Source organism: Mangifera indica, chromosome 7, assembly GCF_011075055.1.
Source record: "Mangifera indica cultivar Alphonso chromosome 7, CATAS_Mindica_2.1, whole genome shotgun sequence".
Lineage (NCBI taxonomy): Eukaryota > Viridiplantae > Streptophyta > Magnoliopsida > Sapindales > Anacardiaceae > Mangifera > Mangifera indica.
In genome coordinates, this window is record NC_058143.1 from 8,392,684 (window position 1) to 8,464,772 (window position 72,089).

The 72,089-nt window shown below is 32.0% G+C and overlaps 1 protein-coding gene across 3 annotated transcripts; it reads right to left on the reverse strand.

The window, feature by feature from the left end:
- Window positions 1-3,541: 3,541 nt before the first annotated feature.
- LOC123220260 (probable acyl-activating enzyme 16, chloroplastic) lies at window positions 3,542-49,660 on the reverse strand. Of its 3 annotated transcripts, XR_006503013.1 has the most exons (19): window positions 49,342-49,660; window positions 48,638-48,829; window positions 45,364-45,478; window positions 39,042-39,129; window positions 37,632-37,843; window positions 36,911-37,029; window positions 29,397-29,546; window positions 29,142-29,209; window positions 20,142-20,247; window positions 19,209-19,367; window positions 18,775-18,828; window positions 18,613-18,693; window positions 17,892-18,029; window positions 16,962-17,121; window positions 4,668-4,747; window positions 4,402-4,547; window positions 4,032-4,089; window positions 3,814-3,961; window positions 3,542-3,721 (listed from the first exon to the last, which is right to left on the reverse strand). XR_006503013.1 is itself a non-coding variant. In XM_044642359.1 (18 exons), exons 1-17 carry the CDS (start codon window positions 49,528-49,530, stop codon window positions 4,081-4,083), a joined length of 2,061 nt encoding a protein of 686 aa, XP_044498294.1. In that variant the 5' UTR covers window positions 49,531-49,660; the 3' UTR covers window positions 3,542-3,961; window positions 4,032-4,080. The 3 variants fall into 3 exon arrangements, 2 of the variants coding, with proteins under 2 accessions (XP_044498294.1, XP_044498293.1); XM_044642359.1 differs by having other exon boundaries at window positions 3,542-3,961; window positions 4,032-4,084; XM_044642358.1 differs by having other exon boundaries at window positions 3,542-3,961.
- Window positions 49,661-72,089: the final 22,429 nt, after the last annotated feature.

A 72,089-nucleotide genomic window follows, 5' to 3' on the forward strand; every position in this document is an offset into this window, starting at 1 on the left:
GATTGCTAGGATATATTGGTATCTCATTGGGTGACTAAAGGCATAGTTAGAAATCGTTGAGGTAAGTAAAAGCTTACACAATATATAATGATTTTTTGTTCTATATGAAAAATGTTTATATGATTATTTATGTTATAAAATTCTTTTTACTAAGATTGATAAATTATATTATGATTTTATTTTAGAAGTATATGATTTTTTTATCTAAAATACTTTTGAAAAGTGTTTTGATATTTTTCTATAGAAGAAAACTTGTGTTATATTATACGGTTGTTAAGATGATAGTATATGAATGAATTTCTTGAATAAATATTTTCTACCATATTTCAAAGATAAAGATTTGTTGGAAAAATAAGTTTTATAAAATTGTTTTACCAAATGTCCATAGTAAGATAAGGAATTGACGGATTTATGGATCGATAAATATGACTGGATCATAAAACATCTAGGGACATATGTTGAATGATGAAAGGTCTGCAGACCAATTATGAATATGAACACAATGAAGGGTTTGCGGACCAATTATGAATATGAATATGAATATGAATATGATGAAAGGTCTGCGGACCTGTTATTAATATGAATACGATGAAGAGACTGTGAACTAATATGAAGAAGAATATGAATTATGAAAAGTCTACGGACTTATAATGAATATGAATAAGAATTGGACCAAGTCACTACGGATATATGTGACACTATGTGATAAAGACTAAGTACAAATTTTATATTTTCTATTTATAAGTAATGTTTATGAATTATTTTAAGATTATCTTATGACAAATGATGAATCTTGTTTCTCTTTATAATTGATGAATATAAAATATTTATGTTTGTTTTTCCTTAGGATAATGAATATGAATTTGTTTACATTATTTTTTTTATAATTTATGGAAATGTTTTATTTTCATTATGGTTAAGGAATATCAAGAGTTTTATTCTTTGTTTTTTTTTTTATGACTAATTATTTTGAAAATAAAGAAGTTTTACAATGTTTATTTATTAAAAAGTTATATATTATGTTTGTTTTTATTTACCGAGTTGAAAGCTCACTCCTCGTCTCCTTTATTTTGCAGAATAAGTTTTCTAAATGAGCTAGGAGAAGTGGAATAAAATGAATTCAAAATGAGTTGGGAGATTGAAGAGTTTTGATGTCTATATTTTATTGTTTATGAATATTGTAATTGTGGATTATTTACAAGACGTGATTATATTTAATTACTTTTAGGATTATTTTGGGAAGAATAAGAATATGTTATGCTAGAGAATTATTTTTATAAAATCATGGATTAAATTAGTTTTACATTTTCGAGCGAGTTTAGAATCTGGGGTGTCTCACAAATCGTCCTCATCTGCCCAAAAAGACGAAGACTATTAGATTAGATGTGAAGAGGATGATGGAAAGCCACATACATGAACTATTCATGAAAGAATCAATGACATAGAAAAACATGGAGAAGGATTAGTGATTTCACCTACTTGAAGCTTAAATATTTTGGTGATGGATGATGGAACTAAACAAGAACACCCTTGGTTGAATGTTAGATAGAAGTGAGAGGAAAACTTTTAGTGATATAAAACTATTTAGCTCAAATGAACTCTTCTTCTACATAAAATTACATAAAATGAACTAAAGTCATATTTATGCAAGGTGGGTTTAGTTAATAAATTCTCAATTCAAACAACGACCATACATGTTTATCATACGTATACATTAGTCACCTTACTTTTATGTAATAAACACATTAACTCTTGAAAGGTTATTTTTCACCTATATAACACTTTATATGATGTAATTTTTATTACCCTTCAAAATGTGCTAGCCAACCCCGGATAATCAATCTCACTTTTTGAAATGCTCAATTTATTGATATGACTCTTTAGGTTTATCGTGGCGTAGCTATGAGACTTTTTCGGATGATCCAAAAACTGTGTTCGGACACTCAACAACTATAGTAAACATCTAGCAATGTGTGTCATAGTCTCTAAACCAAAATGAAGTAACACTCCATCAAACTTAATTTTTGATCATATGTCCCATGTAGGTAGAATTCTTCCATTGTCCAATCTTGATCAAATTTGGGTTCATGGTTCGCCAAAACCCTAACTTCTATACTCTATGAGTTACTGATTGATACATTCAGAATGTGTTATCACGAATATCTTTCGTATAACTTACATTGTACTGTGGTATGAGATTTTGGTTTTCAGTATTTATCGATGTTCATGTTGGAACGTGGATTGAGTCATAAGATACTCTTAATTCATTAAATTTGAGGCAAATAATATCACTTCCGTAGAGAACAACTTTGATAATCTAGTTAGTCTTACTAAGTGAATTACCTGCATAGTTCACATTCACATTTTATATTTAAACAAATAAAAGAAATAGTTTATGCATATGAACCAAAGAACTTTTCTTTTATTTAATAAATAATATATACATGTATATAAGATGAAATGTCCTGAAACCGATAACATGAATGATTCTTAGGGCATACACTAACAAAGATAATGTCTTTGTCTCTACGTTGGACGAAGATTATTTGTTTTTATCTGACGAAAATGGATGTTGACACCAGAAGATTGATAGGAAAGAAGGATGGTGGGAATGCCAACTATCGACTAGAACGAAGGTAGTTGCTGGAGAAGGGAAAAAAAAAAAACCCTAGGTGAAAAGGTAACTTTTTAAACTTTAGATGGGGAAAATTATTAGTTTTTTAAACTAAAAAGAGAAAATACAATAATTTTTTAATTTTTTATTAAATAACGATTTTACCTTTAACTCTAACAGAGAATTTAAACAAAATGATAGATATTTAAATTTTTGAAACTTTATAAATAAAAGTTTAAAAATACACCAAACCTTATGTGGGAATACTCTTTTGGCCTTTTATTTAAAGGGTGAAAACAGGCCATAATCACGGTGCCCCATTATCTTCTACTTTTGAAAAGATGACATCGAATTATTCTTCGCATAATTTGCATACCCTTATCTAGCTCCAGGTTGATAAGACTTGTGCCATCATGCTTCTTTTTTTCCTGTGGAAATTTCATATTGGAAATTGGAGTGCATTTTAAATGTTTGATTACAGTGTATGTGCTAATTAATGATGCATGTTATTTGGTGGTTGATTAGGATTCCAGAAGCTATGCATTGTAAGGCCCTTAGCTCTGCCCGCTGAGAAAGCATTTACTCTAAATACATATATCCCCATGGGATTGTTTAATTTGATAGCACCCGAACTTTCTAAATCTATTAAAATTATTACAAATACAATTCCCTATCTAAAGGTCTTAAAAAATCTCACAATGAGATAATATTAAATTGTGTATTTTGAAACTTAAAAGTCATTGGTTGATGATAATGCTTTAGTTGAACTCCGATATAAAAAGGTTATACATCAAATTGGGAAAAAATCCTAGTGAATTGTCCTTGTTTATCATCTGCATCTATCTCACATGAATTCAAATCCTACCGACCATCATACGAGGTAAGTCTTTCAAAATTTATCAAAAAACATTCCATAGTCAAGTTCACTTATGGAGCATAGAACTAATGCAATCTTTGTATTTTAACCACACAATAGAAGACATATCGTAACTTGGTTTGACATATAAAAAATATGTATAACGATATTTCGCATGAAATTCATCCCTTGGAATTAATGTGCAATAGCTAGGGACTTGGAGATCTTGGGCTAAGTCTATGTAAATAAACCTTAATCTGTTGATTTGGCAGACCAAACATATAAAATATGTCAGTGGTCAGAAATTTACTTGTAAAGATTCGCTATTTCCTTGTAAATAAACCTTAATCTGTTGATTTGGTAGACCAAACATATAAAATATGTCAATGGTCAGAAATTTACTTGTAAAGATTTGCTATTTCCTCCTTATAGAGGTTTTCAACTCTGTCCCTTCGAATTTTCATGGTTGGAGTCATTAATCCACTATCAATCTGCAATCAAAGCGAAAGTCAGATCAAGTTCAAATGGAATCATGATATACTCCTGGGATGAAAATTTTACCGCAAAAGGCTCCTCCACGACAAGGATTGGTCCAATCTGAAATGAACACTCAGCTGTCCTGCGTGAAAGAGAATTACCATGGATAATGATATACCAAGCGAGGCTATAATATGTTACTAATTTTCCCAATTTCAGAAAGTCTTTCCAGAATTTCTGTAATTCATTTATTTTCTTGTAAAAAAAATCAAAATAATGCTGAAAAACGAATACAAATATTGGAATATATAAACATAGCTATATCATAAATTTGAAAGCAGCAGTTAGATCAAGCCATATTCATTTTCATACAAACAAAAGAGAGAAAAAGACACAACTATCAACATATAAATTCTTTCCAAAATCTCAAGGAATAATTCAAGTCCAGTCTTACCACTTTCTCAGTTCTCCATATATCAAACTGGTGATCTTTTCCTTACTAAGCTCAGTAGCATTGCTATCTACAATGGATAACTTTTTTGCTGTCAGAAGAACCTCTTCTTTGTTTGGAACAATGATTGCTCCAATACGGCGTTGATCCTATAGATGAAAGATGTCACTTGATAAAGGTAAAAACAACTCATAAGCGTAAAACACAGATGTTTAAGGAACGATATACAGAAGCTGCAAAAGAATGAGATCGAAGAAGTGCAGAAAAACCTGGCCAATGATAACAATCTGCTGAATAAGGCTACTTCTCAAGGCAGCTTCTTCGAGCTCCAATGGTTCAACATTTTCGCCTAATTTCTCCCAAAAGAAATTATTTAATCAATGCAAATTGTAACAGGGGAGCTAAAAAATTTCAAATTATTAAATATAAGAAGAAAGAATTGCAAGCTAGGTTGCAAAGTAAACTAAGCAAACCAAATCAAATGATCTAAAATACACAAATTATCAAAGTAAATGAACATGCAAAGTGATTTTGCCAACAGCACAACGCAGGTGCTTGAAAAAAATGATTTTTTTTCAATTGAACGGAAATTGTCTCCGTAAATTATTCTACTGAAAAGAAAGAATTATTCAGCACTACATATATAAAAAATAGCTTAATAATGGCAAAGATAAAATAGAAAGTGAAAAAACTGATATACACTAGCAACCCCTTAACACAAAAAACTTGTATTGAGTAATCCACAGCCAACAAAATTAGATCATAAAATTAAATTAAATATGAACGAAATTGAAGAGAAGAATATTTTGTGCATATTATAATTGTTACAGAGATACATGTATATATACAAATTAGGAATCCTAAATTAGTAAAAAGAAATATTTGATTCCTATAATTACGATTCTATAATCAATTTCCACCATGATTAAACTCTTACAATTAAGCCTTTCGATCTATATAATCAAGTCCTACATGGAAATATACATATTTATAGATTCTGTAACACTTCCCCTCAAGCTGACACATAGATATTAATCATACCCAATTTGTTACAAATATAATCAACTCAAACCCCATTTATAGCTTTAGTGAAAATATCCTCTAACTGTTCTTTAGTCTTTATATATCTTGTAAAATTAAAATTTTATTGAATTTTCTCTCGAACGAAATGACAGTTAATTTAAATATGTTAGTTTGTTTATGAAACACAGGATTAGAGGCAATATGAAGAGCAGTTTGGTTATCACACCACGATCGTGTTGGTAATAAAATTTGAAAACCTATTTAAGTCAAAAGTTGATATACTCACATTATTTCACACACAAATTGTGTCATAGCTCTATATTTTGATTCTGCATTAGATCTGGACACAACACTTTGTTTCTTGCTTTTCCAACACACCAAATTTCCTTCAACAAAAACACAATAGCCTGCAGTAGATCTTCTATCTATTTTGGAACATGCATAGTGTTAAGTCCCAATCAAAGCTTAAATAAATAGAGTTCAGCTTAGGGTGAGAACAACCCAAATTTTATATCGAAAAATTAATGACTTCTGTACATCTGCTGAAAGAAAGTTAAATACAAAAAGAACATAACAGTGTTTTCCCACTATTTCTCCCACTACTTAATAACTTCTCCCACTACTGCTTGCATGGCTACGTAATAACTGCTTCTCCACTACGTAATAACTTCTCCACTATTGCTTGCATGGCTACGTAATAACTGCTGATCCCACTACTTGATAACTACACTGTTTGCATCCCACTACTTGATAACTGCACTGCTTGCATGCAACGCCATCACGTCGTGTAGTCCATGGCCGAATATTTTGGATTCTTGTGTGGCACTCGTACAGACCTTCTGGGTTTATCACATAGTCTGCGTTTGAGAAGCATTCAATGTGACACGTCCAAAGGCTCCTTTCAAATAGCACAGAATTTGTTTTAAAACTACTCAATGATCAATTGTTGGAGAAGACATGAATTGACTCACAACATTGACCGAATATGAAATGTCAGAACCATTCATTGTAAGATAATTCAACTTTCCCACTTGTCTTCAATATTTCTTAGCTTCTTCAAACAATTCACCATCTTTTGTAAGCCGTAAATTAAGAATTATTGGAGCGCCACATGGTTTAGTTCCCAATTTTTCTGTCTCAGTTAATATGTTGAGCACATATTCCCTCTAAGATAGGAAGATGCCTTTCTTGCTTCTTGTTACTTCAATACTTAAAAAATATTTCAACACCCCTAAATCTTTTGTTTAAAACTGAGTGTGAAGAAATGAGTTAAAAGAAGAAATTTCTGCAGTATCACTTCCAGTAATGACAATATCATCAATATACAAAACTAGAAGAATACTACAAGCCTCAAACTGTCTATAGAAAATTGAATGATCACATTTGCTCTTTATCATGCCGAACTTTTGAATTGCTTGGCTAAACTTTCCGAACCAAGTAGGAGGACTTTGTTTTAAACCATATAAGGATTTGCAGGGGCGAAAAACCTTCCCACACTCCCCTGAGCGATAAAACCAAGTGATTGCTCTATATAAATTTCCTCTTGAAGGTCATTATGTAAAAAGACATTCTTTATATCCAACTAATGTAAAGGCCAATTATAAGTAGCTACCATGAAAAAAAATAAACGAATAGATGTCAACTTACCAACAAGAGAGAGTGTCAAAGTAATCTATCCCATAAGTTTGTGCATATTCTTCATAATGTATTTTATGTCTCATCGTTGAGGAAATGCCTTGGTGATCAATCCCAGGTCATGAATACAGATGATATTAAGCTATCAGAAGACCTTAGTTATGAAGAAACAATTCAGATACTTGACAGAAGAATTAAGCAACTAAGGAACCGACATATTCCTCTAGTAAAAGTCTTATGGAGAAACCAGAAGATAGAGAAGGCTACCTGGGAAATGGAGCAAACCATGAAGGAAAAACATCCAGAGTTGTTTTTGTGAATTCCGAGGATGGAATTCTTGTGAGGGGGGAAGAGTTGTAATACCCTTAGGTACGTTTCAAGGGTATTTATGTCTTTTGACCCTATTTCGAGATATTTTCAGTTTTAAATATATATGTTCACATGCATATGTGTGTGTTTTTTTATATATATCTCTATATAAATATATAGATATACATAAAGAAATAAAAAAAAAAAGAGAGAAAAAGAAAGAAAAGGAGATAAGGATTATATAAATAGAAAGGAAGAAGACAAAAACAAAAAGAAACTTCAAGACTTTTCTCTCTTCTCCGCCTCATCCAGCAGCCAGCCTTCTTCATGCTTTTTCTTTGTTCTTTTGAAGAAAAAGGAAGGATTTGAAGGAGTTTTGGAAGACAAGTAACGAAAGAAAAGAAAAGGAAGTACTTTAGAAGCCTTGGTAACCAAAAGATCTCTTCCTTTTCTCTTTACCTATGTTTATATATGTATTGGATGCATGTTATATGAATATGTTATTATGTTTTGGTGTTGATTTAAAGTCATTTTGGTGAGAAAGGAAGCAAGACAAGGAAAGGAAAGTCAGTTTGCAAAAACTTGGCTTGAAATAAGGTAAGGGGTATCATCCTTGATATGTTGCATGTTTTAGGCTTTTGGTTCTTTGGATCTAGGTTATAAATGATGATTTTGAAGTTGAGAAATGTTGTTTTTCCATTTGGGATGTTTATGTGTGATTTTGTTCATAGCAGAAAGTTACATAATATTTACAGTTTTGCTATTGATTTTGTCCCTCATTTTGGCTGCCTTACCTGATGAATTATGAGTGTTATTATATCTTGTTGGAAAGCTCTTTGAATCCTCTTTCCAATGATATATAACTTGTATGAATTAGAGATCATTTGGACTGTTAAATATTGTATGAACCAAAAGGACTACTTTACCAAATAAACAGAGGAGGCAGTTTTGCCACTGATTTCATCTCACATTTTAACTGTCTTATCTAAGGATTTATGAGTGTTATTATATCTTGTTGAAAAGCTCTTTGAATTCTCTTTTCAGTGATATATAGCTTGTATGAATTGGGGATCACTCAGACTGTTAAAGATTGTATGAATCACAAGGACTGTTTTACCAAATAAACAGCAGAGGCAGTTTTTGCTATTGATTTCATCTCACGTTTTGACCGTCTTATCTAATGAATTATGAGTGCTATTATAGCTTGTTAGAAAGCTCTTTGAATACTCTTTTCAACGATATATAGTTTGTATAAATTAGAAACCATTTGGACTGTGAAATTGTATGAAAAAAAGGCTGCCCTGTCAAATGAACAGGGTTGTAAACAGTATTTCACAGTTTTGGAGAGGAAAAGAAAGAAAAGAAAGAAAAGGAAAGAAAGGAGAGAAAAAGAAAAGAAAGAAAAGCAAGAAAAAGAATTTGGGGCTCAAGATTCAGGGGTCATCCCAAGAGTAATGTCTGATGAGTTATGAATAAATTTAGATGGAAACAAAATTAGTAAGATATAAGACCCGTATGTATGTTATAAACTATGAAATGACACTTTACACTACACCGCCGACAGTAGGGCACGTTCGCAGTAGGACACATCCGTAGTAGGACATAGACCCCCAATACGGTCTGCTTGCAATAGAGCTCAATTCAGATTTAAAAATGGTGTAGTAAAAGAAAGAAAGAGAGCTCGAACTTAGAAAAGTGTTAAATCCCTATAGTTAGCTTCCAGAAAGTATCAAATAGACACTAGATGAGACAAAGTATGACCCAACTAGTAAAGAATGAACTAGATTACCCCCCTCAATCTCTTATAGAGGTTAGAATGTGAAGTTGAGTCCCGAGAGTGGGTTAGAACAGGAAAAGAAATAGTTTACTTGATTCTTTCCCCTTACTAAGTGTTCTTATCTCTCACTTTTTTTTTTTGTCATGATTGCAGGTACAGGTAATCAAGGTAGCTGTGAGGCAGGTTCAGATCAGCGTAGGTAGATTCAGCTAGAGTAGGTTATCTTTGGTTTATATTACATACATATAGGCACATGTTATCGTTCATTTTTCACTTTTTGAGATGATGGTACAATTATATATGATTACTCCACGTTCTCAGATGCTTTCAAATAAATTTTCATATAAGTATATACATCTTTTGTTCGCTTCCAAATTTTCAGTTTTCTTAGAATAATTTCTAAACACTTTTAGTGATGCATCTATGTTAACATATTTTTTTAAAAAAAAATATAGACGCTCCGGATATTATTTCGTAACATTTCTCCTTTGGTGGGTAGTACTTCTAAAGGGGGATGTTATAAGTTGGTATCAGAGCCAGGTTAAATCTCACTTTCTTCTTTTTACAATCAATCTCAGCTCCGTATCTCCCTAAAAAGTTCATCCTTAAAATCATGTCAAAATCTGACATTTCGAACACAATCAGGTCCACCAGTAACTATCGACTCTGAATCATAATACTCTGTCTTAGTAGCATCATCTCACTAATGACTGACTCCCCATTAGACAACTCGATCATAATCCTCTAGACTATTCTAACGGGTTGCAACTTTAACCTCTCAAGCAATCTCTTGGCTACAAAATAATGAGTAGCCCCACAATCAACTAAAAGATAAATAGGAATATCAAGATAGGGAATCTGACCCGTGACTGCTAATGGGTTAGCCTCTACTAGTCCTTGGGTGATCGTATAAACTCTGGCTGTGGCCCAAATTCCTTTTCTTTCTTTTTCTTCTTCTTTTCTTTTTCTCTCCTTTCTTTCCTTCCCTTTCCTTTCTTTTCTTTCTTTTCCTTTCCAAAACTGTGAAATACTGTTCACAACCCTGTTTATTTGATAGGGCAGCCTTTTTTTTCATACAATTTCATAGTCCAAACGGTTTCTAATTCATACAATATATATATCATTAAAAAAAGGATTCAAAGAGATTTCCAACAAACTATAAAAGCACTCATTATTCATTAGATAAGACAGTCAAAACGTGAGATGAAATCAGTGGCAAAAACTGTCTCCTCTGTTTATTTAGTAAAGCAGTCCTTGTGGTTCATATAATATTTAACAGTCTAAATGATCTCTAATTCATACAAGCTATATATCCCTGAAAAGAGCATTCAAAGAACTTTCCAACAAGATATAATAGCACTCATAACTCATTAGATAAGATAGTCAAAACGTAAGATGAAATCAATGACAAAAACTGTCTCCTCTTTTTATTTGGTAAAACAGTCTTTGTGTTCATACAATATTTAACAGTCCAAATGATCCCCAATTCATACAAGCTATATATCCCTGAAAAGAGCATTCAAAGAACTTTCCAACAAGATATAATAGCACCTATGATTCATAAGATAAGACTGCCAAAACATAGGACGAACTCAGTGGCAAAACTGTAAATATTGTCTTAACTCTCTGCCATCAACAAAATCACATACATAGACACCCCAAATGGTAAAACAACATTTCTCAACTTCAAAATCATCATTTATAACATAGATCTAAAGAACCAAAAGCCTAAAATATGCAACATATCAAGGATGATATCCCTTACCTTATTTCAAGCCAATTATTTGCAAGTTGGCTTCCCTTTCCTTGTCTTGCTTCCTTTATCACCAAAATCACTTTAAATCAACACCAAAGCATACTAATATATTCATATAACATGCATCCAATACATATATAAACATAGGTAAAGGGAAAAGGAAGAGATCTTTTGATTACCAAGACTTCCAAAGTGCTTCCCTTTCTTTTCTTTCCTTACTTGTCTTCCAAAACTCCTTTAAATCCTTCCTTTTTCTTCAAAAAACAAAGAAAAAGCATGAAGAAGGCTGCCTTTTCTGGACGGGACGGGACAGGAAAATGATGAAAAAAGTGTAAAGGTTGCCTTTTTTGACTTTTCTCTCCATATATAAATATGATCTTTATCTCTTTTTCTTTTCTTTCTTTTTTTTTTTTTTGTATTTCTTTATATATATATATATATATATATATATATATATATAAACACACACATACATGATATATATATTCTCGAAATAAGGTCAAAAGACATAAATACCCCTGGAACGTATCTGAAGGTATTACAACTCCTTCCCCCTCACAAGAATTCTGTCCTTGGAATTCACAAAAATAGCTCTGGATACTTCTCCTTCATGGTCTACTCCATTTCCCAAGTGACCTCCTCTACCTTTCGGTTTTTCTATAGGACCTTTACTAGAAGAATCTGTCAGTTCCTTAGTTTCTTAATTCTTCTATCAAGTATCTGAATCGGTCTTTTTTTATAACTAAGGTTTTTTGATAACTTAATATTATCTGAATAGTCGTCTAGTAGCTATTATTATAAGCAAACTCTACTAAGGGTAACATTTCTACCCATGTAGCTTTATGATCCAGGCAACAAGCTCGCAACATGTCCTCTAAAATTTGATTAACCCTCTTCATCTGTCCATCTGTCTGAGGATGATAGGTTGTACTAAATATCAAATTAGTACCCAAAGATCTTTGAAGACTCTTTCAAAAAGCTAATACAAATCTTATATCACGATCAGTTACTATGGCTTGGGTACCCCATGTAATCTAATAATCTCCCTAGCATATAATCTCCCCAGCTGATTTGTGATAGTAGTATCTTTGATGCGCAAGAAATGAATTGACTTGGTCAATTTGTCCACAATCACCCAAATAGCATTGCATCCATTCTGAACTCTAGGGAGTCCATTGATGAAGTCCATGGAGATATGCTCCTATTTCCATTCTAGAATAGACAGAGGTTGAAGCAACCCTGAAAGTCTTTGATGTTCGGCCTTAATTTGCTGACAGGTGAGACATCTGGTAATAAACTCACCTATATCCCTTTTCATGCCTGATCACCAAAAATGTCTTTAAATCCTGATACATCTTTACATCCCCAGGGTGGGCAGTGTAAAAAGAACTATGAGTCCCTGTAAGAATTTTCTATCTCAATTCAGTTATCTGGGGAACATATGCTCGATCTCTGAATTTAAGAATTCCATTTGATACTTAAAAATCTGTCTGAAGACCCTCTTGAACCTTCTGAATTTTCTGTTGACACCATTCATCTTGTGTCTAAGCCTCTCGAATCTCATCTATAAGAGTGGGTTAAATCTCTAATTTGGTGAGGGCTCCAATCACAAGCTCAATCTGCTCTTGGTCCATATCTCTCTGAATTTCTCTCTGGATCGTCAATTGTGATATCATCACATTTCTGCTGAGGGCATCTGCAACCACATCAGTCTTGTCTGGATGGTATTTAATATCACAGTCATAGTCTTTTACTAACTCGAGTCATCGCCTCTGTCTCATATTTAACTCCTTCTGAGTGAAAAAATATCTGAGGCTCTTATGGTCAGTATAAATATTACATTTTACCCCATACAAATAGTGTTTCTAGATTTTCAAAGCAAAAATTACCGCTGCTAACTCCAAATCATGAGTAGGGAGTTAGTTGATGAAGAATATCATTTTGGATCATATATAATTGAAAGAATTCAAAAAAATATTCTCTCGCATTATCACTACGTAAGGTATGTATAAAAACATTGAATTGTGTTTTTATTTCAACACAAAAGGCACAAAAATGAGTATACACCTTAGAACGATTTTTCATTAAATAAAACTAAGTCATACGACAATAATCATCAACAAAAGTAACAAAATATTTAAATCCAGTTTTAGACATAACATGACAAGGACCTCTAACATCGGAATGAACTAACTCAAAAAGAGAGCTAGCTCATTTATTGACTCTAGAACCTAAAGAGATATGATGTTATTTGGCAAACTGACATGACTCACAATCTAATGAAGATACATAACGAAATTGAGGACATAGTATCTTCAACAGAGGTAGAGAAGGATGTCCCAACTGATAATGAGCTTTAAATAAAGTTAAGTCACTGGAACACGCAATGGATCTTGGCACTTGCATATCAAGAACAAAAAGACCCCTAGATTCATGTCTTTTACCAATAATTTGCTTCGTCATAGGGTCCTGAAATAAACAATGAGCAGGAAAAATGAGACACAATAATTAAAGGCATGAGTGAGTTACTCGCAGAGATTAAATTAAAAGAAAACTTCGGTAGACTCAAGACAGGTGACAACGAAATTAATGGAATTAGATCAACAATGCTAGAACCAAGAACATATGATGTTGATCCATTTGCTAAAGTGACACTAGAAGGGGATACATGTGACTGAAAAGTAGAAAAGAGACTAAGATTACCTGTCCTATGATTTGCAGCACCAGAATCAATGACTCATTTGAATGATGAGAAAATAAGACATGTATTTGGTTTATCTGACTCAGCAATGACAATGATAAGAGTCGATGAAGAGTTTAGTGATTCTTGGTATTGAGAGAACTTGGTATATTTATCTACAAAAATCATAATAGTCTCTTCAGATGATGAGTTGTTAGTGGTTGCAATATGTGCTGACTGGAATTTTGGAGCCGATTCTATAATTTTCTACAAGTGCACTTTGTATGCCTCGGCTCATGGCAATAATAACACACAATCCCTCTTGACTCTTGATTCCGATCAATAACCTTGTCACGGTTGCTAGTTCCCCCTCCTCTATTTTTATTATAAAAATGTCTAGTTTCATGTGCTCTACTCCTACTAACAAGCGCATTATTACTCTGAAATGATGGAGTGTTTTCTATGCGAAGTACCTTAGTAAATGTGTTATGCAAAGATGAAATCTTAGGACTAACAAATATTTAAGATTTAACAGTTTCAAACTCAAAAGGAAGACTAACTAGGAAGCTCATGACGGCCATCTAATCCCGTTGAGCTTGTTGAACTTTCACATTTGGACTAAACGGTAACAACATATTAATTTTTTCATAAGTCATTTTGACATCCATAAAATAAGATGTGATAGCCCTATCTTGCTTTTTTGCACGGTAGAAAGCTTTGTACGTCTCATATATGCGAGAAAGATTACCTCTTCCAGAGTATAAGAAATCTAGATAGAGTACTTTAACCAATTCACAATGGTTAATAAAACTAACTACCTCACTTTCAATGGAATTCCAGATCTGCAGGAATAATCGGGCATCATCCCTTACCCATGTTTGCCTAGTACCATCCATAGGAGGGGTTTCCATATGGTGATCATCTTTCTCAAGGCTTAGCAGATACAGTCGAACTGTTTTACTCCATTCTAGATAATTGGAGTCATTAAGTTTGTGTTCCATGATTTTTGACATCACAAGAACCATATCAGCCATAGTTATAGGTTTAGTATCAACCATAATAACACTCAAAGCAATTAAATATAATAAACAAGAAGAAAATGCCAGACTGACTGATTTCTAGAGCAATAGGGTACATGAATATATTGCACAAAGAACAAGAATAGCAGAAAAGAGACTAAAATCTGATCAAGAAGAGAAACCCAGCGATGGCAACAGGTTTAGAGGGTTCTAGATCATTGGTGTTGTCTGAGTTTCATTATGCCGACGGTGAGAGCTCACACATGGCAAAACTAGAGATCAAGCCTGAATGTTGCAGAAGATACCTGCGCTACGTGTGGGTCATGTGCTGGACTTCCAGTGACCAGATTCTGGGAAATGGTTGATCGTTGGTGTGCACTCCTTCCTAGGCTAGAGGTGAGATTGTTAGGATTGGGACACTTGTCCCCAATCCAATGGCTCATTTCTTTTATAAATATATATGTTTGAGTTTTAAAAAGGAAGAGAAGAAAATATTAGGGTTTGGGTTTGAAGGCAGCCACCTTTGGCTGATTTAGGGAGGTCTCCGGCGCCTCGAATGGCCGGAAAATGGGAGATCTCCGGCGTCTCGAATGACCGGAAAATGGGAGGTTCCGAATTCCTCGAACTATTCGGTTTATCTTGTAATATTTTTAGTAATGAAATATTTTAGTTATTATGTATTTTGTGTTTTGATTGAATAAATGCTGGGTTCCTAACAAATGGTATCAGAGCGCGTTCGATCCAACGGAGAAGATAGATGATGGTCGGAAAAGTGATGAGTCGCCGGAAAATGTTCATGGAGGCTGACTTGAAGAAAAATCATCACAGGAAGAAATAAGTTCGAAAGCGCAAAATGAGAAGAAGAGGAAAACCAAAATAGAAGAAGAAGAAGAAGCAGAAGAAAATGAAACGCCGACGGAAGCGGAAAAAAAAAAAAAAAAAAAAAAAAAAAAAGACAGAAGGAAGAAGAAACAAGAACGAAGGAGAAGAAAGAAGAAAAGAAAAGACAAGGAGAAGGAAAGAAGAAGGAAAGAGAAAGGAGAGAGAAATAAAAAAATAAAGAAATAGAAAAAAGGTGGAGGCAGTGGTAGGTTTATTGGGAAGGGAAAAAGAAGAAAAGGGGGCGCTGGAAAGAAAAAAAGAAAAGTGAAAGAAGCAGAGGAGAGGAGAGAGAAAAAAAAATATATTAAAAAAAAAAAAAGAGAGCTGTAAAAAAAAAAAAAAAATTTAAACAAGAAAAAAAAAACAGTAGGCGGGAAACAAATTTGGATAGGAAGAAACAGCTGAAAAAAAAAAAAAAAAACAAAAAAAAACAGAAAACTCATCTTGGGGACAAGATGATTTTGAAGGGGAGGGAAATGTTAGGATTGGGACACTTGTCCCCAATCCAATGGCTCATTTCTTTTATAAATATATATGTTTGAGTTTTAAAAAGGAAGAGAAGAAAATATTAGGGTTTGGGTTTGAAGGCAGCCACCTTTGGCTGATTTAGGGAGGTCTCCGGCGCCTCGAATGGCCGGAAAATGGGAGATCTCCGGCGTCTCGAATGACCGGAAAATGGGAGGTTCCGAATTCCTCGAACTATTCGGTTTATCTTGTAATATTTTTAGTAATGAAATATTTTAGTTATTATGTATTTTGTGTTTTGATTGAATAAATGCTGGGTTCCTAACAGAGATGCAATAGTTATTTTACAAGGGTAACTTACAAAATTGCTCACTACGGTAGGAAGAAATTTTCAGATTGCATACTAGGGCAAATCCGTCTCTGATACCATGAACGAAATTGAAGAGAAGAATATTTCATTCATATTATCACTGTTATAGAGATACATGTATACATAAAAATTAGGAATCCTAGATTAGGAAAAAGAAATATTTTATTCTTATAATTACGATCCTATAATCAACTTCTACTATAATTGAACTCCTATAATTAAGTCTTAACGATTTGTATAATCAAGTCCTATATGGAAATGTATATGTTTACAGATTTTGTAACAAAATAGTCTATTAAATAGCAAATTCAACAAAAATCCTTGTGATTGAAGCTATTAAACATGTGTATCATTGATAAGAAATAATAAAATCCTTGTGATTGAAGCTAAAGGGATTTAATTTCGTTTGAGTTTTTTAAGAATTAATAAAATTATTAATCCTTCTAGGTACATGGTTTGAAATGGGTGCACATCTCACAAAAGTTGATGTGTAGATATACGTTATACTGCACAAACGGTTGGGTACAACTGAATCTGTTACCAGTTAGATGATGTTTCAATGGAAATACATTTATGAAAACATGAAATAAGAAATATAATATATATATATATATATAAATTGTCATGCATGAGAACCCTTAGTATACCTGTTGAAAGAACTATAGTGTCCTTAGCACGTCCTTCAAGCACCACCACACCTCCAGAACGACGACTTCGCCCTGTTGTATGATGAGGAGCAATCCAACCTATATCACCAGTATTTAGCCAGCCATCCTCATCTAAGATTTGCTTTGTAGTTGATGGATTCTAATCCAACATTAACACAAAACCATCACACAAGCATTGAGAAAGTTATGACAAGTTGTTACACCAATTTATAAACAAACTATAGGGACAACAGGTAGAATATTAATGATTTCACAAATTTCTGTCTACATTTCAGAAGATTACGTAGTTGCAATTCTGAGTTTGCAATTTCTTAAGATAACAAGTTAACACAGCTCATCCATATATGTATCATCTAAAGAGCAGTAAACCAGCGATATTTTACTCCAAACAGTGGCAACCAAGATTTCTTTCATCGCTGCTTGATCACAAACAATATTGACTTCTAACTTGATTAGTGGGCTCATTAAATAAATAGCAAAACTCTTCTTTTGTTCATTGACTTAACTTTTTGACCCAATACTTACTAACAAAATTCTTTTCCATTCCTATTCAATGCTTAAATTAGAAAGTAATGAAGTGAATACTTCCAAAATGAATAAACATTTTGGTATGCACAATTTTTCTTTTTTCATAAGTATGCACAGAGAAGTTACAGATGCTGTGTATGTTATGGAAGGAATAATATACATGAAACAAGCTCTATTCCTTCAGATGAATTGCATTTCACATGATGATGATGGAAATTCTTATACTAAATGAATTGCATTTCACAAACACTAATTTGAACTACTTAACCTGAAGACTGTGGATCCAGTAAAGTAGCATGAAATATATGCATAAAATTCAAATTCTGTAAAGATTGGAGGAAATGCCTTGTCAAAATAATAATATTTGGCAAAGAATATTACCTTGTAGTAACCTTTCATCACTTGTGGACCCCTGGCTTTTACAATGCCTTTTGAACCAGGTGGAAGAACTTCACCAGTTTTAGAATCAACAATCTTGAATTCTGTGTTTCTAATAGGATGACCAACTGAGCCTAGAACCTTCAAGATTAAATCTGTACCATTGTCATACTGTGTACCACTCCACGATGGTGAAAGTAAACAAGAAACCAGAAGAACAAAGGATGAATGAAACTAGATTACGTTGAGAGGTTTATTCCAAAGATAATAGGATCAGTTGATAATAGATTACATCGAGACCAAAACTAGATTACAAGAGAAAATTAATGTCTTAACTAGAATAGGGCCTCTCTTTCTAAATTAAACTCTAACACATTAAAAATACGAACACGTTCAGGCTAGATACTAATAGTAGGTATCGAACAACATAGAAGTTGACAGTGCTTCATAGAAAAACAACTGTTCAATTTTCACAGGATCTTAAATGAAAAATAGTAGGCCTTGGCTTAGAGATAAGGTTTCTAGGAGATGAGAAATGAAAAAATTGTGCTATATCAGCTTCAGGAACCAATTGTTTTTCTGTTTCAAGTAATTTTTTTTGTAAAAAGGATTAATAATTAAATTATACAAAATCTTGTGTGCCATTAATTTGTAATCAAGTACACCAATCTTAGTGCAAGTGCAAAAACAAGGCTATAAATTTAACATAAAATTGATGACTTACATTACAACTAACTCGTCGAGCAGCAATAACAGGGGATGACTCTGTTAAACCATATCCATTCTGCACAATCACGCCAATTGCCTGCAGGTATAAAAACCACTTTTAGATTAGAGGAAACCAAACAAAAGCTCATATTCCATTAGCTAAGAATTTGTATCAAACCTCAAAAAATTGGTCAACGTGCATTGGTAAACTACCACCCCCACTTATTCCAGCCTGTACAGAGGCAAAGATCAATGGCTAAGTATTACAAACCTCCAATCCTATAGTTAATAAAATAAAGAGAACCATGAGATCATGAATAGTAAGAAAATTGGAGCCCCGTGGCTGCCCGACAGGCAAAGAAAAAAAATTAAGATTATGCTAGTTAAAACAGTCATGAAAAATTTCCTAGAAATTCACCTAACGGAAAAAAAAGAAAGAGTTAATTCCAGGGTGTTGTAGGCATTTAGGTAACCTGGAATAAGGTGACAATCAAACAACTCCAAAAATAGATCATTGGGTGATTGACTTGCCAAAAACTTCAAGGGCCAATAACATAAAATACAGAGTATAAGGAGAAAAATAACAAAAATTTCGTCAATGAAAAATAAAACCTTGGATATTCCAATAGCTGAATGGATTTTTTTATAGACAAGCATTTTCGCCATCATATGCAACGGCCACAATATTGCAGAAATAATTCCTGACCATAACCAGTCAATCATTGAAATAAGAGGTGAAGGTTGTTTCGGATTCCTGCTCAAGCATAGTCCCTAACAAAATCAAAATTAATCAGAACAACAGGATAAAGGGTAAATCAATGCCAGTTACAGGTATATATATAAAAGGAAAAAAAAGAAAAAGAAAAAAATAGTATGGAATTAGTTTTACATAGTTTGATTCAGGGGAGAAGAATAACATTTATTCAGACGTTTCAAGAAGCACAAAGCCATGGAAATTTAAGATATACATCTAGTATATGGACCATCAACAGATTGGTACAGGCTTCTTTGGTGACAGTATGGTGGATTCTAATTCTATTTGCTGCTAGAATAAAATTTTTGATACTGACAAAGACCATTATAAATTATTGAACTTCTCTGAGGACAAGGCAGAATTATCATCAATGTACCACATTCACCAACAGACTAGTTAAGAGATTTCACATGCCACACAAACCCCCAAGTAAAAAGTTCAGTGCATTCAGAATAGGGATTATAGCCAATGAAGAGAGCTTATATATTTGTTAATTTCTGAATGAGGAGTTGTAATGTTTTAGAAACAGAGTTCAGTCATGACTTCTGTAACATTAAAATAATACAGGAAATTTCCTTTATTCTTATTTGCCAGAGTTTCTGTTGCATGACAAGGAGCTTTAAACCACAAAAATTATCATTAGCTATGAAAATAGCATCTGCCATCCATTCATCTCTAATTTCAGGTTCACAGATTTATATGATTGAACTAAAAGGGTAAATAGTCCTTGAAAAATCTAGTGACACCCAGATGAAAAACGTTTAAGGACAAGATAATGCTCAATGTCATACCTCGTGTATTCTCTTAAATCCATTATATGCCAAACTGATCTTTATAAGTGTTAGCGCAACAATTCTTCGGGCAGTGGAGCTTGTAGAAAGCTGCTTTTGAATTCCACTGCAAAATGAATGGGAAAAGCTCAAAGGAAACCATTTGAAAACATAGAAGTCAACCAATCAAAATAGATCAAGTACTTTGTTAGGACTAATATTTAGGTGCAATATGTATGAGCAATTATGAAACATGCATGGAGAGTTGTGAAATGGGTATGGATAGTTGTGAAATGGGTTTGGACAGTTTTGAAATATGTATGGACAGTTATGAAATGAACATAAAAGAGAGATTGACGAAGGAGAGAAGGGGGAAGAAATTGGATTTAGTTTAGGCAACCTTTGAATGACTGAGGAAGGGAGTCTAGCCTCTAGAAAGCTAGACAAATTAGGGAGTTTAGGCTCTCGGATACCTAGAAGTGGAAAGCATTTGTTTCCTGAATAGCTGAAATTATCTATTTGAGAATATATAAAATATATTGGAGTGTTACTCCATTTTAGGTGTTGTTCTGTTTCCCCCTTTTTTTATAATAATTATGTTTAGGTGTATTGGTTGTGTCTGCTAGTTGGGGGTGATTTGAGCAAGCTCCTAACATAGTTCAAGCAGCAAGTTATTAGGAACCCAACTTTTATTAAACTAAAACAGAAAATTAAAACACAAAAATATAATAAACTAAAACTATTTCATTAATAAAAAAATTACAAAGATAAATCAAACAATTTGAAGAGTTCGGGACCTCCTATGCTCTGGCCATTCAAGGCGTCGAAGACCTCTTACAATCAGCCAAGATTGGTTGTCCAATTAATAAACCCCAATATTTTTTTCTCCTTCTCTCTTTTGAACCTAAAAAACATATTTATTATGTAGACTTGTCATTGAATTGAGGACAAGTGTCATAATCCTAACATTTCCCTCCTCTTCAAAACCACTTTGTCCTCAATGTGGTAATAAATTTTTTTAATATATTTAGATTTTTTTTCATTTTTTCTAATTTTCTTTTTTTTTCAAATTCATACTTTTTTTTCACAAGTTACATCTTTTTTTTTTCATCTTTTAATATATTTTCAGTCTTCACAAATTTTTATAACTTTTTCTTTTTTAACTTTCTCTCACCATTCTACCACCACCAGCTTTCCAAGCTTCCCATGTTCTTGCCACTACCAACTTTTTATGTTTCCTAAGTTCTTTTTTAACAAGGCAATTGTCTCAACTTTTTCACTCCACTGTTTTTTTATCTTTATTTTTTTTAACTTCTCTCTTCTCTTTTCTCGCAAGCCAGTTGTCCCTTTCTTGTCTTCTTTTGCAACTTCATCACTTCATCTATGGTTCATGCTTGGTCTTCATCTTTCAATCGACTCCCTCCATCTTCAGTGCTTTATTTCTACTCTTTCTGTTTTTTTTTTAGCCATTTCTCGGCATTGACTCTAGCGACCTTTCAGATCTCTGATTGTCGTTGTTCTATCAATTTGTGTCGAATTGCCTTTCACCCTCATCACCTCTAGCCGATCTCGTTCTGGCAAAACCTTTTAGCGGCGATCCATCGTCAATCGATGACTTTTCGACTTCCTTATCTATCTCTAGTCATTTCTCTCGTTGGAAGCACAACAAAAACCTAGATCAAATTATTCTGATACCATTTTGTTAGGAATCCAATTCTTGTTGAACTAAAACAGAAAATTAAAACACAAACACATAATAAACTAAAACTATTTCTTTAATAAAATATTACAAAGATAAACCAAACAATTCAAAGAGTTCGGGGCCTCCCATTCCAAACAGTTCAAAGAGTCGAGACCTCCCATTTTTTAGCCATTTGAGGCGCTGAAGACCTTTCACAATCATCCAAGATTGGCTGCTCAACTAACAAGCCCTAATATTTTTTCCTCCTCCCTTTGGAAATGTAAAGAGCATATTTATAATGTAGACTTACTATTGGATTGAGGACAAGTGTCCGAATCCTAGCACAAGCCAGTAAGAGAATTAATAAGTGCATAAATTCATTAAGTATTGAATCTTGAAACTACATTTTATACAACATTCTTGGATGAAGATAGGAAATATGGACACTGTTACAAAATATGTAAAATATGTCTATTACCGTAAAAGAGTAGATTACACAGATAATAGGGTTTGATTATAAGGATTTAACTATGGTAGAACTTGATTGTAGAATTGTAATTATAAGAATCAAATATTTTATTTTCCTACTCCAGGATTCCTAATTTGTATATATAGATGTATCTCTATAACAATGTAATATGAATGAAATTCCTGTCTCTTCAATGTTATTCATGGTATAAGAGCTTGATTTGCCCTAATGAGCAAATTTGTTAATTTCTTTCTACCCTAGTGAGCAAATTCTTAGGTCACTGTTATAGAGTGATTGTTACATTTCATCGCCAACCTAGAAAGGAGTGCTCCCTAAAGACTGGCCACTTCCCAAAATTCGATTACTAGAAGACTAGCGTGTGACCTGCATGCGCCACTTCTTTCTTCGATAGCATCCTTCACCAATCTCCATTTTTGATGAGTGTGAGATCTCACCGCCGACACTAACGTACTCAGAAGACCCCAGTGATCAAAACCCTAGAAGCCCGTCATCATTACATGTGTCATCACAGTTGCGTTTGCCAAATTTTGATGTTTATTTAGACTCTAGTCACCTTTTCTAATGTCGTCTCTCTCTATACAACACATCCTTGTAACTGTTGTTGCAGAAATCATTCAGTCAAACACTTTTTGCCATATCTTATCTTTGGATGTTTTGAATACTATTATGACTGATAATAAACCTATAATTATAGGTGATATGGTTTCTATAATGTCAAAAATCATGGAACACAAGCTTAATCAATCTAATCATTTGGATGGAGTAAGACAGTTCGATTATATCTGCAAATCCTTCCTACGAATAATACTAGACAGGCATGACTAAGAGATGATGCTCGATTATTTCTGCAGATACGAAATTCCATTGAAAATAGGTTATTAGTTTGATTAATCACTGTGAATTGGTTAAAGAACTAATAGAATGTATTCTAGAATAGGGAATATTTCTCGCATATATGAGATGCAAAACTTTTTATCATGTAGAAAAACAAGATAGGAATATCATATTTTATTTTATGGACCTTAAAAGGACTTATGAATAACATAATATGTTGTCACCATTTAGTCCTTATGATCTCCTTGACTTTGTTTGAAAAAAAGTCAAGCCGAGTGTTTGAAGAAAAGGGTATGATCTCCTTGACTTTGTTTGAAGCCAATACTAAGCATTACTTTAGTAAACTTTCCAAACCAAGCTTGAGGTGATTGCTTAAGCCCGTAAAGTGTCTTTCTTAACCTGCACACTTGATTATTTTTGAAATATTTCTCAAAACCTGGTGGAGGTTCCATATACACCTTTTCTTCAAGATCACCTTGTAAAAATGCATTCTTGACATCAAATTGCTGCAAACACCAATTGAAATTAGTAGCCAAAGATAAAAGAATGCGAATGGTATTCATCTTAGCTACCGGAGCAAAAGTCTCTTGATAATCTACCCCATGTGTTTGAGTGTACCCCTTGGCTACTAACCTAGCCTTATACCTCTTTAAAGACCCATCTGCGTTAAACTTGATTGTATACACCCATTTACATCCTACAAGTTTCTTGTCTTTCGGATGATCAACAATCTCCCATGTACAATTTTTATTAAGTGCACTCATTTCCTCATTCATGGCAAGTTTCCAATTCTTGTCCCTAAGTGCCTCGTTGATAGTTTGGGAATAGGAATGGTATCTAATTTAGTGAGGAAACAACGGTGTTTATGTGAGATTCTATCCAAAGAAACAAAGTGAGAAATAGGAAGTTGTGTACAATTTCGAACTCCTTTCCTAACTGCTATAGGGACATCTAAATCATCAATCAATGGAGAGGGTAATTGTATCTGCATACCTGGTTCCGGAGTTGAATCCTAAACTTGCAATTGGGTAGAAACAGGCTCACTTCTCCTTGAGTAGACTAGGATAGGTTTTTCAGCAACCAGGGGTATATTTGGAGTTGATTTTGATGAGTCAGTAGGCTAGTCATGTGGCTGATAAAGGGAAGATTCAAGTGCAGGTTGGTTTTAATCAAGGGGCTGCTCAGGTATAGTAGGCAAAGGCTGAATAGTAGGTTGCATTGTGGACTGAACAATAGGTTGCATTGTGAACTGTAAACTAGGGAAAAACAGCTCAGATTCTTTTATTTCACTCACATTCTCCCCCTGAAGATGAGAACTAGAATAAAAAGGTTGTTTTTCAACAAAGGTAACATCCATTGAAATAAAAAATTTATGAGAAGTAGGATGATAGCATTTATACCCTTTTTTAGTGGAAGAATACCCAACAAAGATACATTTTAATGCTCATGGATCAAATTTTCCTCGGTTAGTGTCATGAATGTGAACAAAAACCACACATCCAAAAACTCTTAGGGTTAATTTAGAAGCTATTTGTGAATTGGGATAATGCTCATGAAACACACTCATAGGACTTTTGAAACTGAGGACTTTAGAGAGCATTCTATTTATCAAGTGAGCTGCAGTGAGAACTGCTTTCCCCCAATAGAATTTAGGAACATTATTTTGAAATAAGAGAGCTCATGTGATTTCTAAAAGGTGTTTATTTTTCCGCTCCACTACCCCATTTTGTTGTGGCGTATTAATGCAAGATAAGCAATGAACAATTCCTTCTTTTTGAAAGAAAAATGAAAGATTTTGATTAAAGTAATCTCTTGCATTATCACTCCGTAAGTTTTTAATCCTCACCCCAAATTGGTTTTTGATCATTTGGAAAAATTTTGGAAAGATTTCACTAACTTCGGATTTGTTTTTCATTAGATAGACCTAAGTTACACTTGTGCAATCATTTATAAATGTAACAAACCACCTTGCCTTAGTAACGTTCAAAATTTTAGTAGGACCCCATATATCAGAATGGATTAAAGAAAAAGGTGACATAGATCTAGTATTACTTAAAGGATAAGAAGCACGTTTGTGTTTAGTAAGTTCACACACATCACAATGTAAACTACTCACTTCAATACTTTTAAATAATAATGGAAACATAGTCTTGAGCAAACTAAATGGTGGATGACCAAAACGATAATGGTGGAGCCAAATGTCTTCTTTATTGGTAGAATAACTAGATAGATAGGATTTTGAAAGGGAATAGTTACTGCCTTCCTTAGTATCAAGGATATAAAGCCCATTTCTTTCCTTAGCAAGCCTAATCATCTCCCCTGAGACCCGGTCCTACAATACACAATGTGTAGGATAGAAAACCACTTGACAATTCAGATCACATGTAGCTTGTTTTATGGATAGAAGATTCACAGCTAGTTTAGGAACATTTAGAACATTTTTTAACACAATTTTAGAAGAGAGAGGAATGGTTCCTTGACTTGCAACAGTAATAAAGGTTTTATCGGCAATTTTGATTTTTCTATTGCTAGGATAAGGCTTATATGAGGTAAAAAACAGATGTGAAAAAACCATATGATCAGTAGCACTTGAATCTATGATCCAAGTACTGTTTTGGACAGGCAAAGAGGCACTAAGGACAAAAGAATTAAGAGAACTTACCTGTTTGAGCCAACGAACACGAGCTGCCAGGATTCCCAACAGAGTTGAGCATGGATTTCAGCTTTTCTATCTCTTCCTTGAGAGTTTCCAGTCCATCTTGGTTTGGTTTTTCATCAGGAACATCCTCAGCATTCGTCACATGGGCTTGTCCTCGGGGCTGTCCCTCACAATTACCTCTTTTTCCTCCAACATTTGGAGGCTTCCCGTGGAGTTTCCAAAAAGTATCTTTGGTGTGACGTGTCTTCTTGCAATAAGTACACCAAACCCCTTCATGGTTGGACTGCCTTTCATTCCTATTGGTCTCAACCTTGTGTCCATCCTTTGTAAAATTCATGTTTGATCCTTCATTGACAGAATTGTCAAGCATAACTCCTTTGCGACTTTCCTTAGCCCGTATTATTGAGAAAACTCCCTCAAGGGACAAGAGGACTTCTTTACCAAGAATTTGGACTCGAACTTGATCAAAGTCAATATTGAGACCTGTAAGAAATTCAAAGATTCTCTCCCTTTCTACAAACTTCTGCAACATAGCAGCATCTTCTGCACATTTCATTTTAAAGTTTTGATAATAATCCAACTCAAGCCAAAAACCTTTCATGGTACTATAGTACTCAGTGACAAAAAGATTGCCTTGCTTTGTGGTGCTGATTTTAGTTTGGATCTCATAGATCACTGTATCATCTTGTATTTTTGAATAGGTTTGGTGAACCATTTCCCAAACTTCTCTTGCTGTTGTGAGGAACATGCAGGTCCGACTCACTTCGGGTGTCATGGAGTTCCATAACCATGACATGATCATGGAATCTTTTTCATCCCATTTCGCAAATGTGGCGTCCTCAGTAGCAGGTCCAGTTCCCATAAGATGGCTCAATTTTCCCTTTCCTTTGAGAAAGGTTTTAACACCTTGACACCATTGAAGATAATTTTGGCCATTAAGCCGGTAGGATGGCCGAATGTTCTACAGTTCTCCTTTTGACTCAACTAGCATCTCAACTTTGTTAGTCTCAGTAACAGTAGGTTGATTCTCAAAATAATCCTCCGACATGATGACAGACAGAAAGAAAAAAACTGAAGAAGAATTCAGCAACTAACACCAAAGATTTAGAGAAAGATTTTTTGGTGCGGAATGGCCATAGAGAAGCTCTGATACCATGAGCAGAAAACTAAAAGTCTTCTTCTACTTTTGATCATAAACAAAATACATTAATATAGTACAAGGTCAATGTCCTATTTAAGAAAAAACTAATTCCTACTATAATCAGACATAAACTAATTAAATCTACCTAAATTAGAATCACAGCTGTTAGCTAAATTAGGAAAATTATAATCAGCCTAAATTATAGTTATTAGTTGTCAATTAGCTATTTACAACCATATACAATCTCCTAAACAAAGAATCTAAGATTCTCCAAAACAAATTTAAATATTATCCTAATCAAATCAAATATATTATCCTAATTAAATCAAATATATATTATTTAAACTAAATATATTATTAGTGATTACTTTATTATTATTATTATTATTCCTAACATTACCCACTCAATTGAAAACCACCTTGTTCTCAAGGTGGGAAAAATTGGAAAATCTCTTTTTTTTTCCTTTTTATTTTTGATCCAACCAACCTGAAATCTTTCTTTTTATCTTTACATTTCTTTATACCTAATTTGAAAGAAGCCCTCATACTCAACTATTATTTCAATTGCCACAAGTGATTAAAAAAGTCATTCTCATACTTTCTCCTTCTTTAAATGTTGTCCTCGTGAATCCAAGCTTGGTGTGCCTTCGTCAACATCTCATTTTCTTCTATTTTTTGCTTCAAGTTTTCTTCTTTATTCATTGTTCATTTGGTCCCTATCACTAATTAAATTAGATCACTAGTTGAACAAATGGATTCCAACAAGTAAAACTTGTCGAAATCTGTCAATTAAACCCCAAATCTATTTATTCTCCCTCCCAATTGCCATATTTGACCAATTGAACCATACATTTTGGCAATTTTCTTTTCTAGTCCATTAGGTTAAAAATTACCAAATCCAAGTCTCTCTTTTCTTGCTCTTGTTACTCACAATCAGGATTTCGTTATCATCCAATCCATCCTCGTCCATTAGCAAGATCGCCAATGACTTAAATTTATAGTCATGATTTTGTCCGCATTCACTATAATATCCATAGGTGCATCTCAAGGGAAAAATAATCTATTCATTTGTACTTATGGTTATATATAATTGTGGCATGGGTTAAGAATTAAAATTATATTTATATTGTGTTTTTAACTGATGAATAATTTTGTATGAAGGGTGTAAGCCCGTTTGTTCGATGACACGTCAACCAAGAAGATAATGTGCCACATTGGAATTTTTAGATGGGAAGCACGATTGTGCATCCCTATCATGCACGCTTGTGCAATCAATTTTTGCATGAAAGTTTATATAAAACACGTTATTGGTATTTTAAGAAATTTATCCCATTTACCAGATCCATCTATATCCTCTAGAGAGTGAAATTTTGAGCAATATTTCATCTAGTGATTGCAACAGTTTCCAGCAAGGGGGTTGTTAGCAAATCCGACACCAAATCAACAAGCTTAGGCGCCCAAGTAAGCAGAGACTTAAACGTATTACATAATGAAGTGTAAAGATGTCTAAGTACCTAAAAAATTTGTTGCCTAGTATCAAGAGTCTGGATGCATGAGTTGTGATATGTTGTTGGTCTTCACGATTTTTACACGGAATAGGTTATGTTTTCTATTGAGTAAAATAATGTGTTGAAGCATGAAGTTCAATATGAATTGAAACATGTTTAGATAGATCTAGGGGTAAACCGAATAATTTCGAAAACTAAAGACTGATTCCAAGTTAAAATCATATAGTACACACAATGTAGTGTCTTGAAAATATCATATTGACATGTATCAACAACTATTTAATATAAGGATTTCAAGTCATTTAAAGGTCTATATAAGAGTTTACTCTAGGTGTGATCACTTTGTAGATTTCTTCGGTAAAGAAATTAGTTTCAACTTCAAGGATGCAAGAGTCTTAAAGAATGTATGGTTAAACAGTATCTAGCACTATAGGCCATCCACAATTTTAAAAAAATATAAAAATTTTAAATTAAATTATATTAAGTTTAGATGAAGTATTTTGATTCGTCTTCTAATTAACTAACCTTGCAAAAATAACAAATTTCACATAAAGGGTTTTTTTTTTAAAACTAAAAATTCCTTGATTGAAGTTGACACAGTACAACATCTACCTGTTTAAATATCAATATTTTATTGTAAACAAAACCATGATGTCCTTAAATGGGTGATTGATTTGAGGTTCACATAAACTAGAGAAAAGTACATACCTGTAGAGCGTCTCATATACTAAAGGAACAGAAATCAGGTAATGTGGCTGATAGCGTTGCAAATCTTCCTACCAAAAACAACAATAAATGGATTTGAAGAATATTGGCATAAACTACAGGATAGTAAGGAAAAAAACATATGTAATAAAAAAATCGTCTCTAGTCATTTGCATTTAAGATGTTTTAAGATTGTTAAAACACCTTTCAAAGAATTAAAAAAAAATCCTCAAAAAACCACAAAGAGAAGAATATTACCTTCAAATTCCTCACAGTTGTGTACATCTGCTCAACTCCAAGTGTAAATATGAAATACTCACAAGCTCGCTCATATGCATGCCATGGAGGAAGCATGCTTAGAAATCTGTCCCCAACCTTAGCAGGCACAATATCCCATAAGTTTCTAACCTAGAACAAAATCAGTTGGGAATAATGTCATACTAGAGTAATGAATAGGACAAGTATGAGATCAAATGTACTTAGCCCCTCCGAAAGAAGATACAGTGTATAAGAAAATAATGTTTTTAACATCAACCATATGGCACCATGCAAGCAATAAAAAGAAACTTAGTATGCAACTATCTTAGCAAATAATCATTTTCTTACAAATAAAAGTAACACTAGTTATGCTTGAATGATAAAGCAAAAACAAATTATTCTCCACTGACTATCAGCAATAAGCCAATGACAAAATTATTAAAAAAAGTTAAGAGGCAAATATTAAAAAGGTTTGTGGAAATCTAGATGAAAATCCATATTGAGTTGCAATCATTTACAAACTGATTTACTATCATTTACAACTGTAAATTATAGCTACTATTAGTCTACTATATTAGTTTTTAGTTTCTAGTTTCCTAGTTTAGAGAGATTCAAGTTATTCAGTTAAAGCAACTTAGAGAATTACCTCCCCATTATGACTATAGATTACAAGCTCTTTTGTGTGTGTGAATATGTGTGTGTGTGTGTAACTTATGCATTTCAAATTCAAAAATCAATGAGCATCCTATTTTCATTCCAATATCATTCTCTATTTACCCTCTAAAATCTTCAAGTACTGTTTATCTTATTTCTAACAATTTAATTTTTTTTCTTTCAAGAAGGCCTCACAAATAGTTTGGAAAACACTATGGAATCCATTATAGAAAATAAGATAGGACGTAAGCTACAAAGGCTTAGCCATCATCAATTTCAAGATATATTATAATTTCCAACAAGTGAAACAATTGAATATCCTAATAGTAATTGTAAATGTGCCACAATGATCAATTGAAATTGATGATATATCTCAACCCCATGGTTGTGTAGCACCAAATTCTTTTCAAAGAAGAAGCTCTTATGCCCAAATTAAAAAATTTGACTATCAATAATGAAACAAACTTGCTTAAAAGTCACAGTTTTTATTTGCCAAAATATTCTGATTAGCCTCTTAAAGCATACAAAAGAAGGAAAGGAGCACGTGAAGGAGGAAAAAAATTAAAGGGCAAAACAATTACAAAAGAAGGCTACGTGGAAAAAGGGAAGGATGTGATATACTAGAAAGAATACGTGTAACGTATGAGGACTAATAGGAGATAGATTGGCTATTAGTAAAACTTGGATTGGGAGGGTATCGAAACCTTGAATCACCAAAGTAGTATCTGTATTAAGTGTAACCAACAACTCATGTTATGAATAATACTAAATTTCTTTATACAGCCAGTAGTGTTTATGGATTGAGTTGTGTATTTTTGTGTGTTTGGCTAAGTTTTGTAAATTACAGGAACCATTTTTGGGATCTATCAAAGTGGTATCCAAGTGTGGTTCTAGTCAAGTCCAAAATGGAGACATAAGAAGAGAAAGTGAAGAAAGATGTATTTGAGATGAGAGAATAGATTGAAATTGTTGAGATTATTGATAGGAGATGTTAATTCTCTTTGGATAAAAGAGAACTATAGGAAGATGATAGACATGGAGGGAACAACTTAGGCAACTTCGATATACAAGCGAACGGTGAATCTAGAATCATCGAGGATGAGTAAAGAGCTAGATTGAAATGATTAGGTCAAAAGAACAAAAATTTGACAACTGAATTACCAATCTTTGATGGTGAAGATCTCGTGGGGTGGGTGTATGGAAACACGATCTCCAATGATGACATCGAGCGAGTTTAACTCTGTTGAGATGCTTCCCGTTGACACAGGACGAAAATCTACACATACAGCTGATAACGTTGAAATAAACCAAATTGGTAGGGATTACAGAGTTCAGTTTGAAGTATTGATTGCACTATTGAAGGATAAGTTGGAGGAGTTGTTGAAAAGGGTTTTTATCAATGGATTATTGGAAGAGATTCAAGTCGAGATCTGACTGTTTGGAGTAGGTAGCTTGGCGCAAGCCATGACTATGGCCCAAAAAATTGAAGGTCGAACTTTGAGTTTCGATTGGATCAATGCCCAAAAGAGTTTGAAAAGGAAAGCCTGTATAAACACATACGAGCTGGGGGAATCAAAGGTGAGACTAAGTAGCTCAAATGAAGGAAATAAAGGACCTTGGAGTTGGTTGAGTAATAGGATTGGAGCCCAAAGTTATGGATCAAGGCAAACTTACCCAAATCCAAACTTGATTATTAAAACAAATTGTGCCAATATGAATAAAGTATCAGGACTCTATTCTCCGGCCATCAACAAAAACTTTTCTACTAGGACCCTATATTGATTCTACCAAAATCACCAATGTAATCCACCAAATCCTTATAGCTGACAACTTCTAATTTCAAAGGGAATGAGATCGAAGCAGGTCAAAGGAAAAGATATGGAACTTGACCACTCTCTGATGTTGAATACAAATCTAAATTAGAGTGGGGTTATGTTTCCAATGTGATGAAAAGTCACCAAAGGCCAAGGTTGTAAGAACTAGCAACTTAAAGTTCTTTTAATGAGCATTGAGGATGGCGATCATAAGGAGGAAATTGAAGAACCACCAAACACAAAGTTAATAGTGCATGAAGGGACCCAAGTCAAGCCCTCCTTATGTTTGATCATGGGTTTGCCTAACTACAAGACATTGAAGCTTAGAGGGTAGATTGGTGGAAAGGAAGTGGTGGTGTTAGTGGATAGTTGGGCTACCAACAACTTCATTTCATTGGAATTGGTTAGGGAGCTTGATTTGCAAATTCAAGCTACTAAGCAGTTCGGAGTATTACTAGGGGAGGGAAGGAGAATTGCAAGTGAAAGGATTAGCAAAAAAGTCACACTCGAGCTACCAAGTATATCTCTAGCCTGGATTTTCTTACCTTTCCAATTAGATAGTGTTGTGCCATATTGGGAGTTGAATAGTTATGGTCATTGAGAAATTCAAGCAAATTGGTGTGGGATGTATATCAAATTCACGGCTACAAATCATCCACTGGTACTCCAAGGTGACCCATCTTTGACTAAACTAAAAGCCATGGCTTAGAAATTATGGAAAACAATGACAAAGACTAATCACTTGTATTGGATTGAGTTAACCACGATGCAACTCTCTAGAATGAATCACAAACAGAAAATTGATGAAAGGTTAGAAGGGGTACAAAAGAATTCCGAAAGCTATTTGAGACTTTAAATCAATTATCGCTAAAGAGAACACAAGATTACATTATCTGACTGATTGAAGAGGCATAACTAGCAAAGATACAACCCTAAAATTATTCCCATTTTCAAAAAAAAATAGAAAGAATCATGAGGGAAATGTCAATGGCCAAGATCATCAAACCAAGTGTAAACTCGTTTTCAAGCCTCACAGTACTAGTAAGAAATGACAAAGGGTGAAAGTTTTACATGGACTATAAAGCTTTAAACAAGCTCACAATACCAAAGAAATTCCTAATTCCAACTACTAACGAGTTGTTGGATGAGTTAAGGGAGCGCTATTGTTTTCTCCAAATTAGACCTTAAATTTGGATAACATCAAATAAGGACGAGGAATGAAGATAACTGAAAAGATAATATTTCGCACTCATGACAACCATTTTGAATTTATGGTGATGTCGTTCAAATTGTTGAGTGCCCCAACCATATTCTAGTCCTTGATGAATGACATTTTTGGCCTTAGCTACAAAAATTCATTTTAGTTTTTTTTACAACATACTTGTCTACAATAAGAATTAGGTATCTCATCTAAAACAATTGAAGATAACACCGAGTATTGATGAATAATTACTTGTTTGTCTACTGAAAAAGGTGCCACTTTGGCAAACCAAAATTAGAGTACCTGGGACATATTATATCAATGAAAGGGGTGATGGCTAATCCAACTAAAGTCGAAAGAATTGAAGGGATTCTTAGGCCTCATTGGATATTATTAGAGATTCGTAGAAGACTATGAGAAGATAGTTGAACCATTTACTATGCTAGTCAAGAAGATTCTTACAAATGTTCTAAAGAAGGACATGGGCCTTCAGAAATCTGAAACAAGCAATCCAAACAACACTAGCTCTTGCCCTCCCAAACTTCACTAAGACATTTATATTAGAAACCGATGCTTTAGGAGCAGGTCTAGGCATTTTTCTTATGCAAGAGGGAAGGCTAATAACATACTTTAGTAAAGCACTCTTGGAACAAGCTCACCTAAAGTCAATTTATGAACAAGAATTAATGGCTATTGTGTTAGTTGTACAGAAATTGGCCTATTATTTGATTGGAAAACGTTTTATTATACAGACTGATCAAAGAAGCTTACATTTCCTTATAGATAGAGGATACTTTAACCAGATCAACCGTGACAATAAAGTCATGGATGTTTTATCCTGCCAACTTATGGAGAATGGAGAGTTGAATTATATTTCTACAAGGGCAATCAACGTTCAAACCATTGGCAAAATGGTCTAGGATGGAAAATTACATAAGATTATCGAAGACCTAATACTAGACTCTAGTAGCCATCCAAGATATAAACTGAGACATGACACTATTATATAAAAACAGGTTAGTACTTTCAAGACACTTTACTCTAATGCCCCTTCTTATATTGGAATTTCATGCTTCTCCCTTTGGTGGTTATTTTGTCTTGTTTCGAACTTATAAAAGAATTTCCAAAATTTTGTTTTAAGAAGAGTTAAAAAGTTTTGTAAGGGACTCTGTGGCACAATTTGAAGTCTACCAACATAATAAATACCAAGCAATGAGTCCGGCTAGCCTACTGCCACTAATCCCTTCACAAGTATGGGTTGAGATTTTGATGGACTTCTTGGGTGCTCTATCGAAGTCAAAAGGGTTTGATACTATCTTGGTAATGGTAGGTAAGCTTACCAAGTATGTACACTTCTTTAACCAGATCAACAGTGATGGGTCCTGAATTTGTTAAGATTCGACTTTGAGATTGTCTACCAACCAAGGTGTGACAATAAGGTCATGGATGCCTTATCCAACCAACATATGGAGAATGGAGAGTTGAATTATATTTCTACAACAAGGGCAATCAACATTCAAGCCATTGGCAAAGAAATGGCCCAAGATGGGAAATTACATAAAATTATCCAAGACCAAATACTAGATCTTGGCAACCATCCACGATATAAACTGAGACACAACACTCTGTTATATAATAATAGGTTGGTACTTTTAAGACACTTAACTCATACCCCTTCTTTTATTGGAATTCCAAGCCTTTCCTTTTGGTGGCCATTTTGGCTTCTTTCAAACTTATAAAAGAATTTCCACAATTTTTTTTTTTTTTTGGGCAGAGTTAAAAAGTTTCGTAAAAGACTTTGTGGCACAATGTGAAGTCTGCTAACATTATAAATACCAAGGAATGAGTTAGGTTGGCCTACTACCACCAATCCCTTCACAAGTATGGGTTGAGATTTCGATGGACTTCTTAGGTGAACCATCAAAGTCAAAAGGGTTTGATACTATCTTAGTAGTGGTCAGTAGGCTCACCAAGTATGTACACTTCTTGCCACTCCAACATCCCTTTACAGTGAAGGAAGTTACTAACCTATGCGCTAAAGAAATATTGAAATTACATGATTATGCTAATTCTATTATCTCTGAACGTAACAAGATTTTTATAAGCCACTTCTAGACGAAATTTTTCCAAGCTACATGAACTAAACTATAGTACATTTCAGCTTATCACCCTTAATTTAATGGTCGAACAAAGGTGGTAAATGGTAGTTTGGAAATATATTTACACTACTTTGCTGCTACACAACCAAAGAAATAGATTAAATGGTTTGCCATGGATAGAATATTGGCTCAACATGACCTTTCAAGAAGCAACTAGTATAACACCATTTAAGGCCTTACGTGATTGTGACCCTCCAACAGTTGTGAAGTTTATTGGAGAACCCTTTTTCAACGAAGAAGTAACTACTTAACTCAAGAAGCGTAATTTAATTTTAGACAAGCTGAAAACCAACTTGCTGAAAGCTCAATAACCAATAAAAAAGTACGTAGACACCAATAGAAGGAAAATGAATTTGCAAGTAAGTGATTGGGTTTTTTCTTAAATTGCAGCCCTATTGTTTATGCTTCTTAGCTTGACAACCTAAAAAAAAACTTAGCTCACGATTCTGCAGACTTATCAAGTATCGGAATGTGTTAGGGAGGTAGCTTACAAACTAGCATTGCCAATAGATGCAAAGATTCACCTTGTATTCCATATATCCCAACTAAAATATCCATTGGGGCCAAGGTTAACTGTTAGCCTCTACCCTCTTGCTTGTATATTGATTTAGAACTACAATTTCGACTCACAACAATGAAAAGTATAAGGAAATTGGAAGATGGAAATATGTAGGTTCTTGTACAGTGGCAAGGGCTTCTGGATTTTCAAAACCTTTAGGAAGATTTTGATCTAATTCAAGCTCAGTTTCCATATTTTCACCTTAAGGACAAGGTGAAATTGGGTTTGTGGGGGAGGGGCATAGACCTCTCAAAGTACATACAACAAGAAGAAGAGAAGCACGTGAAGGAGGAAAAGTCTATACAAGAAGATGGAGAAGAGCATGTAAAAGAGGAAAAGAATTAAAAGGCAAAACGATTACAAAAGGACACATGGCAAAAGACGAGGAAAAGGGAAGGATGTGATGAACTGGAAATAATATATGTAGTGTATGAGGGCTAATAGGAGATAGATTGGCTATTTGTAAAACTTGTATTGGGAAGGTATTGACACCCTTGAATTACCCTCATAGTATTTGAATTGAGTGTAGCCAGCAACTCATTTTATCAATAATAAAAAATTTCTTTATAAAACCACCAGTGTTTGTGGATTGAGTTGAGTATTGGCTTGTGCATTTTTTGTGTTTGATTGAGTTTTGCAAGAACCATTTCCAGGATCTATTAGATTCTTTCAGTATTCTAGTATTTGGTGAACTAGTTAGAATTTGTTTTTGGAACAACCAACATAGACCTTAAACTATTATTAAGTTGTAACAAAAATTAGCCAGAACTAGTCCATTGCTCCTAGCAAGCTATAGTCATTAAAATAAAATAAAACCAGAAAAATATAAAGTTATGATAAGGTACAAGTGCATTCATTAATTATTGTTAAAATTTAAGAACCTTTAAAACAAGCATTGATCCATTCACCTCACAGCAGCAGTATTCTACATTTAGTTTGCCTCATTCTAAAACTTATTGGTTAAATTTAAGTTAATCATAACCCATAGGCAGTAATATTTAATAGCAGTAACTGACTTGATATCTTAGTATTTATTTGCTCAGCAGAAAAATTAGAAGAAATTACTAGATGCAGGAATTGCCAGACTAATGCTACAGAAATATATAGAGATAAATCAAACACTTAACTTGGTGCAAGAGATTCTTATGTGTAAGCATAACTCCCTTTGGATTTCCAGTTGTTCCACTTGTGTACACAATGGTTGCAACATCATCAGAACTGATGGTTTCATATATGTAGTGTTGTCCTGCAATCACATCAATTAGTTGAAAAAAAGCATACCATCTGTTGTACTGAAATTAATTTAGGAACAAAATTGAAGTTCTTAATACGAAAAAGAAAAGAAACAGTTTATTAGCATAGAAAAGGCAGAAGTTTTGAGAAGAGGTTGTTTTTCGGATGTATTACTTTGGTTTTTATGGCCAATGAGATAAACAAACTTTTGAAGAAGCTAATGAAGATGAGCTGTATAATTGGAATAGTGCTGAATGTTTTTCATTGAAAGAGAGATTACAATATACAGTGATAACATATTGAACAAAGAAGGAACGAGAATAATTTTGGATTACTTGATTCCTAGAATAAAGTATCTACACCTAAAATAAAGATGACTTACTAGAATAAAATATTTACACCTAAAATAAAGATTTGACTTCCTAGAGTAAAATATTTATACTTAAACTACAGATAGTACATATAGGAGAATACTGAGAAATTTCCTTAATATTTACAACCTACTTTTGTTCAAGATAATGTCAATAAGCATTTAAATCATTAGCTCAAAGTAATGTTACTATAAGAGCACGCCATTTTAAACTAACAATTCTGTATTTATTTCAATCAACTTACTTGCATCATGAGAATCAGACAGAGTTCTACGGCTCTCACGCCCCAATTCTATAACCTCCTCATAACTAAAAACAGGTAATCCCTTAACAATATCAGTTGCCACAGATGATTTCTTTCCCCAAAGTAGAATTAGAAATCTCATAGATGCCTTGGAGCAGAATGTTTCAGCAATCCGATTAAAAAATTCAGGATTATCCACAGCAAGTGCAACACTGGTAATAATAACATAAAATCAGCACTCTATAATTACATTAATAATGAAAAGAGATAGAATATACCCAAAAAAAAGATCACTTAATTATCAATGGTAAAACCACAATACTAATAAAATTTTCTGCGCAAAGCACATGAAAACCTATTCTGTATGTAGATATAAATCCTGAAGGTTTAAAATGATCTCAAGAATCCTCCCAATATAATCCCTTGGGGGCTATCCATTACCTACCTGATGAAAAAATCATTACTTCACAAAAAACACCATCTTTTGCAAACTAGTAGATGCATAAAACAGACTGAAAGATATTTTATTTAATATGTATACCATATTAAATTATCTATAGACAACAAATTTCAGAATGTATGCAATTATGAGAATCTCATTAGATTTCAACCTTTGCTCAAGTGCATGATCATAACCAAATGAGCAAATGAATTCAAGAAGCCTGGTGCATGATAATTTTAGAAAATCAAAATAAATTTTACAAAAAGTTGAGGGATTATCAACATAAGCTATGATCATTATAGAGGATGCAGATATTTTATTCTCAATGAATATATCATTCCTATTATTTAGTTATCACTAAACCTAAAACCTTAGGCTAATATTTCTATATCCAAGATTAGTATTTTAAATCTAACTAGGTCCCTAATGTTTGCCAATCGCATCATCAAAAACAGCACAAGACAACAACACACACATCACAATCAGAATTTTTAATAATTTAACTAATCACAAGAGATCAGTTGGTCAACTTAGCTTTAATTATGTTTAAGTTACGACTCAACCCAAAAGCATGAGCTAATAGGCAAGGACTCAACAACTGCATTAAAATTTCAATAAAAACTGTCAAGCAACATTCAATCAAATTTTATATGAACTCCTTATGCTAAAAAGGAAGTTTTTAAAATTTCAATAAAAACTGTCAAGCAACATTCATTCAAATTTTATATCAACTCCTTATGCTTAAAGGAAGTTTAAATTAAAGGTGTCCATAATCCATAAAAAGTGAGATAAGCAGCAAATCAATACCCCAGTAGATTCCTCATGTTATACATACACTACACATAAAATGCATTGCAGCATTGTATTTGAAGAGAAGAAATCAATTTTCCTAAAGAAGTCAAGTTTAAGTGTAGAAAACAGACAGCTACACAAGTAAGCAAAAGACTGAACGGTAACTTTTTCTAAACCTGTCAGAGTGATCATATATTTGCAAAAGCTCTTCAACAGAGGACCTTGACCCCCTTACAACATTTATTGCTCCTGTTGCCATCATACCTAGGGAAAAATAACATATGTGAGTTCAAATTTTCTGTAGCTCAAGCATTAATAAGGTTATAACAAATGAATATCCATCTACACCTACCTACAAGGCATTGATGTAAACAAACAAACATTTTTCAAAGCAATTGCCCAACAGACCTAACAACTTAATGCTCATCATCACAGCCTCCAAAAGAAATCAACAAAGACCTATAACTGAATATCCTTACCCTAGCACATGAAGGATAAAAGGATTGCCTATAAAATCATAGTAGATGGTTATCCTGTCTATTTTATTAATATCTAAGAACTTTATAGCTAAAATGGAAACTTTTAATAAGGTGAAAGTGATGAGAGTTCAAGAGTTGCCTTAGTCAACTGTCCACATTTTTGTGAACAAACAAACTAATGAGAAAACTGTACTCTTTCACAAATGAAATGAGGACTTTTTAAAGGAAATATTATATAGCTATTGGTAAAATATCTATTTGATTAACTTGAATGATGGCAGGTATTGCACTGTCACAAAAGGAACCAACAATAAGTTTCTAGAAAACTAGAAATATTGAATAAGGAAATAATATTCTTTCAGATAACTGAAGGCATACAAAACAGTTAGAGAGAGCTACAAAGATTTCATACAACTCCACGTTTCAAGACCCCCCTAAAGCACACTGTTATAGAAAAATGGAGTCCAACTTGGAATTTCAGTATATATATCCTCAAGAATGAGGTATGTTTATTACTTATAAGATGAGAATTTAAGCATTTTGACTCAATATGCATGAAGCGATTTGAGCATTACGAAACAGAGAGAAGCTTGACTATATGCAGATTGTGACTGCAGAAACATTTCTCTCTCTATTTTGACATTCGTCAAGTTTGGCATAGACAAAAGCAACACTTCACTTGCTTAACTTACAAAGAATTGCATTTTTCCTTATTTAGTTATACAATAAAGGGAAAAAGTTATGCATTCAAAAAAACTAACACACCAACCTAAGTAATCCACACAAGGAATTCATATGTGTTGTGAGAAATAAGATAGGAAGATTAATAGGAAAAATTCTATCATATACCACTGGGTTACATCCTTGTGTATGCATACAAGAACTCTAAAATAGGATAAACAACTTTTCAAGAAAAAAACTAAAAAATTGGCACTAGTACAGCCCTAACATAATGAAATACACAAATTAATAAAATCCCAAAATTTCAGCTATTACATGGTTGTTAATCATCCTTAAAAATCTGCTATTATATAGTTGTCAATCATCCTTAAAAATTTGCCATTATAAAGTTGTCAACCATCCCTAAAAGATGCGATTACATAGTTGCCAACACTCCCCCTCAAGATGGCACACATTTATCTTGCATGCCCACCTTGCAAACCAAAACATGAAAAGACTTACTAGCAAGCCCTTTAGTGAAAACATTAACTAGCTGATTTCGTGAAAGTATATGAGAAACATCTAGAATCCCACTGTTCAATTTTTCCTTAATGAAAGGTCAATCAATCTCGACATGCTTTGTTCAATTATGTTAGACTATATTATGAACAATACTAATCGCAGTCTTATTATCACAATATAAACAAATGGTTTCACCATCTGACAATTGTAACTCTTCCATGAATTTTCGGAGTCATATCATTTCACACACACCTTGAACCATAGCTTTATATTCAATCTCTATTCTTGATCTTGCTACTACGATCTGTACAATAACCAAACGTAGACCTTCTATCATTAGGAGCAACCCAATCTACAATTGTAAAACCTTGCATCTTGAGGTGATCATTCTTAGAGAAGAGTAATCTCTTTCTTGGCACAAACTTTAAACACCTCAAAATACGAAGAGCAGCATCTAGATGTGAATCTATAGGATCATGCATATATTGACTTACTACACTTATTGGATAAGTTATATCTAGCCTAGTGTGAGAAAGATAAATTAATCTTCCAACCAACCTTTGATATTGTCCAACATCAACAACTTTACCAACACCTCCTTGCAATTTGATTAACTTCAAAAGGAGTATCTACAGGCTTACAACCCAACATAATTGTCTCTTGCAAAAGATCTAAAATATATCTCCTTTGACAAATCAAAAGTTCTTTGTCAAATCTAACAAATTTTATTCTAAGGAAATATTACAACTTACCAAAATTTTTTATCTCAAATTCTTGCTAGATGTTTTTTCAGTCTTGCCATTTCCTCTACATTATCTCCTGCTATCACAATATTATCAACATAAACTATAAGTATTGTGGTCTTACCATCGTAGTGCTTGATAAAACAAGATGATCAATATTACTTTGGTGATACCCAAATGAAATCATGGCTTTACTAATCCTGTCAAATCATGCTCTCAATGATTGCTTTAAGCCATATATAGTATCTTCTTCAATCAACATACTTTCCCTTCAGTTTTCTTACAATTAAAACTTAGAGGAATTTCCATGTATACTTCTTCTAAATCTCTATGCAGAAAAACATTTTTAACATCAAATTATTGTAGATCCCATTGAAGATTAGCAACGCATGACAAAAGGATCCTAATTGAGTTAATTTCTACAACTGGGGCAAATGTTTCTTGGTAGTCCACACCATAGGTTTGAGTGAACCCTTTTGCCATCAATTGAACTTTGAATCTATCAACTTTGTGTTTAATAATGAACACCCGTTTATACCCAACAAGTTTCTATGTTTAATTTTTTTGTCAAGGCCTTCATCTCCTCAATCATGGCTTCTTTCCACTTAGGATCATTTATAGCTTCCTGTCAACCATATGGAACAGAGATAGAAGACAAAGACAATACAAAAGCTCTATGGGAAGGAGACAAAGAATCATATGAAACAAGGCTAGAAATAAGATGTTTAGTTCATGCTTTAACACCTTTTCTAACAGCTACAGGAATATCAAGATCATTAGTACTAGGTTCAGAGTTAGAAGAATTAAGACTTAAAGAAGGCTCACCATAGGTTTCCATAGTAATTGAGCTTAGAGGTGGAGCTTAACTAGTTAGAATGTGCTCAATGGCCTAATCTGCCTTGCCTCTACAAGTGTATGCTTTCAAGTCCGATCTATCAAATCTCCCATTCTTTTTTTTTCACCTTCACTGCAAGAAATTGGATTTGAAACATGTATAGGTGTATATTGACTCAATGTTGTCACTTCTTCTTCCCTAATCTCCCCTTGGAAAGGTGACCGGGATGGAGAAAATTAGGGCTCTAATTCTCGAAATGTGACATCCATACTAAAAAACAAAACTTTCCAGTAAGGGGTGATAACACTTATAACCTTTCTAAGTTGCAGAGTAGCCAATGAACACACTCTTAAGAGCTCGAGGGCATAATTTACCTATATTCCTCTTATGAACAAAGCATACACAACCAAAACTTTGGGAGGAACAATGTAAGAATTAGTATCTTGCAAACTTCCAATAGGCTTTTAAAGTTTAGTGTTTTTAAAAGGCATTCAATAAGATATGCAACTGAAAGTATAGCATCCCCCCATAAGGCTTCAAGACATTTAGGGCTTGAGCCACTTTTAATAAATGTCTATTCTTTTGTTTAGAGACTCCATTCTACGCACTAGTATTCACACAACTAGTTTGATGCAACATCTAGCGAAAATTAAGATAATCATGAAATGCACCTTCCATGTATTATGTGCCATTATCAGTTCCCAAAGTTTCAACTTTAGCATCAAACTAGTTACAAATCACTTTGTGAAACAACTGAAAGTAAGTAAAAACCTCATTCTTTGCTCTCATCAAATACAACCATGCCATCCTAGTACAACAATCAATAAAATAAACAAACCATCTATAGCCAGCTTATGAAACAATTTGAGTAGAACCCCACACATCAGAACGAATAGTCATAAACGGAACAAAACTTTTATTCTTAATAGAAGGGTAAGAGGTTTTTGTATGTTTTGCAAATTCACAAGCATTACACACTAATGAATTTAGATCTAACTTTTTAAACAAAGTAGGATATAACCTTTCTAAAGCAGAAAAAGGAAGATGTCCTAATCTTCTAAGCCACTAAATCAACTGTTGATAATTTTTCATTGATTCTCCTAACAAAGCTTGGGTTTTAGATGAGAGTAACAAACTGTAACTGTCGTTTAGCAAATATAAGTCATCTCGCATTCTATCATAGCCAATCGTTTTCCCTCTATTCAACCCTTGAAAGACACAAAAAGATAGATAAAATACAATTTTATAATTAAGCTCATTTATAAGTGTACTAACAAATAAGAGATTATTAGGGAAATTGGGAATATGAAGGACCGAAGGTAGATTGATGGAAGAAGTACAATTAATGAAACCTTTTCCAAATATAGGTGATAAAGAACCGTCAGCCATATGGACTTTATCTTTACTTGAGCAAGGAGAATAAGTTAGAAAAGAATTGAAAGAGCCAGTCGTCTGATGCTCTTGAATCTATAATCTCAAGGCTATTTTTTATAGGAGAGTTGGTAGTAAGGGTTATACTTGAGTTAGCAAAATTAAAGGAAGAAACCATAGTTAAGGGAGAATTAAACTGAGACAAAAGATGTTTCAAGGTTTGAACCTCCTTATTAGAAAGACTTCCACTATTGGCAGTTTCAATTCTACTTTTTCAGACAGAATACCTTATGATCTAGAAGCACCTAATCACTTACCACCACGACCTTTAGTTGGCCCACCATGGAACTTCCAACAATGTTATTTAGTATGTCACAGCTTCCCACAACAATCACATTTGAGGTGATTTTTTTCTGATGCAATTGGCTGACTAACTTTCATTTATTCAAGAAGAGAGTTGGTTATCATGTTTGATTTGTGCATCGAGACTGTGTAACATAGCACTTCTTTGACTTTCTTCCTATTGCATATAAGAATATGTTTGCTACAAAGAGGGCAAAGGATCCTTGCATAGAACTTGAAACCGTATCTAATCATATTCCATGTTCAACCAAGAAAGAAAATCATATATTTGCTCCTTTTCCAAGACTTTCTAAAATTTATTTGAATCTTCAAGACATGTAGCTTGAAAATCTTGATAATAATCAAGTTTTTGCCATAGACCACTCTATTTAGCAAACTATTGTGCTATAGTCATCTCTCCATGTTTCATCCCATGCACCTTATTTCACAACTCATAGACCTAAGCATCATTGCCCACTTGTGAATAGGTTTGAGACGTTGCACTCCATATTTTGAAAGCAATGTTTATTAACAAATATCTTCGAGCAATCTATAGTTGCATCAAGTTGACAAGCCAAGACATGACTATAGAGTCTTCAAATTCCCATTGGTTGAGAATTAGGTCTGTAATGCCTAGTTTTGGCTTGTCCCATGTAATATAACCCTGCAAACCACGAGCTTGGATGAATAGAAGACATGACCTTGACCAAGCAAGGTAATTGGTGCCACCTAGCTTTACCAACCTAATCTACAGTGAAGGATTTTCGCCCAACAATCCAACTTTAACTTCGTTGATTTCACTGGCAATCTTAGAACTTTTCCTTTCAATCATAGTTGATTAAACAAGACAGGCTGTATATTTAATTTGTTGGTTGAAAAAGAACAATAAAGTAAACCTAAATAGGTGATAAGTTGCAAGTAGCTTCAAGGCTTAAAGGAGGCAACAATTTATAAAAACCCAAGTTGGTAATGAGTTGTACTTCAACTTTCAAAATAACGATCTTTTCGTACAAAGCAACAGCTTAGAGCATAAGCTCTGATACCATGTTGTGAGAAATAAGTTAGGAAGAGGAATGGAAAAAATTTTGTCATATATTAGTTTGGGTTATATCATTGTGTATATATATAAGAATTTTAAAATAGGAAAAATAACTTTCCAAGAAAAAACTAAAAATTAAGCACTAATACGGCCCTAATATAATGACATATACAAATTAATAAAATCCCAAAATTTCAGCTATTACATGGTTGTCAATTATCCCTAAAAATCTGCTATTATATAGTTGTCAATCATCCCTAATATTCTGCTATTATATAGTTGTTAGTCATCCCTAAAAATCTACTATGACATAGTTGCCAACAATATGTCATTCTCTAGATAATCCTTGCTCAAGGTTTCAAAGTTTTAAGATATAGTGGTAGAAGAAGCATAAACAATAGAAGGTGTTTACTTTTCCAATATTTCCTAAAATTTCTTTATTAATGTATACAATTTTAGCTAACAAAATAGGGACTAATTAGGCAAGTATGTTAAACTGTTGTCTACCTTGATCTGCAACTAGCCAGCGGCATGAGTTATCAGCAAAGAGCGATAGCTTCTCTTCAGGCTTTACTCCAATAACTCTAAGACCTTCAGAAAAGTCCAAAATATCCTGCTCCAACTGTAATTACAAAGAAACAATAGTTGAAACGAAATTGACATAATAATAAAACTGTCTTTCTCATGAAAATGCAAAATTTTTAAATTTACATCATTCAAATATTTGTTAAATCAACCAGATAAATGATTAACTTTCAACTACCCTACGGCTCTTGATAATATTTGTCCATATTTAAAATCCTAGGAATAGATATCAAATTCATCTAGTAAGACATCATCTTCAAAAGAAAAGAGAAGCTAAAATTTCTTCACAACAATGGGTTAAAGGATGCAATTAAATTCAACTTATATCTTTAGTGATAACTAATTGAAGAACTTAACTCTTCTAATTGCATGCAGAAATTTAAATTCTTATATACATTTAATATGGCAATGATCTTTTGTACAACATTGTTGATTTCAATCAGTTCACCAAACCATTTACAGGATCTTACTGCATTACATAACGCAATTCAAATCAACTTATATCTTTAGTGATAAGTATTCAAAGAACTCAACTTTTTTCTAAATGCAAGCAGAAACATAAACTCTTAAGTACATTTAAGATGGTATTGATCTTCTGTAGTACAGTGCATCTCAAATCAGTTTGGCAAACCATTTACAGGATATTAATGCATAAATTTCAAAGTAGTTTAGCACCATCTTTCATCAATATAAGCCAAGGAAACATCCTCACATCAATAATATAAAGAGTTCAGTTATACACAAGTATGAATGAGTAACAGACAACTGCATTTTTGAGTTAACTAACCAAATAAAGTCAACTGTACTAATTGTGGGCAGAAACTTTTTATTTTATGTTGAACCTGTGATAGCAGCAAATTCACACAGTTGAATAATGATATCAATACAAGTAGCCATCTTCACCATAGATTTTAACAGTTTCTAGAATCAATTGATACTTTAAAAGACCTATGTTCCACAAGTTAATACGTATCATCTTTCTGTAATAAAGAGACAATGTGGCATTCTTGACTTTATGCACTAAGAATATTTGGTTCATCTAATCTATTAGACCAGAATTCTCATATGCAGAGAAGAAAATAGTTATTATGTTATTTTTATCTTGCTTCTTTAATTTTCCTTTGATTCTTAATCCTTCATTTTTGTTCTTAAAAGCCCTAATGAGAATAAGCAACTATGTGCTCAATAAACCAACTCCATCTCAGGGAAGAAAAAACCAAGATAAACTCAAAAGACATTCCAATCAAACAAAGCTGGTGACAGGAAAGCGCTGAACTGCTAATTTCAGCATCTGTAGAATGCTTATATCAGCTTCAGAAACAAATTTTACGAAAAAGAGAGGTATGCAAATTCTTTCAATAGATTATTAGATTATGTTTAGACTTTCTAGAATTCACTCATTTTATCAATTCTTTGGAAATTTCTGAGAATTTCATAGCAATTTAAAAAGATTTCGGGACTTCAATTCAAAAAAATAAATAAATAAATAGATAGCCCAATTTTGTTTTGCTCCTAAGCTTCATACACACAATGCAACTGCCAGTGGTTATTGCTATTCTTGTGTGAAATTGGTTGGAATCACAGCTTTTTAAATCTCAATTAATCTAATTCATGGAAGTCAGTCAGGGTTTTTTTGCATCACCTATGAAATAAGTAACAATTAAAGCCTAAAAGAAGGGCACATTCTGCACACACAAAATTTAGAGAACAGGAGCACATTTAATAGAATATCAAAAGTGGACTACTCAAAACTAATGGAAAGAAAATGAAAAAGAGAACAAAGAAAATACAGATGAACACTTCTGTAAACTCTTCAAAATTCATGGTTATTTGTTCACCTTCTCAAATGTTCTGCTATAATGCTCCACACTACTGAACAAATTAAATTAGTCAGAATTTCCTTCATGGCAACAAAAATACATCCGTTCTTCAAACTATTTGAAAAAAAATGAGAGCTAGATTACCAAAATAGACATCATTTATTGAATTCCCAGATAAGTGAAATTAATGAGCCAGACAGTCCATATGGACTGGCAGTCTAGCACAATGCTAAAAATTATGAACCACCGTTTCTTCATCTCGCCCACATGCTACCTCCATCTAACTCATCTTTGTCCACCAAAAGATCAATGCAGAGAATTCAGCCCAATCTTTCAGTCCAACCAACAAAAAGAGAGAAAGAAAAAGAGACCTTTCTAATGTTACTTACCAAGGATGCCTAGAGAAGGATCCAAAAATATATCCCCTCAAACCTTAACAAGATTTCAGAGCAAAAATCTTATTCATACCACTTAACAAACATATTAAATCTTAACTGTGCCATACAAATTGTTCACCTTGTTAGCCTTCAACCATGAAAAGACATTTTTCAGTCCAATATTACCCTCCACCCAAAGTCAAACTCATAAGAGAGAAGTGATTGATCTACAGCTCCTTGGTAGGAGAAATGAGAGTTGTATTGATTAGGAAAGGATGAGGTACTGCAAGTTGTCACTCTAACTTCTTTAGCGCAGTGATAGCTAAATTTAGAAAACAACCACGTGAAGGCATTTCTCCATTTCTCCATTTCTCCATACCATGATCATACTGAAATGTACAGAGCTTCACTCCCATCTCCTTTAATGTCATCCTTCATTATACACTTCTACAAACTAACGTCCAGAAACTTTTGATTTCACTTTAGTTCATCTACCCTCCCTTATTCATACTCGGCATTAACAAACTCCTTCAATAATATATTACACCATAGTGTAGCCTGTAGCCACTTGACCAGTAAAAGCTAGTAAAACTACCCAAATTTCCTCACTCCTCGCCCCCACTACTGGCAGGAGAGAAAACCTCTCCTCTAAATTAACAAATTGAAACCAGAAACATTCTCCATGCCCTTTGTTTAAGAAATCCATTAGAATTTTCCACTGTTCAGTCTCAAACTTAAAAGAAAAGTAACACTAATAAATTACATAACACGAAGTATTATCACCCAAAGAGCAAAAAAGTAGCTACCGTCAGCCTAAAGAAAAATATGCAAAGAAGGTTCCATCATTACTCTAACCTCAAATCAGTTTTGTAAGAAATTGTGCTTACTGAGCAGGAGACATGTGCTTATAGCTTCTATGTGATCTAGCATGAAACAGATAAACTACCTGAAGAAAATCTAATTTAGCAAAATTTAGATCCGTAGGAAATTAAAGATAACCTGTTTATAAGTTATACTTGAAGGTGGATCATGGTATGGATCCACAAGTGCTACCCGATCACCATACTCTTCGGCAGAAGATCTCCAAATATCAGGAACTGCTTGCCAATCATCAGGAGACAGCGCACCATTACTTGACAGCAATGCCCTCTCTAAAAAAGATGAGCACTTTCTTACCTGCCTCTCCTCAGTCTACAACAAAAAATGATAGACATGGGTGAATAACACTTGTAAGGAAACATTTTTTAAGTGACAGACTAGCAAACATTGATGGTCAAGAATTTCAGCAGCACTGGTCAATCGAATGAACAACGTGCAAATTAATAAAATTAAGATTAGGATAAGCATGTAATGTCCATATGTATCATTAGCTATAAATACTGGAAATCTTTTTTTTTTTTTGGGAAATAAAAGAAGAACACTCTGAACTGGCAAATACTCATTATCTTTTGAAATCAGAGCTGTTATATAAATCACTAATTTTGACTAAATAAAGCTCTCTCGAAACAATCATAGCTTTATAAACAGTGAAAACTTGATGAATTCGACAACAACTTTAAAACATCAAAGACAATGCTGACGCTTACAGAACATTAACTGAGAAATTATAACCTTATTCTAGACCTAAATCTTCTTTTCAAGATCTCGTTTGACGTATATTCAAAATCATACACTAAAATCAGCACAAAGATTAATTGATATACATTCGATTCACAGTAAACTCGAAACGTATGAGTCCGCAAAACTTGAATTCTGTTACCGAAACATTTTCTACCAAAGATTGTACAAGGCTTGAGTTTGAATTTGGAGTGAGAGTATGAAAGGTCAAAGGCATTCTGGCGATGATCAGAAGAGCTCAAAGGCAGAGATGAACTCAAACAAACGCTGGCCATTAAAGCAAAATACTAAGGAAATTCAACTCAAAATAAACACAAAGACAAAAATAAATAAAAACCGTATATAATTTTAGAGAAGGGCGATGGTAGCAAGAAACAAAAAAGACTCAAACCGATATTCTCAGAAATCACAAAGTTTGTTAATATACCGACAAATTTGCGATGGTGTTTCCAAAAGGGGTTTTTGCCAACTTTTATCGAAATTTGTGATTATCATGAAATTTTTTAAAAATTAAATAATCCTTTGTGGACTTTTTGATAGCTTTTTAAAAGAATGCCAGGTCCACAAAACAGGGAAAAGGATTACCGGTCACCAAAATTTTGGCTTAATTTTAAAATCATACCAACAATAAATAAAAAATTTAAACATTTATCTATAAACTAATTACCGTCTAAATTTTTAATTAAAAATAAAGTTAAAATTATTATTTTTTGATAAACCTTAAAACTTTAAAATTTATATCATTTTTTTAAAACTAATATTTCAATTTATTCTTAAAATTTGGAAAGTTCAGATTTTACCCTTAGAGTTTGTTTCTTTCTTTAACCACTATCATTATGATCAATGACTAACGTTTTTTATCCATCTTTCATATTCGACTACGAAAGATAACAAAAGATAATCGTTCAAACACTAGGGTTAGATTCGAATCGAGCCAACTCGAGCTCGAGATCGAGTTCGGCTTGATCGAACCCAAAACAAGTCGTCTTAATCGAGCTCGAGCTAGCTCGGTAAATTTTTTAATTAAAATTTTTTATATAAAACGACGTTGTTTTGATCAATATATATTAAAAACAATGTCGTTTTGATAACGAAAAGCGAACCGAGCCAAGCCAAACAAAATTTGAGCCCGAAACAAGTCGACCTTAGTCGAGCTCAAACTTGAGCCACCGATATATGAACTGAGCCAAATTCGAGCTCGGCTCTGCTCGAATCCAACCCTATCAAACACGATGAAGAGTCATCTTTTGTCAAACTTTTTGATCTAGATGATATTTTATCATTCAAATCTGAATGATTAAGAGTCGTTATTTATCAAAGAAGACTTTTGCTTCTTTCTAATCGTCGGTCTATTCTTTAAGTTACTAGAAATGAAACCTAGAAAGAAAAAAAAATGAATTTTTCAAAATTTAATTATCAAAGATAATTGTGAGTTTTGTAAACTAAAAAAGAAAATAATATAAATTTTTTAAATTTTAACATTTATAAATAAGGTAATTATTTTATCTTTTTTTAACTAAAAATTTAAATAACAATTAATTTATAAGTAAGTATTTAAATTTTTATTTATTATAAATATGATTTTAAATTTTTACTGAAAGTCAGATGAAAAATTATCTTTTTCCTGTCAAAGTATTATTAAACTCAAGCCGTCAACGTGGCCACCACGACAGTCCCATTTCAAATTATAATATAATATTTTTAAGTTTGATGCGTCTTTTGTAATCTGAATGGCCAAATAACGTTCCCTCACTTTACTTTTGAAAAAGTCAATTACCTACTCATTTTTTAGAATAACCTGCTAATTTTAACCATAAAAAGTATTTATGTTATTTTATCTAAAATTTGTATAATAGCATAATTAATTATTATAATAAAATTATATATGAAAATAATATATATAATTTTATATATATAATAATAATATATTATTATTATATAATTAAATATTATTTTATCTCTAATTTAAAACTATTTAATCAAATAGTAATATATCATTATTTATATATAAAATTATGTATATTATTTTTACATATAACTTTACTCTAACTGTTATTTTGTTATTTGAAATATTATAATAGTACCCTTATCGAACTGAATTATAAATAGTATTATGATAATATAAACAATTATTTAAAAAACTTACAAGGGTAAATAAATATTTTTTATTTTATTTCAAAAATTATTATACTCATCTTATATATTTCGGAAATTACTATAGCTCCATTAGTTTTGCATAACATTTAAATCTTTAATTTATTGCCTTCCGTTCAGTTCTTTTAAGGGTAAAATATTGTTTTTAAATATATTAAGGAGTATTAAAGTTAAGAACATACTAAACATTTTATAATTTCAAGAACCCCCTGAAATTTTTTCTTAATATCACTATAATTTTTAAAAATTAATTTGCCTCTCAATCTTCAATAATACCTTAATAATATTCAAATTTATATTTGCACTATGATTTTTTATGATCTTAATTAAAATTAATATAAATTAAGATATAATTTGATTATAAAAGTGTTATTTAACTGAAGAATTGTTTTGCCTTTTTTAATAATTTTATAAATTTTACTAATAAATTTAATAAGCAGGCAAATTTTTTATTTTTTATTTTAAAAAATAAAAATTTGTCCTATCATAAATCCTTGTGTGGGAAATCGTCACTCGGCCTATCTAAAATGTCTTCAATCTATTATTACTATCTTAATATGCAAGCAAATTGTTAATTTAAATGTGAAAAACCTCATATCGATTGGGCGGATAACGAATACTAACACTGTAAGGTAACTTTCAATTGGTTGTAATTTTCTATTTTTCCCACAATAAAAGTAATATAAAGAAAAGGAGGCTGTTTTAACTTTCCTCGCCTAAACTTTCTGAATTTCAACATGTTCCCTTTTAGACATTTCTAATTTAATACAATTTAAAAGTTTTTTTTAAACTAAATTAAGTTAAATTAAAAAAATATGGTTTGATTTAATTTAGAATACGATTTGAATATATTAAAAATATTTACTTCTAAATATATATTATTTAATAAAATTAATTAAATTATAGTTTTAAATAACATAATATAAACATATAAAATAAATATAAAATATATATAATATGCAAATAAAGCAATTGATAAATTAAATATAAAAAAAACAAGTTTTATATCTAATTGTTTATTAAAAAATCTTTAATATATAAATATATATGTTTATTTTAATAAAATATTGTTTATGGTTTGGTTTGATTTGAAAATCGCTCAAACTATAACCAAAACTGAGAACTATTTTTCAAAAATTTATTAACCAAAATCGAATCATTTTACAAAAAAAATTGTAATATTTAAATGATTCAGTCAAATTTTATGGTTTAAACTGAATTATGTACACTATTACTTCAGATCTCCATGAAACTACGCTGAATCGGAAATATTATTTGCATTAATGGGTGCGTTTGGTTTAAATAATATTTAATTACCAAAATTAAAAAATTACCTTGGAGATAGATTGTCTAAAAGATTATTAAGTATACATTATTACTATATTTGATAAAATTTGGTACATATAAATAATTATTATATTTGATTAAAAATAATAAAAGAATATTAGTATATTATTTTACTTAAGTGTCTTTTGGTGTAATTATTCTATGTCAATAAAACATGTGTTCATATTTTTTGTACATAATTTAATTACATAGATGATGTATTATTATATGATTAGATAATTTTGAATTAAAGATAAATTTATATCGAATCACATAATAATATATTATCTATGTATCTAAATTATATATAAAATATATATACTCATAGTATTACTTATTTTTGTATTACTTGTTATATTAATAAAAATTAAAGTTATTTTTGTCTTAAAAATAATAAATAAATATATAATTATAATAAAATCAAAATTATCTTGATTATTTTTTTTAATACTTAATTATTCTAATTATATCACTATTAATAATAAAATATTATCAAAATTTTTTTATTATTTAAAAACTAAACAAAATAATTTAATAAAAAATAGAACTATTCTCAACCTAGCACGGCCTAAAACATGCCCGTGTCCATTTAATTTCACAGCTGACTCCACCCTCCTGTTTTAGAAACGATTCATGCTTCACCCACCTCTGTCTATGATAATTGAAATGTCAATTTTATCCTTATAAATAATTATTGAAATACCAAAAGTTACACTAAAGCCTAACCATAATATCCTTTATTTAACCATGCAAATAAATTAGACCCGTCATCCAATCTTCAAATGTTTTTAAACTCTAGCAGAAATTTCTCTTTTGATTTGGAGAGTTATGTAACCATTGAGTGTATATTGTCCAGATTGATAATTTTTTATATAATTATTTGACCTGACATAATACAACACGTAAAAAATAAAATTTAAATTGAGTAATTTTGACATTTATATAAAATGAATCATATTCGTATCAATTGGTATTTTCAAAACCAGATTAGATATACCAATTCAATTAGGAGCTGGTCCATAGTTTAATATAATTCTTATATATTTATGAATTGATTTAAGACTCAATCAATTAAAATTAATAAATTAGAAGAATTAGTTAAAATCAGTAATACCGAATTTAGCCAAATTTTTATTTTTTTAAAAAGTAGCAACTAAAAATGTGGCTTCTATTTTTTCTTTTTTACACAATTTTATCATTTTGTAACTTTGTCTTTATGTAACTTTTTTCTCATATACATTAAAACATTATTTTGCTTTAAATAGAAGTTTAAGAAATCAAAATTTAATCCCAAAATATCAATTTCAAATATAAAACTTAATGTCCTAATTACCTTCACTCCTTCAATTCAATTCTATTCTATAGCAAAGGAAGGAGCGAAAGTTAGAATAAAGTGCAAATTGTTTGATTAACGTCTTTGATATTGGTTTTTTTTTTCTTTTTTTAGTTATTTTTATTTTAAGGAATTGAACTTTATATTTTAAAAAAAGCAAACATAATTTGTTATGATTAATAATTGTACAAAGTTGTTTCTAATGACCTTCATATAGTTTATATTTAAAAAATATGTTAATTGGTTAATATTATTTAAGAAATTCATAATAATTTGAGATAGACTGAACTAGCAACTTGAATTGATCAAACCATGAGCCAATGAAATAATCGGTCTGATTTTAAAAGCATTGATATCAACCCTTAAATAGATCATGTTGAAGTTGACCCTTTATATTCCAAGCACAACCCTTAGTGATGTATTCATCATCAATCACTAAAATACTTATGGGTGTTGCAAAAAGAGTGTAGTCCATTAGTGTAACACTTACAGGTAAGTTCAAAGGTATTTTAGTGTTTTCTCTTACCTTTGAATCACGTAGTTAAATTTTTAGTGCGATACACACCCGTATATCATCGGTAGAAATTCAAATTATGGATAAAATTATAATTGTAGCAAAATTGATGGTTGTCTTAGCTGTGCAACATGATACACGACCGTATGTAGTTAATACATGTTTGTGTATCGTGTTAAGGAAGCAAAATAAACTTGACTAAACCTACTTTCTCTCATATTTCACATGCAGCTGCACCATAGTAGAGAAAGAAAGAGAGAGAAGAGGTACTTTGGTCGCTTGAGGAGCCACTATCGATTACCGTAATTGTTGTTGTCACGTGAGAGAGTTGCTTGTCACCAGAAACCAAGTAAGTGGTTCTCTTTTCACTAAGCTTATAATGAACAGTTTCGTATGTGGTGAATGTATGATTAAATTAGGGTTATGCATTTGATCTTATGTTGTGATAACATGTATGGATTAGTTATAACATACGGATGGACCCTTGTATGAGTTAGTGTGAGAATATGGGTTTAAAGTGCTAAAATCTATACCTCATCATCTTTTGGTCATTGTCTGTGTTTGCTATTATACTCTAAAGCAAAGTTTTCAAAACTGGACCGGGATAAAAACCGTTTTAAGTACTGGTTTCGATCAGACCGGTTGAACCGTTTAGACCGGTCGATTGGACCGTTTGGACCGATTTTATGTAAAAACCTAAAAAAATTATGTTTAATTAGTAATTACATATACTTTACACAATAAATTTTATATTGTGCATACTTTTCAATTTTCATAATTAACAAAATATATATATTATTGAACATAAATATAATAAGTAATAACAATTAACTTTGCATTAAAACAAAACATATACATAAAATAAAACAAATCCAATTCTATAAACACATGGACTATTAATTATTGAACACTAAAACAAATCAGAAATATAATATATGTATTAAATAAAATATAAAATCAACCAATCAACATAACCATTATTATTTTTTTGTTAAACTATAACAAAATCTAGTCACAACATTACTCCTTATAATAAAAAATAATCAAATATTTAATTATTTATAAATTAAATAAAAAATATATAACCTCAATCCAAATCTTTCTTACTTCATTTCAGAAATCAGTTTTTTATCGGATTTTATGAAAAATTATAATTACTAGTATAACCTGAGAGTAAGAACGGCTTTAAGGCACTAAATTATTGGTCAATAAAATTAGAAAATCTTAAAAAATAATAATGAAAATGGTGTGAAGCAGAAAACAGGAGAGCCAAAATGAAAATGCATGGCAGGAAACTCCGCAACGTAGATGAAGGAAGGAAGCAAACAGGAGGCGTAGCATACCCAAGTTCACCACAATAACCAACCCCTTCCATTTATTTTCTTCCTTCTTTTCTATTCCATTTTTAATTTATAAATCAATTTCTCAACAACTCACCATGCTTCTTCGTTTCCTTTACCTCCCTGGAAGTACACGACTTTTCTTCCTCTACTCAGTGACAACTCACCATGCTTCTTCGATTTGACAATTTCTCAACAACCTACGCAGCTTCTGAACCGGGGGATTGCCTTGACCGGGTTGGACCACGGTTCAGATGCGAACCGGCGGTTCAACCGCGGTCCAACCCGATTTTAATCCTAGAACGGTTTTGTGCTTAATAGTAGTTGTCTACAGTACTGGTTCACGGTCCGGTCTGGTTTTTAAATCCTTGCTCTAAAGGATAAACGTGTCTGATACCTTGAAATGCATGTGTAGAGGGTTACTACCTAGGTAGACTATCGATTGTGTGATTTAATAGTTGAATGAAATTAGTTTGATGAATATTATCCATTGAATGATATTGCATTGGCTATATGTATATGGTTACTTGTTTAAATGTGTATGATTTAATGTTAAACCAAAATTAGGGAGACTAGAGACCTGTATGTAATCAGTTGTATGCTTAGTGATCATAGAATTGTAGTCTGAACTGCGTAGAAACCCTACGATGTGATTTCCAAATAGTGACACACACTTGTGTATTGCTTCAGAAAAATAACATCTCCAAAATTTTCATGCACTTGTTCTGAAGAGAGACATGCATGGTTGTGTGGTATGAAACACATGCCTATGTATGACTTTGCAAAAGTGGATTACGTGAATAAGAAGACACATGACCGTGTGCTTCCTGATAGATATACACGGGTGTGGGAAGATAAGCACACGATTATATACTTTTAAAAAGAATTAAAAAGACAACTTTACCCCTTAAGCAATGAACAAAGAAAGGAAGATTCAAAAAGAAAGAATAAAGAAGCATATAACATAAATAAGTCAAGAAAGACATATAATAAATGCTTGAGTTAGTGGATGACGACACAAACTCCAATCGAATTGAATTTGGGTCAAAACTTTGAAAACTTAAGAATAGTGGTACACATCTAGATAATCGCTAGCTATGTGGGTAAGTGACAATAATGTGCTTCTTTTTGTATGTTTTACAGGTTGAAGTGAGTAATGAGGCAAGTAGGGGATCCAATTGTTCAGCAAGTAGCTGCACGAGAGAGGGCGTACCAGTCATTTTTAGTTTTCTTTCATGTTTATTGTACTTTAGACATTCAATTCAGTTTTATTCTTAGTCTTGCACATTGATTCCTTTTATTGATTTTAGACCGTCATTTTTTTTTTAAATCAGTTAATGAAGTATTTCATGTTTATTTTATCACATTTTTGCACGCTTTTGAATGAAATTGCATTAATTATGAAATTATAAATTAAATGCTCCAACTATACACGTCTCTTCAAGTCATATTTTCATTAAGGTGTGTATCTAGAAAAGGGCGTTACAATTAGACAATAAGAGAACGTTATTGAAATGTCAACCAAGTTGAGAAGAAAATGAATAGGCTCTCGATTGAGGCCAATTACACCATTCGCTCCATTCAAGCTCTTGTGTAATATGCCAATGAGGAGTTGTGAAAGTCGCATCTAAAAGTTGAAGTCTTTCAATTGAAGCTAAACATATCAAAGGGGTTGAACCAGCTTGCAGCTTGCCTCAACCCACTTGATGTTGACACGACTTGCAAAATTATAGGTTGTACTAGGCTTGCAGGTCATGACTAGATGGGTCGAGGGCCTTAAGCCATGTCATGTTCGTTGAAGTTTTGAAGAAGTATTAGTATATTAAAAGTTATTATCCTTTGAGTTTAAAATTCATATGTAAGTGAACTATCAAAGTTGAGGTAAATTTGTACAAAGTTGATTCGAGCTCGTTAGTAGGCTCAACTCATACAAGCCCAAACAGTACATCATGTTTGAGAGCTTAAGCATGAGCTTGAGTCTTAAAATTTAGGTGGCTTGAGCTTGATCTCAAGCCCGAGCTTAATCTCAAGCCCGAGCTTGTTTGAAGTAGAAATGAGTTGCTTGCAAGCCACTCGATTCTACTTCAAAACAATATCGTTTGGTGTAGCACTAAAACAACATCATTTTTCAAAAAAAAAAAATTAGTCCAAAAAATGACGTCGTTTTAATGGTGAAATTTGTGTGAAATATTGTCGTTTCATTTTGACTTGTCTAATATCGAACAATACAGATGGAAAATTTGATAAAACAAAATTAACTCCCAATTTACCAATTTGATTTCGTCTGATCAAAGGAAAAACATGATTGAGACAAGAACCATATACGCAATTGAAAATCATAACGACAAACCAACAATGACAGACTAGTGATAATAGGAGATCACGATGTGAGACGACAACCAAGTGATGACCTAAGAGGGCGTTAGACAAATGACAAGAGATGAAATCTGATTGGGAATTGAAAAGAAATTAATGATTTCTTTTTTTTTAATCTTGGTACGAATTTGAACTCTATTAGGTTGCGATGTTATGCGATTTCAATGTTTTTTTCCTTCCTCACTCAATTCTTTCATCAATAAAAATAATGTATACACACTTTTGAATATATAAATGAGTAATAATATTTCATCATTTGCTTAGAGGATTTTAAATTAATAATAAAATAATATTTAGTTATATAATGATACTTTAATTATATATTTATTTATATTCTCAAAACTATATTAGTATAACATTGCTCCAGTTTAATGCCTGATAAGTTAAATTTTGGTTGAAGTCGATCGTGTGGCTTTTATGTCTATTAATTAATTGGTTGGAAATTAGTTGTGTGATAAATTGGATGGATTCGATTGTGTTATAAAATTGGATGGAAATTCATTAAATGCTTTTATTATAGCTCATGCGTAGCAGTCAGGGTGTCCCTTGACTTCCGCCACTTCAAAATTAGCCCTTAATTTCAATTACCTGTCTCAACTTTATGGTCTCAAGTACAAGATCTTAACAAGTTTTAATGAAACCATTGCACAATACTTTAATGAACCGTCAAATTAGAATAGTGTTGGCGTGTGGAGCTGGGTAAGTGGCCGAGATTCCATTTGAGAGGAGAATTTATCAAATTATGATTAACTATAATTTTATTTTTAATTTAAATCATTTAACCATATAATAAATTTTATAATAAAAATATTTTATATTAGATGTATCACTTATAGAATAAATTTGATCCTTCTTAAATCATGGTTGTTGGTTGACAACCCAATTGCCTAGTTCCCAATATCTTGAATAATACAATTACTTGTAAAGTAAAAAAAAACTTATTTTGATCCTTTGCTGTATCTCAATTTTTAAAAAGTGAGTATGATTTAAAAATTGAACAAAACAATTACTAGAAAACTTTTTAAAAAATTGATTATTGATTGAAAAAAAAAAGGGCCTGAAGAGATTGCCCATCCAAGATTTGTTGAAATGGTAAAGATTTCTCATTTAAGTTTAAAAAATCTATATTCTCACACATCATTCATAATCATTAATTAATTTTGTTATCGTCATTATATTTTTCCTCTTTTAAAATTATGTATGTCTGGAGTGAAATGAAATTTAAAAGAAAAATTAGAGGTGCTAATGGAAATTTTAGGGTTTTTTGAAAATTCAAACAAGTTTGAGAGTGTTTTAAAATTTAAAAGATTTTAATATTTTGTTTATTAGTTTCAAAAATGTTAGTTACAAAAATTATTGTATTAAACAAAATATAACATTTTAAAGGTAGTTAGAGTTTTGATAATTTTTATGATCTAACTAATAAAATTTTAAATTGAAAATGATATATTAATAATTTAACATTTAAAGTTTATATTATAACTTACATAAGAGTCTCAATGACGTGTAATTGTATGTTTGAAGTAAACCATAATTTTTAAAAAATTTAGAGGTGCTAATAAAATTTTAAAGGCTTTTTCTATAGGATTGAAAATTTTAGAGGTGATAGTGAAATTTACACATGTGGTGTCGATTGACATGCACATGTGATATTGGTTATGTAAATGATTTGGTGGAATGCCGACTCTGTATTCCACATGCAAGTCATGCATGTGTGTGTGGATAAGTGTCATGCTTGGTTGAAATTCCAACTATGCTTGGACACCTGCACATATAAACCTTAGCCATTTTTTATGTCTCTCCTGTTGTGAACACATCCATTGAGCCAAAGAGCTCTAATAGCCTTTTCCCTTAGATTTCATCTCTTCCATGTTCGTGCTTCGCGTGGATACTAAGGCGTCACCTCTTGAGGATTGGATAACGTATTGTCTCAAGCCATGTGAAGTTTGAAGGAGTCATTAACATAAGTATAAAATCTAAAACACCTTATGCATGTTTTACATGTTTCATGAATTTTATGATTAAAACGGGCATCCTAGTTAGGGGATTTCAAGATTGTTTGATTTTTAATTTTTAAATTTTGCTATGTTGTCAATCATCGACACTTTAAAAACTCTATAATGGTATCAGAGTCACCATTTAACATAATTTTCATGAAAATTATACATGTAGTTAGTTTGATTATATGTAATTGAGATTAATCAAAATTGAATAAAATTGGTAAAGAAGATTTGTAATCATTTTGTTGCATGATTTTTTGAATATCATGTACAACATAAACTACATTAAATTATTAAGTGATGATTTATAGATTTTTATTTGAGTTTTGTTGATATATACAAGTTTTAAATAGGTTGAATGTCATAGGTTTTGTGTTATTGCATGAAATCGCCCTTTGATCATGTTATTACATGATTCGAGGGTTGTTGTTAGGTGAGTACGATTTATGTGTTGTATTGCCTAACCCTGATGAATTAGTTTGTTTGAAATTGGAAAATTTTCTAGATTTTCCATCATTTGAAAAATCAAGAAATTCAACTTTGGAAAAACCACCATGAACACTCGGCACCAAGTCATGCATGGTGGGTGTCGAATGGACACCTCCCCTGCACCATGTGATGGTGCACAACTAGACATCCCTTGTCTAGTCACGACCATTACATGGTGCTAATTGTACACCTTGGTTGGTTTCCAACTATGTCTCATGGCTTTTTGCCATGCTCTCTAGCCGTACATGATTATGAAATTTTGTTAAATTCTAGATACATGGTTGGACACTTTATTTTCATGTCCGACAAAGTTAAAAATATCAGTTTAGTCCTATTTTGTTGAATTGGGACTAAATTGATATTTTCTTAAGCTTTGAGGTTGAAATGTAATTTTGTAAAATTTTATGGATCAAAAGAATTTGACACTTGGGATAATAATATTAAAATTTAGTTTTAATTGATTTGTATATGTATCGATGTATGTATGCATGGTGTCTAGTACACAACCAATGACTTTTGTGAATTTTTTTATTTATTTCTTTTGGGTTGTATTTCTTAGGTAGGGCTTGTGCGCCCTACCTTTATCCCCCTCTCTTTTATATTAAGTTGTTTTTATTTCCTTAAAGTCATGTAATAATTAAAGAAAGAAGATGAAAGACAAACGTGAAGATCCAAAGATGAAGATTCACTTAGGTTGACCAGTCAAACTCTTATTGGCTTGAGGGGTTTGACATTAGTTATAATTATGTATTGTCACATTTTATTTTTACATTGTAGAATGTATGTGTAGGTTTTATTTTACAAATATCACCTAACATGTGGGTTAAAATCTGATGAGACTAATTAATAAAACCTTCAATTTAAATATTAAGTTTAAAATTTAACTAGTGTTTTTCAATATAATGCCCTACTTAAGCCCTTGTTTGATCGAACTTTATTCGCCAAAGCAAAAGGTACACTTCTACCAGTGGAAAATTAGGAGTTGATTATATTGTGTCTAATTTAACTAATGTACTTTGCTTGTTTACAAGAGCAAAGATGAACTATGTTAGAGGCATTTGTCGATGCAAGAAGATATATAATATCCACTCTACTGATAACAAGAGTTACACTAAAGGTAGTATGATTTGTTACGATAACACCTGACTTGAGATCTTGTGCTTTTGGTTATTAATTTGAAATTTACCTATTTAATTAATTTAAACTTATTTACCAAAGCTAAGAAGAGAATTAATATGATGAGATCTTGATCCACTAGAAAGTTCATCAAAACTTCCTCGAGTACAATAGTGAGGGCTATTGACTTAAGGAAAATAGTGGAAACATGTTAATTAATTAAATCCATAATTAAAATCAATATTAGTAATTAAATAAAATTACTAATTCTTTCATTTGTAAATTGTAGATTGCAAAATCATTATGTCAAACCCAATGTATCGATCAATTCTCAAAAAAGAAAATAGGCTTATTAGAAGTAACTTCATTGATGGGTACAAAAATCTTTGGATTATTCCGTGTCAGGAGAAGAAGTTGTATATACTTAAAGAATTGTTGCCCCCTAAGCCTAGTCCTAATGCCACCCAAGAGCAAAAAGATACTTTTAATAAGTATCTTGATGACTCTATGAAAGTTTAGTGTCTCATGTTGACTTTTATGTCACCTGAGCTTTAAAAACAACATGAGAAAATAGATACACAATCTATACTTGCATACCTTTGAGAGTTATATGGCACTGGTGTGAATAGTATATCAAGTGCATTATTTGATTACAAACTCTCTAATGGAGGACAAGTTGGCCCTCATATGGTCAAGATGATTTGTCATATTGAGTGGTTGGCGAGCTTGAGTCTTATTGTAGACAATGAACTTGCTATTGACCTAATGCTAAATCCCTCTCTAAATTATGGGTTAATTTCATTATGAATTTTAATCTAAACGAAAAAAATAAAACCCTTAAGAGTTGTTATATATGTTCTAAGTTGTTGAATAAGAGGTATAAAAGTTAGCTTCGATTAATGTGCTTATGATTGAAGCCTAAACACCAAAAGTTAAAGCCAAGGGCAAAGGTAAGGCCAAGGCTTAACTAAGCCCAAAACAAAAAAACAACCTAATACTGCTATATATCTTACTGGTGGTGTGGGAAAGAGAAAAGTTGTTTACTTCTATTATGACAAGACATGTCACTAAAGGAGACATTTCAAGGCCTTTCTAGAGAACAAAAAGACGAAGACAGCTAAAACCTCTACTTCAGGTATGTTTGTCATCAAGATAAACTTTTCGCCTTGTTTATTCTAGGTTGTAGACATATAATATGGTTTTTATGTTTGTTCTGATATGTAGGGACTGTAACAGAGTAGATTACTTGCCAAAGGAGAGGTTAAAAACATGTTAGAAATAGAGCACGTGTTGCTACATTAGCAAGAAGAATTTATTATCTTAGGTTGCCCACTAGACTTGTTTTAAAATTAAGAAATTGCTATTATGCTCTTTCTATTTTTAGAAACTTAGTTTTTATATTTGTCTTGGGCAAAAAGAGATATTTATTTTTGATTATTAGTGGTATTATAACTATCAGCTTAAATAATATTCTCTAAGAAACAGTTGAATTGCATAATAGTTTATATATTCTAAGACTGGATAATGAAATTCTCAGTGTATAAAATAATAAATGACTAAAATCGAATTATCTGAATACCACATATCTGTGTGGTATTACAAGCTAGGCCATATATGACTTAAACGTATATCAAGACTTCTTAAACAAAAAGTCTTGTAATCATTTGACTTTCAGTCATAAGATGAAAGCAAATGGTGCCTATTAGGTAAGATGACCAAAACACCTTTTACTAGACACAGTGAAAAGATGATTGAATTGTTTGGGATCATACACAATGATGTGTGTAGGCCCATGATAGTGCATAATAGGTACAAGTAGGCTTGCTTCATTATATTTACTGATGACTTCAGTAGATATGACTATGTGTTTTTATAAAACACAAATACGAATGCTTTGATAAATTTAAAGAATTCAAAAAAGAAGTAGAAAAGTAACTTGGGAAACACATTAAAGTTTTTTAAAGTGATCGAGGAAGTGAATACTTAAGCATTGAATTTAGACAATACCTAAAGGAAAATGGGATAGTATCTCAGTTCACTCCTCATAGTACACCACATCATAACGATTCAATTTTATGATGACTTTTACTGATTTATCCATGTCTTTTTGGAGTCGTGCCTTAGAAATTGCTACCTATACACTAAACCATGTCTCATCTAAATTTATGGATAAAACTCCAAACAAGTTATGGACTAGGGGAAAACCCAATCTAGATTACTTAAGGATTTGGGATTGTGAAACTTATGTTATGAAATTCACTTTGATCAAGTTGAGCATTAAGTCTAAAAAGTGTATCTTTGTGAGGTATTCGAAGGTTACTAAAGAGTACTACTTTTACCAGTCGAAGGAGAAAAAAGTTTTTGTTATTTGTATCGGTATGTTCCTTGAAAAAAAATTTATTCTCAAGAGTAAAACTAAGATGAAAGACAATGTGCATACCTATAAGGCACGTGGTTGTCAAAGGTTTCATTCATAAGTATGACATTGACTATGATGAAATGTTTTTGCCAGTTAGTATGCTTAAGTCTATTAGGATTATACTTATTATAGTTGCATACTATGATTATGAAATCTTTTATATGGATGTCAAGACTGTTTTTTGAATGGTAACCTTGTAGAAGATGTCTATACAGTACAATCTGAGGGTTTTGTTCTAGCTAGACAAGTAGATAAAGTATGCAAGCTACAAAAGCCAATTTATGGACTTAAATAGGTTTCGAGGAGCTGAAATATTTGTTTTGGTAAAGATTTTCGAGAGTTTGGATTCATAAAAAATGAAGATGAACTATATGTGTATAAAAATATTAGTAGGACTGTGATTACATTTTTGATATTATATGTTGATGACATCTTAATTGTTGGAAATGACATATTGAACTTACAATCATAAAGGTTTGGTTATCCAAGTGTTTCCCCATGAAAGACTTAAGAAAAGTAGCCCATGCTCTTAGAATTAAAATTTACCAAGATAAAGAGCATAGACTGCTAGGCCTAAGTAAAACATGTATATAGATAAGATATTGACTAGATTCTATATGGAAAAGTAGTTTACAAAACTTCGGTCAATCAGATGTGATATGACACTTCCATGGTGTCTACGTGGCACTAGTCGTTAGATAATTTAAAGCAAAATTCAATTGACCAGATTGAATTCAGTCAACCAAATTTCTAAAAGCTAAAATGCATGACTTTTAGATAATTTGAAAGCTACCATCAAAGAATTTGATTGGTCAAATTTAGTCAACCAAATTTTTTATATACCCTCTAAATTTTTGAAAATTTACATTTCACCCTATAAACATTTGAAAAGTGACAATTTAACTCATTTTTGAAAATTCTTTCAAAACTAACTTTGAGATATGACAAAGTAGTTCATAAAACTTCATGATTTTAAATAAGTTAATAAATTTTGATAAAAATTTCCTTAATCCAATAAGTTTGAAAATAACATTTTAACTCAAAATGTGAAAGATATGTGAATAAATTTTTAAGTGAACTTTTACATGTAAATAAATATTTTAATCAAAACAAATGCTTCCAAATTACAAACATATCTACCTAAACTTAAGTTTTTCTTCAAATCTTCAAGAATTCTTTACTTGAGTCTTGTCTTTCATTTTCATCTTAAAACTCCTTTAAATGCATTTTATGAATTCTTGCAGTCTAAACTAACACTCAAGTAAAGTCATTAGTCAATATCCTTAGGAACATATTAGTTTGTTATCATCAAAATAAAAGTATAATGACTCCTTGAGTCAACATTAAGTAGTTTGCTAAGCAAGCTAACAAAGGAAGGAAGAATATGGTATTTCAACCAGGAGATTGGGTGTGGATACACATGCGAAAAGAAAGATTTTCTCAGCAATAGAAGTCAAAACTCCACCCAAAGGGAGAAGGTCCATTTCAAGTCCTCGAGCGAATTGGAGATAATGCCTATCGATTAGATCTTCCAAGTGAGTACAATGTAAGTTCTATTTTTAATATTTTTGACTTATTTTGTTTGATGATGTAGATTTGAGGGCAAATCCTTCTAAAGAAGGGGGAGTGTTGGAGACATTATCAGAGCACTGAGCCACGGGGTTCATCCACTTCAAATACTAATAGGACTAATTATGAGGAATTAAGCCAAGAAGTTGCAATAACCTTAAATTGACTCATGGAAGAGCTTTGATCCAAGTCAAGCATCATGAAGACCAATTTGGTCAAGGAAGACACTGAGGGACTAATTAATTTGATCCAATTCTCAGTTTAAGGAGGAGTAGAGGAATCAACCATAGGGGATAAAAGCTCAATCCAATTAGATTAAAGAATATTATCTTTTTAATTTGAGAAATGTTATACATACCTACTTTTGGGTATACAAATAAGTACTCATATGATGAAAACCCAGTAGGATGAAAACCAGAACAATGAAATATAATATTTAATGTCCTGTAAAGAGGGTTGAACGTGCTTAAACTATCTTATTAAAAACCTTACAAGGAAAACCCAGTAGGACAAAACTTAATGAAGGAAAAAAAGTACAGTGCATATTTCGTCCAATATGTGATAAACTTCAAAACGTTTTCTCCCCCTAAAAAATGCTCACCCTTTTGGTAGTGAGATTAATTTGGTTGCTTGTTGAGCTAATGCATATTGATGTTATACACTAACTTTTCAAATGTTAATGTCAGTAATGTTTTGTTGAACAAATCTATAAGATTCTCACTGGATCGTATTTGTTTGATATCAATCTTTCTACTCTTTTAGAACTCATAAGTGTAAAAGAACTTTGGTGAGATATATTTGATTCTATCTCCTTTGATGTATCCATCTCTAATTTGGGCAATACATATTGCATTGTCTTCATATAATATGAAAAGTGTGTCCTTTTGTAGAAGAAAGACTACATGTATTCTGTATATGATGAATAACAGACCATAACCATAAGCATTATTGACTAACTTCATGAAGAGCTAGAATCTCTAAATGATTTAAAAATGTTCCAACTAAAGTTTGTTTAGTGGAGCGTCAGGATATTATTATGTCATTATAAGTAAAAACATATCTCATCTATGAATGGGGCTTTATAGGGATAACCAACATTTGTATATCCAATCAAACTAGAATTTTTAGGGGATTTGACATAATAGAATAATCCTAAATCTCTAGTTCCATATAAGTAACAAAGTATATGTTTGATTATATTCTAGTGGTAAAGGGTTATTACAAAGCTAAATCAGTCCAACAAATCGACTACGAAGGATATATTCGGCATAATATATTAGGCCAAATATAATAAGACTTCAATGACATTAAGATACTGTACTTTAGGACTACATAACTTTTTATCTTTTTCTTTAAGATAAAATGGATTCTTTTTCGGATCAAGAGGTCGAATAACTATTAGGGTGCTCAAAGGACGAGCCTTGTCCATATTAAAACATTTTAATAATTTTTCAAAATACGCTGATTGATGAATAAGTATTTCATTTGAATTGTACTAGATCTATAAACCGAGATAATATTTTGTTTTCCCCAAATCTTTCATCTCAAATATTTAGTAGTTTTTAAGAGTTTTTCAAGAGTCCCAATTAAATTCATATTATCAACATAAATTGCTATAATGACAAATCTTGATTTTAACTTTTTGATAAAGACACATGGGCATATAGGGTCATTCACATAACCCTGTTTTTTTAAATAGTATAAGCCTTCTTCCGAAGGCATTACTAGTTACATAGATGAATTATGCACCGTTTTCACTCATGGTTTCAATTTGGTAACCATTTTTTTATATCTTTAAAACTAAGTAGATTTCTTATGAATTTACTTAAATATAATGCATCATTGATGCTTAATTTGGTCACATTTTTCAACAAAATTGTGGCTCTTTCAGAACCTTCAATCAAATTTATTGATCCTGATATAGTGTTTACTTTAGCTTCAATCAATGCTAAAGTTAAGAAAAATTTCTTTTTCCTAAGCATTGTGTGCATTATCTACCAAAAATATGTTTCCATTATCAACTTTTGAAGTCAACGCTTCAATTTTGGAGTTCATATCCTTTAATTTAAAAATTACATTAGTCATAACGTACACAAAATATTGAAAGGAAGAAGAACATGATAATAAAACGTAAAATAATATTCATGACTCCAAAATAATTATTATATGATGGATTGGCCTATATTTTTATTTTGGAAATAAGTTTTGAAACGTCAAGATTCATTAGATTGATAGGATTTAACTTATCAAAAATTTAATTCTTACGTATACTTAATACAGATGCATCCAATGTTTTTGTGTACTACAGGTACACAACTAATGATATTTATGATCACGTTTATTGTTTTGTGGTTTATTCTATATTATTCTTTATTTCGTTTCAATCTTAGTCCACTTTTGGTGGTATGATTGAGATTTTTTATTATAACCATTTTTAGATCGAAAATTAGTTCATCCATGATTTTATTCACACTATGATAACTACTTTTGGTAGTTGTGTTTGTTAGAGTATGCCCTAGAAACCAATCACTTTATCGGTTTCAAGAAGATATATCATGTATATACATTTATTCATAAAAGGAAGAGTTCGATTATATGTCACATGTTTATTGCATCACTCTTACATATATGTTTTAGTTGGATATTACATCCATATTAGCTACATACATATGACATGTGAGAGGTCCCAATGAGTTTCAATAAACATCATCAAATTGTTCCCTACACAAGTAATAAATTTGGGCAATAGTATTTCATAGTAGATGTGTGCTATATCACCATAGTATATCAGTGGATGATATTAAACATGTAATATATTTGGGCAATAGTATTTTATAGTAGGCATGTGCTATATCACCATAGTATATCAGTGGATGATATTAAACATAGTGAATGTACACATGGGTAAATAATAGAACGGTTTGATGGTTGAAGAACTGATAAAATGTTGTTATATTATATTGTTTTATTGAACGTGATCGCTAAATGATGATCACATGGGCATTAATATGTAGTCAATGATACATCGTAAATCATACTAGTGTATAAATCCTTTGAACTGAGATATCATGGTTATACTTCATTCCGAAACATATGATTCATATAATGTATACCATGAGGCTAATCATGTCCTATTTAGAAGTCGATTTGATCATATGTTACTTGAGCGAGAGGATAAGTAATGATCATATAGGGATCTATCGATTCGACTGCTCTGAAGTTCCTATGTAACTATCAAGAAACATGAAAATCTAAGACACTGGCCAATGTAGATCCATATGAAAAGAGTTTTGATATGGCACATTCAGATGTATTACTTGATATTCAAAGATATTAAATATTGAATTTTGACATTCCATGAATCTAAGTTTAATTGGGATGTAACAATTGAGGGATTAGACTACATAGTAAGTATGAGTAAGAAAGGTTCATTTGACATTATGTGAAACTTGTACGTGATGTAGGGGTCATAGGACATTGCTAGATGACACCACATGATCAGTGGGAGCTTCATTTCGTAGCGAAAAAAGAAGTATGTCTATTAATGATAGTTTTAGGTTATACAATGATATAATGAAATGTATCGTCTGATATAGGACCCACGATTATGTCACTATGAATCTTGAAGGTCACACCCATATTTCAAGAAAGAAAATGGTGTTATGAAAATGAAAATATTTATCCACGGTTGACTAGCACTTTCCGAAGATAAAAATGGTGTTTTTCAAATAAAATTCCTAAAATGGAAAAATTATCATTTCATACTTTTTAAATTGTTTAGAAAGCTGAATGAATAATTTTGGGCACAAATTATTCAACATATGTCAAATTACAATTTACTCTTAATTATCAACCAATAAGAAATGGACACATGATTTAACTTGATTAATATCAAGTTTAGGCTTAAAATGGGAGAGAAGAATTGAAAGGAAAAAAAGTTTTTCCTTTTCTTCTTCCTTTAGCCTTGAAAGCCTTCGTTTTTCTTCTTGAAGGGTGCAAGTCAAGAGATCACTTATTTTAATGATTCAGACTTCCTAACTTCAAATTAAATTACAAGGGTCAAGGTAGGTTACATATTTCTTTGCTTTATTTCTTGAAACAACATGTAAATTTCATATTACCATTGTTGCATATGATGTGAACATGATTTAAATTATTTAATTTTGTTACCAAAATCCTACAAATGGTATCAGAGCAAGAGTTTGATCATTGAATGACAAGAATATGTCTTACTTTTAGGTGTTTAGAAGTGTTAGTAAGCAAAACCTAAGATATAAGTTTTGTTATATGTGATTGGTTCAAATCAAGTATACATATGTTAATAGGAATGTCTTAATAGCATCTAAGAACCTTTAAGTTGTTGAAATTGTGTTGGACAAATTTTGACATAAAACTCCTAATTTTGGAAATTTGGGTGTTTTTGAAATTAATGGTTTAATTATGTTTTATACATAATTGTCATGATATTCACATGAATTTTAATCTTGACTTCACATGGAGATGTGTTTTTAAGAAAATTAGTTTGTGACTTAGTGAAGGGTATGAACAGGTTGACATGATTTCCATGTGTTTGGTTGATAGAAATAACATTCAATGTTGATTGAACTGTTATTAATTCATTAAACTAGTATTTGACTTGGTTTGAATGAGATTCTTGATAGCTTGGTTTGGATAAATTACATTATGTGTAACCTTATTCATGCTTGAACAATAATCATATGTTGAGATGGGTTAAGTTTGAGTGATGAATGATTCATATATTTCATGATTTGGTGAAATGCATGACACTTGTGAATTTGGTTCACATTAGGCATGTGTTGTGTATTTACTTTATAACTTGTTATTATAAAACCTTTTTCATGTTTAAGTATGAATTGAAACCTGTTTGGTGAAATTTTGGTGAACTTGGAATGTTTTGGAAACATTAAGAGTTAAGGTTTTATGTTTGGTTTCAAGAAAAATGTAATTTTAATATATATATATATATATATATATATATATATATATATATATATATATATATATATATATATATATATATATAAAATTTTGTTTTAATTACTTTGTATACTTGTTATGGTTTGATCTAGTAAACACCAAACATGGGATGTGTTTATGTTTTAGCAAACTTGAATAAAGATCATAAAGAATGGTAAATCACTTGTTAAGTTTACCAAATTACAAATTTAATTTCTAAGTTTGAATATTTGACCATGGTGTTACAAATATGAATATGGTGCCCACAATGTCATGTTATTATAGGTATATGTGATAGCATTAATGTGTGACATGTGTATGTTATATATGAGACATTATGACATGCTAAACATTATGCATCTAAATGCTTAACATTATGTATGATGATATGAGTATTGAAATGGACATAACATATTGGATATGTTTGTTGTCTTAGATGTATAAATAAGAAATCAAGTTTGCTAGTCTAGAATTAAGTTATAAGATATTGGATATCTTATATGCAAGATCAACCTAATGTACATTTTAGATATGTGATATGCTAAGTTATATGAAAATATGAATTTTTTTTTTATTGAATAATACAGCTGATATGTGTTTAATAGCATGCCTAAGTTTTATGTTTTATATTACCATGTAATTTATTTATGACATATAATACGTAGTTTTGTATTTTAGATAGCTAAAACTTTTAGGCATGAAATATTCTTACAGTACCATTTAGGTCATTAGATAGGTCTTAAATGATATAAACCATAAGAATATGGTTTAGTAACATGTCTTGTGTGACAAATACATATCCTAAGATACACACTAGACTACTTGAGATATAAACTGAACCTAATTAATAACAAAAAAAAAAAACCCTTCCCCAAATCTTCAATATCAAATTCGAGCCTTCCATTGTGGGTAAATTAAGGTTATGTTATATGGCTGAAAATCCTAAATTTCTATTATGTAATGGATACTATGCCATATGACATAAAATTAGTCGATTGGTGTCTAGAGTAATATTTCTGTCATTCCTTAGATTCTATTATGTGCAGGAGTGATGGGGTATTATGTCTGGAAAGCATTATGGGTTGAATTTGACTAGTTTAGAGTGCTTAGATCTATTATGTGTGATGCTTAAAGTTAAAGGCTCACATGAATCATAGCTTGCATTTGGAATGCAAAAAGAAATCGTTTCTTACCTATTGAACATGACGGACTTAGATATAT

What these genes read in the sequence shown, in the direction of transcription:
- LOC123220260 (XM_044642358.1), bottom strand. Translation starts at nt 49,530, where the DNA reads ATGGCCAGCGTTTGTTTGAGTTCATCTCTGCCTTTGAGCTCTTCTGAT. An exon ending in ATAAGAATCTCTTGCACCAA is followed by an intron (nt 29,547 to 36,910) that starts GTTAAGTGTTTG and finishes ATTTTGTTCTAG; the next exon opens with GTTAGAAACTTATGGGATAT. An exon ending in CAGCTATTGGAATATCCAAG is followed by an intron (nt 18,829 to 19,208) that starts GTTTTATTTTTC and finishes GCCTCTGTACAG; the next exon opens with GCTGGAATAAGTGGGGGTGG.